The following is a 72089-nucleotide window of genomic DNA, read 5'->3' on the forward strand; positions in this document are numbered from 1 at the left end:
AGAGACAGAGGTGAGGGAGAACTAAGAGTTAATGATGACATCTAGGTCTTATTTAGCCAACAAGGGTTGGAATTCATTAACAAAATATAGTATAAGGGGTTATTTGGGGAGGGTATATTATGGACTCAGGTTAGACAAAGTTTGAAAAGTCTATTGTCAGTAGGATATAAAGTTCTAGAACATATCAGAAGAGTCTGGGTTGGAAATATAGATTAATTGCCATAGAGATGGTAATTAAAAGTATGGAAATAGATTAAATTATCTAAGGGGAAGAGTGTAGAGTGAAAAACAAAAAGATACTGAGACAAAACCCAAAAGAACCCCAGAGGAGTGGGCAGGATCACCACGTGTCCACAATACTAATAAAAAAGTCAGAAGTGTTCTAATGACATATGATTCTAAGCATAAGACCTTAATATTTGACCTGCTATACTCTGAGCCCACCCTTTAAAGTCAATAATGATTCCATCACTGACAGGTCATTAGTCTCACTTAAATCCATTAAGCTAGCAAAGAATTATCAATCAGGATAGCAACTGGGTAAAAATTCTAAATGTAGCAACCTACCCACTTTCTGCGAAAATGTTTAATAGTAAAATACTTTAAGTGCAGGTGTCAAACTAAGAAAAATACAAAAGTTCAGAATACTACATTTCTGTTAGAGACCTCTTTTCTACAATAAATTTTAATAATATGAATTAAATATGTATGTATGTAGAACTATATATATTTGGTAATTTGCTTTCGAGCATTGATTGCTTTTTGTACACATTCCAAATTCTAAAATGCAAGTACTACTCATTAATTTTATTTAATAAGAATCATAAGTAAATTGAGTTTAATATATTTAATAATGTTGGAGAACTGATTTGTACATCTGAGAACTCAGCCATTGCAAAGAAGTTCCTCTTCACTTTTTTGAAGCAACTGGTAGAAATTTTCCCATTAAAAAAAAGTCTCTTCACAGTATTATAATCCCCAAAACTCTTTCCAAAGTTCACATGCTTATTAATTCTCCATTGAATCTCTATCCTTAGGTAATTTTTTTGTTTTTAATCATATTTTCTGCATGTGATTATTAATCTTGCGAAAGGCATTTATGCTGGTTTGAAAGGATGTATGTCCCCTAGAAAAGCCATGTTTTAATCAAAATCCCATTCCCTATTCAATACTGTATATTTGAAATTGTAATCAGATCATCTCCCTGGATGATGTGATTTAGTCAAGAGTGGTTGTTAAACTGGATTAAGTGATGACATGTCTCCACGCATTTGGGTGGGTCTTGATAAGTTTCTGGAGTCCTTTAAAAGATGAAACATTTTGGAGAATGAAAGATTCAGAGAGAACAGAGAAAGCTGCAGCACCACGAAGCAGAGTCCACTAGCCAGCGACCTTTGGAGATGAAGAAAGAAAATGCTTCCTGGGTAGTTTCATGAAACAGGAAACAGGAGAGAAAGCTAGCAGATGATGCTGTGTTCGCCACGTGCCCTTCCAGCTGAGAAAGAAGCCCTGACTGTGTTCACCATGTGCCTTCTCAAGTGAGAGGGAAACCCTGAACTTTCATTGGCTTTCCTGAATCAAGGTATCTTTCCTTGCATGCCTGTGATTGGATATTTCTATAGACATGCTTAATTGGGACATTTTCTCGGCCTTAGAACTGTAAACTAGCAACTTATTTAAATTCCCCTTTTTGGAAGCCATTCTGTTTCTGGTATATTGCATTCCAGTAGCTAGCAAACTAGAACAGCATTCAAGAAGTTGTGAGAAACATGTTTCATACATTTCTTGTCAACTTGTTTTGGCCCAGGAAGTTTGGTAAATCTATGAAATCTGTCAGAACTTTCAGGATTTATCTTAACCTAACTGTACTGTGGGTATTTTCACGTTTCCTCATTCCTAAAATATAGCTAGTTGACATGGTAAATTGGCTTTTCCATTTTCTCTATTAATTTTTCTTTCTTTCAAAGATGACTAGCTCAAAATCCTTCTGCCTTTCCACTTCCCTAACTGAAGATTGACAAGAAACAATGACTCGGCTGCCTTTTGCCAGAGGGCTCAATATAGAACAAATAAAAGTAGACATCACATTGTTTTTATAAGAATGTCTACAATAGAAGCTTTCCTTTTGCTTAAACACTCAACAAAAGGAAGAATGATTTTGACTTATCTCTCTAAACAAACAAAAAAAAATGAGCTGGCTTCATGCACTAAAAGACATTATATTTTCCAATATTCCTATTATCACATTTTATATTTGGTTAAGATAATAAAGACCATTTATAGAAGGTTGACCTATGTTTTACAGCCTATGTTTCATTTGTCTTTTAACATACTTGATAATTTATGCACCCTCTAAGGGGAAGGGAATTTGCAGAGATTCTAGATTAGAGAGAGGCCATATTGGGTTTATCTCATGTTAATTCACCCTTAAAACATTGGAGTTTTCCAAGGATCTGTCCTCCATCTGCTTTCTTTTTCCACTTTACACTCTCTCCCTAGGTGATGTCCCCCAGTTCTGTAAGTACAAATAAAATCTGTAGTCTTCAGGCCTGGACAAGACAGAATCTGAAAACCTTTCCATTTCAAACCTCTAGAAATACTTCATAAAACAGGCAAAATTATTTTAAATGTATGAACTAAGGTTCCAAAAAATAAAGAGTGCCAGAAATGAAGAGAAAATGGAACACCAGAGTGTAACAACAAGTCAATGAGGTAACTGCTTTGGAGTACAATCATCTGAAATCTCCCAAAAAGAAAAGCCTCAAATATGTGTGTGTGGGGGGGAATGACAGAATCCTAAGAAGAAATTGACCCATCCACAATCATGGTGGGAAAAATGAAGCCACCTCTGTATGCAGTAGATAGATCGAGCAGATAAAAATTTGAACATACAATTAACAAACTTGTTAACATGATTAACAGATTATATAAAATTACTGTGGCTGAAATGCATGTCCCATAAAAATATGTTGAAGCCCTAATCCACAGTCTCAGAATGTGACCTTACTTGGAATTAGGGGCATTAGGCAAGTTAACATGAGGTCATAATGGAGTGGGATGGGTCCCTTTTCCAACTGGTAGATGTCCTTATAAGAAGGGGAAAGGAGACACAGAGAGAGAGAACATGGCACTGACAGTGAGGCAGAGATTGAGTTATGGCACAATCCAAGGAATGCCAAGGATCGCTGACCACTGTCAGAAACCAGAAGAGAGGTATGGAGCAGTTACTTCCGTACAGGTTTCAGAGGGAGCATGCCTTGGCTTAACTCTTAAGACCCCCCTTCTGACATGATCCTCCATGTGAATGCCCCAAGCTTGTTTCTTCCTTAGTACCTTACTCTTTGCTGCTTCCTCTATTTAGAATGCTCAGATCTCTGCTCAAATGTCACTGTCTTAGGGAAGCATCCCTGACCACTCTCATAAATAGCCCCTCTACCCCATCACCCTCTGTCTCATTAACTTCTTTTATTTCCTCATAGCATCATTCCTCAAATTCATATTATTTCCTTGTCTGCTTACACTTCTCTCACTTGCCTTCTTGAGGGCAAGGAACCTGTCTATCTTAGTCACTGCTGAATCCCTTACACCCAGAACATTGCCAGGCACACAAGGGAAGTCAAGAAATATCTTTGAAAGAATCAATTATTCTAACACAGTCAAAGTGTGATCTGCAGACCACAAAGTATTTGTTACTGGTCTCCAATGGGATAAATACAGAAATTAAGTGTAAACATTTAGAAAGTTTTATAGTATTTTGACATATGCCTGGTCATTTTCCCAACATTTTATTTTTATTGTGTTTAACAAACATGTTGATCTGCAACAAATGAGGAATTTAAAAACTGGGCCATCACCACAAGTAGTTTGAAACATGAGGTCTATGGTAGAAAGTAGCTATTCTCCACCTGTTTTTTTCATTATTACATTTATTTAATTTTCAATAAAGTGAGTATGTAATACAAGCCTATATGGTAGGTCCTGGGCTAGGGACTGGAGATCATTGATGAACAAGAGATACACCATGCCTTCAAGAATCTCACAGTGATGAACAAGAGATACACTGTGTTGTCAAGAATCTCACTGTCTCCTAAGGAAAGCAAATAGATTAGAGTTACAAAACAGTGTGACAGATGTATACCAGGATCCTTTCTGGGAGTGGAGAGGGAAGGGGCCCTACCACTGCCTTGGGAGGATTAGGAAGACACCCCAGGATAGAAGAGAAGGTCCCCAAGTGAATGAGGAGCAGGGGCTTTCTGGGCAGAGGAGAAGCATATGAAGAGTCATGAGACTGCATTGCACCCAAAAGGTACACGTAGCAACTCGGGACGAGAATCCCTGCTATTTGACAGTTGGGTGGGAGGAAAGCCTGTGGTACTTTGTTTCAACATTCAAATATTTGCTGCCCCCATCTGCCCTTCTCTACAAGAGGATTATAATTCATCCCACATTAACCAAGTTAGTTTAGGCCTGTTATAGCTGGAATTGTGTTCCCCTAAGAAGATATGTTTAATAGCCAGTCACATGAATGTGTTCCTATTTGAAAACAGGATTTTGGAAGACAAGCCAAACTGGATCACAATCAAATAAACTAGAGTCCTTATAAGAAGAGGAATTTTGGACAGACAGAGAGATAAAACAGCATGTGACAGAGGCAGAGACTGAAGCACACAACAAGCCAAAGAATGCCATGCATTGCCAGCCAGACAATGCCAGGACCCTAAGACTTCAGAGGATACATGATTCCACCTATACCTTGACTCCAGATGTCTCCCCTCCAGAATTATGAGACAAATTTCTGTTGTTTTAAGCCACCTAGTTTGTGGTAATTTGTTACAGTAGCCCTAGGAAACTAGGATAGGCCCTCTGAAATATGAGTGGAAATGACATGATCCACTTCTGAGAAAATGCTTTGAAAGGCATCAAGGAGTTCCTCTAGCTTTCTGTCCATGGCCACAACCTTGCCAAACCTGCAGCCAACCCTCAGTGAACATGCAAGGTGGATGGAAAATGAGCCTTGGATATTGTGAGCTCTGGATTTACCACCACAAGATAGCTTAGACTAAGCTGACTGGTGGCAGCCCAGTGCATCACCCATCTTGGTAGATAGCAGGAGAACTGCCAGCAGGAAAGGTGGTATCCATATATAGTCACCAATTCCTAGCACCGGTTCCTGCTCCCCACATTGCAGCCTTTTTGACTTCCTCAACTGATGGCCCCATTTTGAGCAGATAATCAGGAGAGTATTGACCTCTAATATTTTCAGGGTACCTTGCTGTGCCATACGAAGTCAGAATGGGAGAGTGCCCTTGTTCTAGTTTGCTAGCTGCTGGAATGCAACGCACGGAGATGGATTGGCTTTTCCCAGAAGGGGATACATTTAGTTCAAAATGTATAGTTCTTCAGAGGAAAGGCAACTAACTTTCAATTGAGGTTCCTTCTTACACAGGAAGGCACAGGGCGATCTCTGCTGGCCTTCTTTCCAGGCCTCTGGGATCCAAGAACTTTCCCCGAGGTGATTCCTTTCTGCATCTCCAAAGGCTTGGGCTGAGCTGCAAGTGCTGAGATGATGCCCTAGGGGATTACGTTACTGGCTGGGGTGATTGACCCTGATTATAAGGAGAAATAGGACTGCAGCTACACAATGGAGGTAAAGAAGAGTTCTCCTGGATGTGCTGGATTGAAAGGAAGTGTGTCCCCTAGAAAACCCATGTTTTAATCAAAATCCCATTTCATAAAGGTAGAATAATCCCTATTCAATACTGTATGTTTGAAACTGTAATCAGATCATCTCCCTGGATGATGTGATTTAGTCAAGAGTGGTTGCTAAATTGGATTGGGTGACGACATGTCTCCACCCATTTGGGTGGGTCTTGATTGGTTTACTGGAGTCCTATAAAAGAGGAAGCATTTGGGAGAATAAGAGATTTGGAGAGAACAGAGAATGCTGCAGCACTATGAAGAAGAGTCCACTAGCCAGCGACCTTTGGAGATGAAGAAGGAAAATGCCTCCTGGGGAGCTTCATGAAACAGGAAGCCAGGAGAGGAAGCTAGCAGACGATGCCATGTTCGCCAAGTGCCCTTCCAGATGAGAGAGGAGCTCTGACTGTATTCACCATGTGCCTTTCCAGATGAGAGAGAAACTTTGACTATGTTCGGCATGTGCCCTTCCACTAGAAAGAAAAACCCTGAACTTCATCAGCCTTCCTGAACCAAGGTATCTTTCCCTGGATGCCTTAGATTGGGCATCTCTATAGACTTGTTTTCATTGGGACATTTTCCCAGCCTTAGAACTATAAACTAGCAACTTATTAAATTCCCCTTCTTTAAAAGCCATCCTGTCTCTGGTCTATTGCATTCTGGCAGCTAGCAAACTAGAACCCTGGAATATAGGAGATCCCCTAGGGCATCTTTTAGTACTACCATGCCCTGTGATTAAAATCAATGGAAAATTGCAACAACTCAATCCAGGTAGGGCTATCAGTGGCTCTGAAACTTCATGAATGAAGGTTTAGGTCACCCCACCTGGCCAAGAACCACAGCCAGCTGAAGTGCTTGCTGAGGATAAAGGGAACATGGGATGGGTAGTGGAAGAAGATAATGATAAATATGAACTACAATCATGTGATCAGTTACAGAAACAAGGATTGTAATGCTGTTTTGTTCATGTTATACTATTAAAGTTGTAAGATATCAAGTTTAAGAATGAATATTACCCAAGGACTTGCACCTTATTCTGGAAAGATTTAATGTGTTTCTGGTAAAGCAGGACAGTTGAGTATTGTTAAGTGAGAAAAAAAATGTCTTTTATTGTTTTCTATTTAGAAATTAAGTATGGTTTAAGGTAAAGAGTATAGCTGCCAAGTTGACAAGAGGTGGTGGGCTGGTTTGAAAGGAAGTATGCCCCCTAAGAAAAGCCATGTTTTAATATAAATCCCATTTCATAAAGGTAGAATAATCCCTATTCAGAACTGTATATTTGAAACTGTAATGAGATCATCTCCCTGGTTGATGTGATTTAGTCAAGAACAGTTGTTAAACTGGATTAGGGGATGACATGTCTCCACCCATTTGAGTGGGTCTTGATTGGTTTACTGGAGTCCTATAAAAGAAGAAACATTTTGGAGAAAGAGATTCAGAGACAGCAGAATGATGTAGCCATGAGATGCTGAGAGTTCACTGAGCCAGCGACCTTTGGAGACGAAGAAGGGAAATGCCTCCTGGGGAGCTTCATGAAACAGGAAGCCAGGAGAGAAAGCTAGCAGATGACGCTGTATTCACCATGTGCTCTCCAGCCGAGAGAGAAGCCCTGACTGTGTCTGCCATGTGCCTTCTCACTTGAGAGAGAGACCCTGAACTTCATCGGCCTTCTTGAACCAAGGTATCTTTCCTTGGATGCCTTTGATTGGACATTTCTATAGACTTGTTTTAATTGGAACATTTTCTCGGCCTTAGAACTATAAACTAGCAACTCATTAAATTCCCTTTTTAAAAAGCCATTCTTTTTCTGGTATATTGCATTCCAGCAGCTAGCAAACTAGAACAGGTGGATTGTCATGGTCAGGTTCATGTGTCAACTTGGCCAGGTGGTGGTATCTGTTTGTCTGGTTAGGCAAGTGCTGGCCTGTCTTTTGCTATGAGGACTTTTCATAGAATTAAATCATGATCATGTTGGCTACATCCACAGCTGATTTCATTTGTAATCAGGCAAGGGGAGTGTCTTCTTTAATGAGTGATGCCTAATCTAATCATTGGAAGCCTTTTAAGGAGGATTCTGAAGAGACAGGTTCTCTTCTTGTTTCGCTCTGTGAGCCTCTCCTGTGGAGTTCATCCAGACCCTCCATCGGAATCATCAGCTTCACATCCTGCCTTACAGATTTTGAACTCTACGTTCCATGGTTACGTAAGACATTTTTATAAATTTTATATTTTTTAATATTTCCTGTTGATTCTGTTTCTCTAGAGAACCCTAACTAATACAATCCTCCAGCAGCTGTAGCATTCTGAATGAATCTTAATGTACACCCTTCATTCATTTGGCACTATCATGGAATAATTCCAAAACTGAAAATGATAGGCAACCATATTAGTCAGGGTTCTCAGAGAAACAAAGCCATAAGCTAGATGGGAGATGGATAGATAGATAGATAGGTAGATAGTTTTGCCTCTCTGTATATCTAAATAGCTATTCTCTGTCATTTACTGAGTGCCTCCATAGGAGTGCAGAGGCAGCCATCTGAAAGGAAGGAGAGTAGGAAACCTGTCTTGTAGCTGTGTTTACATAGTAAGCATATTATTTCTTACTTAGACTTTATGATTATTTGGAGTGGTTGGGCTCATAGTGGGAGATTTAACCCTACCCCCAGCTACCCTGGAACTGCCATGTCTGTGTATTCAAATATTCAGAATCCCTATCATATGCCAGGCACTATCATAGTTTCTGGGACTACAACAGTGAACAGATATAATTCTTCCTCCAATGAGCTTGTGGGAGATGTAGAAAAATAAGCAAGTAATTATAAAAGAATGTGAGGAGTTCTACGACAGTGATAGACCAATAGAAGAAGTACATAAACCAGACTGGAGTTTGTGGTGAGAGTGACCAGGGGAGTTATATCCAAACTGAGAAGAGAAGAGTAAATAGAGATTAGTCCAGCAAAGAGGTGGGAATAAAAAAATGACATTGCAGTCCTCGGGGGGAGAAGCAAGAAGAGGACACGACAAGTTTGTAGTGATCAAGCAGCAGCAATTTGGATCCTCCCAATTCCACAACAAGGTGTGTCCTCTGTCAAAAAGTGAAGCTGTGTGCTGGGAAACACCTTGAATAGACACTAGAAGGGAACGAACCATTCCTCTGCCTGATAGGAAATCCAGTTCCTGTGTTTAACCCTGACAAGGTATCACAGCATTAGAGAAGAGAAGTTGCTAAGTTTTCTTAGTGTAGTGTCCTTAGTGTAGTGTCACAAAAAGACCAGGACCTAGGAGTCAGAATAGGGGCTGCCATTTACCACCTGTGTGACCAGTGGCGAGTTACTCAACTACTCTGATCTTCAGCTTCCTTAACAGCGAAATGCCACCTCCCAGGGTTATGCTAGAGATTAACTGAAATTGTGCACATGAAACATATGCTTTCCTCTTAGTAGGTACCCCATAATTATTCCTTCCCCATCACAACCACTTCCGTCTTCAATGCAAATGACCTCTGAAAGCAAATGCTGAGCTCCCCACCCATTAAATACACACACACACACACACACACACACACACACACACAACACACACAACACACATGCAGGCATATCCTCAGCTCATTTTCTATCCAAGGAGAGTTCCTAAATGATCCTCCCTAAAGCTCCTCCTACTGGGGCAAGAGATTCCCCATGTGAGAACCATGGCATTTGTTTCTGTCCCACTTCTCTCAGCTGAGAGTCTCTGGCAAGGAGAAGATACCAGTTTCAGGGCTGACAGTAGGTTGGAAGTGGTCCTGTCCACACTACAGCAGCCTCTCTGATCTCCACCAAGAGGGGAAAAAAATGTCAAATCTACATATTCCTACATTTTGTTTGAATGTGTTTGAAATGAAAGATATTTATAAGGTTCTCCCATCTAAAAATATCTAAATGAATTGACCATGCTTACAAATCTGAAAGAATATTTATACAATTGCATTGTGGCAAATCTGAGCTTCTTAAACACAGTAAAATCTATTGATCCCCAAGAAAGTCTTGCCAACCCCTTCCTGGTATAAATTATAAATACTCTGCTGCTTCAGAGTAGCTTTAGTTTAGCACAGTATTTCTTCTCCTTAGGAATGCAACAGATCGGAAGAGAGATGGAAATATCATTTGAGGCTGTATAAAACAAAAGAGATGCCGCTGAAGAAATAAAAGACGAAACCGAAAGAGAAAATGTAAGCCTCCTGGGAAAGAGCTAATACAACCCTGTGAATCTCACCAGAAAACCAAATAATAGGAAAGGAAGGTTAATAATGAATGAACAAATAGATTGGAATTGGATACTGTAAACCCTACAGAAACAAAAGCCCTCTTATCTGTTCTGACTTTGGCTCTGTTTCTCACTTATTGAAATCCCGGGCTGACTCTAGAAATCATGTCTTCAGAAATTCCACTCTGTGAGAAGTTAGCAGGCATAACTCAGTATGTAGGGAGTAGATTTTTAATAAAGTAAAAATTAAGAGTTTATCCAAAAGCACACTTCAGTTTATGATTTCTTGGGCTTTCCTGCAGCAGAATGGCAACCCAGAGGACAGAGCAAGGTGAAATACACGCTCAGCCAAGAAAGAATTGTCACCTGCTATTCTATTTGTACCTACTATGTGTGTAACAAATAAGTAAGCATATGTGGTGTTGCGGGGGCCCTAAATTCTTGTTAGTTAATTTACTCCGCCAATTCATCAACCACCTGTGTTAAGGAAACTTCACCCAGAAAGTCATTCTGCCTGGGATGGATAGGCTGCATCTGTTATAATAATTCCTTGGATTTAAGCCTATCAACATTCCTTCAAGGGATATAAGGCATTTATCATTATTCTTATTTTCAGATAAAGTAAGTTGAATCTTAGAGGCTAAGCAACTGGCATAAAGTCACATCCCTTAATCTGGTAAGTGATAGAATCAGAACTCCAACCCTGAATTTGTGGCCCCAAACTTGTGAATCTTGACCCTACATATAGCAATCTCTCCAATGCCAAACATTTTTCTCTCATCTAAACCTGATTAAGTAGCAATTCGATGAAACTTGAATAAAAATTTGTACTAAAAAAAGCCTCCATTTATTAAAACCCACAGTTCAGGCTAAGTTACTATTAATAGCACATTGTTATAAAACTTTTCAGCCTATATTACTCTGCCAGTTTGGAACTATTATGTACCCCAGAAAAGCCATGTTTTAATACTGATCTAATCTTGGGGCCAGACCTATTGTTTAGAGTGGGAAACTTTGACTGGATTGTTTCCATGGAGATGTGACACACTCAATTGTGCTATGGCCTTTTGATTAGATGGAGATGTGACTCCACCCATTCCAGGTGGGTCTTTATTAGTTTACTAGAGTCCTTTACAAGGGGAAACATTTGGAGAAACCTCAGATGCAGATGCTTGGAGAACAGTTGCTTCAGAGCTGACAGAGACACAGATGTTTGGAGATACTTTGGAGATGTTTGGAGTGCCAACAGAGAGAGCAGATGCCTAGACACAGGCAGAGCCCAGAAGATGTCACCATATGCCTTCCCATGAGATGCTAAATAAGCCAGAACCTGAAGAGGGCCACGAGAAGCCAAGAGATGAAAGCCAGCCCTGGAGAAACCAAGTGAGGAACCCCCACAAGAAATAGAGGCTGAAAGCAACAGAGCCTAGGAGCAAGGGACCAGCAGATGCCAGCCAGGTGCTTCCCAGCTGACAGAGGTGCTCTGGACACCTTTCTTGAGTGAAGGTAACCTCTTGTTTGTGCCTTAATTCGGACATTTTTCTGGCCTTACCACTGTAAACTTGCAACTTAATAGATTTCCTTCTTAAAACTCGTTCTAATTCTGGTACATTGTACTATGGCAGCTTTAACAAACTAAAACACTACTTTTCAATACAGTATGTTTTATAATATATTAACATCCCAATTTTATGAATTGGAAGACCAAGAATCAGAGCAATAAAATGACTCCAAGTTACAAGCTAGTGTGTGGCAGATTCAAGACTGAAAAACAGGCTTTCTAACTCCCAGGTTTGTGCGGTCCATCCCATTCTTTCTTTTCAGAGATCCCTTGCTAGATTGCTTCAGCGTAGCATTTAGGAATGGCTCCTCCATTGGCAATGACTTCTCATGATGCTCAAGTAATATTCTAAGGAAACATCTATCAGTACCTGAGCACTCCCCAGAATCAGCATGAAGTATGTAAGAAGCCTCGAACTGGACCAGAATCTTGACTCAGAATCAGGATACCCTGTAAGAACTGAAATGTAGATTCCTTTTTGCAACTCTCTTGCCTGCCCTGAATTTGTGCCCCATTTTCTGTTCTGTTTGATGACACAGGTAGTGTCTTTCATCGCTGCCCTGTCTATATTCTAACCTGCTGTCTTCCGGAACCCTTAAACTTGCCTTCTCCACAATAAGTGCCTTTCTGCTCTGATATCTAGCTTGATGCTTACCTCTAACTTGCTGCTCAACTTTAAGCTCTCACTTTAAATTCTGATTCTCTGAGTCTCACAGCTCTGCCACCACTCACAATGCAGGAGAGACACTGGCACCCAGCTCCTTGCTTCATTGGTATGTGCATGAGAAAATTTAATATAAAACATGTTGTGTTTTCAGAAATATAATTTCTCTGTGAAGTAAGCTATAGCTGCTTGTATAGTAAGTAGAAATGAAGCATAGATTTTCATTTAACACATATCATGTCACTTTAAAATCTTTAATCTGTCTAGGACTTAACTATTTTCATTTTCTCCAAAGTGGTATTTGAAAAAAATTTTCAATGGGCAAAAAAAAAGAGATTTTAAAATATATATATAAATCAAAAATATATAATTGTTTTTTTAAAAAAACTTTTTTTCCAAATAAAATCTGGTTTGATAAAATTACAATAAAATTTGTATGTTACTGGTGCCAGGCTAAGAATTTTCTAAGCACTTTTAATATATTGACATGATTCATCTTCACAAACCTATAAAAAAAAATGTTACCCTGACATCATCATTATACAGATAAGGATACTGGGGTGAGTTTGAGTAACTTACCTAAGGTCATAAAGCTATAAAGTTGGTGAAACAGGATTTAAATCTACATAGTCTAGTAGTAGATTTAAATCTATGCATCTAATCCAAGTTTTTAACCACTTTGATACACTACCACTTCCTTTAGGAAAGTATTTTGACAAACTAAATCAAGAGGAATGAAAATACCATGCATTTTGATCTGGCAATCTCACTTTTAGGAAATTATACTAACACAAGAATATAAAATGATAATACCTCTATTTGTGAAGTTGTTTACCTCAGCAATACAGATAATAGTGAAAAATATGACCAAATCTAGACATTCAGTGATAGAACAATAAATTATGATATTCTCTTTTAAGGGGTGATATTAAACAGTCTTTAAAAATTATGTTTAGGGAAGCAGAGTACAACATAAAAACATTTATAGAAATATTATAGAATTCTATTTTTACAATATATGAATAAAAAATCATGTTCATAAAAATTTTATAGTGACAGATTAAAGATTTTAAAGTGACATGATATGTGTTAAATGAAAATCTATGCTTCATTTCTACTTACTATACAAGCAGCTATAGCTTACTTCACAGAGAAATTATATTTCTGAAAACACAACACGTTTTATATTAAATTTTCTCATGCACATACCAATGAAACAAGAGAGAGAAAGTGATTTTAATATAAAACAGAAGACAGATTATCTAAGAAAATCTTGAGACAAAATTTTTTTTAAATCCTTTTAAGAATATGGTCTTCTTGATTGGAACATAATTGTCACCTCATTGAATAGCATTTTGACACTATGTATCAAAAGTTAATAAAATACTCAAATTCTTAGACTGGGTAAACCCAAAATCTAGAAATTTATCTTTAAAAAATGTTAGCAAATAATGAGTAGACAGTGCTAAGAGATGGAAATGACATGAAGATACCATTGGAACATGTAGCAGAGGGAAGTAGCCTTGACTAGAATTCTGGTCCTGCTGGGACTGGGAAGATTGCCTTGAAAGCCAAGTAAAGATGTCATGGGAGGAAGTTCAGACCAATGAACCATATATGGATGGTCCAGAGGTGGAGGAAAGCATGGCAAGTTTAAGGGCTGGAAGGCATCCAGTTTGGTTAGAGCAAGAGGGGACTCGAATAACATCCATAGACTGGGACAGTGAACCGAGGCAGATCCTGGGGCATCTTAAGAGTCATTTAAGTAAGTTTGGTCTTGATCCTAAGTGTGGTGGTGATACACCAAAGACATACAAGATAGATTTCTATTTTTAAAAGATTGTCCTCATAGCAATGAAAGTAAGGGGAAGTAGGAGAAAAGAGCCCAAGGAGGACAAGAGTGGAAACACAGTCTACATAGAAGACCACAGTAACAGCCCAAGAGAGGATGACGATGTGGGAAAGAGTAGTGGTATTAAGGACAGATCCAAAAGATAGCAAAATAAGATAAACTCTATAAGGTCAAGGCAGTGCGTCCCATTCATAATGTTCTCCCCAAACCTAGGATGATGCCTGGCTATTCATACTTGATGAGTCTTCATGAATGAGGGCAAAACAAAGGAAAAGTCTGATCCCATTGTGTAATTTTAGAGTTTCCTTGGATACCTGGTGGGATTGTGTTCACAGGCCTTGGAACGGAAGGAAGAGCAGAGATGTGAGTGGGGTCTGAGGAAATATCTAGCAGAGGAAAATTCTGAGTAGGAGGAGAAACCAAGTGACATTGACAGAGAGATATCTAAATATTTCATTTGTAGTGTTTACTGTGATAGTTTTGATGGTGGTGTTGGGTGGAGGGGAAAGAAAGAAGTGGATTAAGAAAGGGGATGTGGACAGCAGCCTTGAGAGATGAGAGCCTCAGAAACCATGGCAGAAATGGTCTTCTTCATGGCTTGATTTAGGAGAGCTATAGAATCCAACTCCACCCATACCCATTTCTCCCCCTTTCTTCCTTCCTGCAATTCCCTATGATATTGATAAACTCTGAGATATGTGAGAGGCTCTGGACCCTGCATAAGGAATAGCATGGGGAGTTGAAGATATTCCATTACACTGTATTATACTAAGACAGGAAATATTGACAAAGGAAGAATTAGGGTGAAAATGGTGCCAACTTCAATTTGGGGCTGTTGAGGTCCATTACGCATCCAAAGCACTTATGCAAAGACTTATGCACGCTGTGAAATTTTTTAAAACAAAAAATGCCTAACAATAGCAAAATGGGATTATTTAAGCATATCACAATATAAAAACTTGATGGGATATTATGGAGCCAGAAAAAGTATATTTACAAAGAAATTTCAATAGCATGAGATGGTTTTATAATATGATGATAAATGGAAGGAGACAGTTAAAAAATGTTCATATCATTTGATCTAAATTGAGGTTACAAATAGGATACAACAAGACCAAATACAGCCTGGTCAGCTACTTGGTTTGACCATGAGTTAGCCAGGTGCAGATGTGAGCTCCTTGCATGGCATAAGACTTGACAAATGTGCTACAGCCCTCACTATACCCTATTCATTGCAAAATCTGCCACATTGAATTACAATTTCTAAAGAGTTTGTTTTAAAATGTCTAATTCCAGTCTAGAAATGGCAATTAGAGGGACAATTGTGATATCACAGGGACTTGCAGATAGCTTTCATTTTCTTTGTACTGTTATTTATGTAAGGTTTGATTTGTATACCAAGTATATATTATTACTTTTATGATCAGAAAAAAACAACAGATATTTTTAAAGGAAAACTAATGGAAGGAAATGTGCAAAATGCTAAATGGTAAAAGGTAGGGAGCATTTATATTCTTCTTTATGATTTTATAGTTTCTCAATAATGGGCACATATCACTTTTGTCATCAGATAAAAATAAACTAAACAACATGAAGCAATTATTTTTAAATCATGCTTAAAAGAAATAATTTGCTAATAGAATAATGCCAAAATTTAGTCACAAAATGTGGACAAAAGCTTAGGATATATATGTGCTAGCATTACAAGCCTTCATCTAATGGAAAAACAACAGTTAAATATACCAGTTCCATATTTCTTCTCTGTTTATCTAGGTCCTAGCCATACTTACAGATTCAATTCAAGTTTCTCCTCTTCAAGGAGACTTCTTAGAGGAAAACCTCATTATGTATCCTTACTATCTCACATATTCCGCAATTTGTCATAGTTATTATATTATTGTAACTTTTGCATTGAAAAACTTTTTACTTCAAGGTGTCAGGCAACTTTTAGAAAATTTACATCTAGTACCTCTAATTAGATGGATGGTTCTGGGAGGACAATAAACCTGTTCTATTCACCTTTCACAGCCACAGTTTCCAACACAATGGAGCCCCAAAGTAGGCATTCAATGTATTAGTGTAATCTTATTTGTTAGCTGAAAATCCTATCAATTACTGTTAAACTATTGGTTTAATGCAATACATATTTTTGCTTGGTAGGATTTTCCAGTCATTGAGGTAATTTTTATGGGTTAAAGGAGCAAAGAGACAAAGATACATTTTAAACTGCAACAGTCACACTCAAAAATGATTTAAGATGGCAAATTACATGTCATATATACACGTTTCTGTTTACCAAGCTGCTATAACAAGTTTCATACAATGGATGGGCTTAAACAACAGGAATACATTGGCTCCAGTTTTGAATCAAGGCATCAGCAAGGCAATGCTTTCTTTTGAAACATTCTGGTGCTGACTGCCAGAGATCCTTGGGTTTCTTTAGCTTTCGTCTCTGCCTCATGTCACATGGCAATGTCTTCTCCTTTCTCTTCCGGTTCCATTGACTTTAGGCTTCTAGCTCCATCCCATGGCTTTCTCTCTCTCTCTCTGCCCAAATCTCTTCTGCTTATAAAGGACTCCAAAATGGAGTAAGAACTTCCCTCAGTTAAGCCACACCTTAACTAAAATCCATTTCAAGAAATTCTGTAAACAATGAGCTCACACCCACAGGAATGCAGGTTAAGATCAAGAATTTGTCTAAATAGGGGTGCATAATTCAATATACCACAATATGTTACTACAATTTAAAAAAATGGATAAATATGTTTCTGAAACAAAGGAATTTATGGAGGATTTTAATGTGTGTAAAGATAGTCTTTGATTTATGTGTATGGAACCCTTTCCTTGGCTTATGAATTTTATGGAAAAGAATTGTTTTGTATTGATTTACAACATGATTTTTATATGATGATGCAGTTATCTGGCAAGCTTCTTCTCTGAACATGGAGACTTTATTGTTTCATGAAATTTTAAATATCTGCCTCACAATTCACCAAGTAAATTTTTCAGAGTCAGCTAGGATTCAATTTTAGACATTTATTGCGTTTGCTTTGAGAAATAGTTACATAGATAGCTAAAACAACCAGAAAACCTGTTTGTATTCCAATGACTCTTGGCTCATAATTTTTATTAAGGCAAAGTCTTTATCGCTTTTCAAATATATTTACAAACTAGTAAACCATTATCACCCTGCCTCAAATTATGGCATTCAGCTGGTTTTCTATTCAATTGACCCCTTCTTTTCCATGTCTAGAAAGCTGAGGAAAAGCCAACCTCAGATGCTGGACAAAGACAGCAATAGGAAGTTAACTTGTTTAATGCTTATATTAGAAAACAATGAATTAATTGACAACTAAATATAGAAAATAGAGTTAAGTGTTTTAAATGGTGATTAAGAAATATAAAGTCCTATAAGAGCACCATAACCCAAAGAGCTGTTTCTGTCTATTGTGTCCTCTCAGATAAATACAGACGTCATGATTTGTCATAAATTTTCATTCAACATGGTCTTACATAATAAATATAATTAATTGCAGTATCCCTAAGACCTACATCCTTCTTTCAGTTTTGGAGCTAGATAACCTGTGTTTGAAGACCCTAACTTTTATTTGGTGGTTGGGTGACCTTAAAAGTTCCAAATAGTATATGGCAAATGACATATAATAGTATATGTATTCATTTAGTCAAACTAATTACTGAGCATCAACCATTTGTTAGGTATTGTGCAAGACCCTGGTAACGAAGTGTAACAAAAACAGATGACAGCTGTCCCTGACAACAGGGACATACTCGTACCTTCTCATTCCTCCATATTTCTAGACCATTCCTTCAGTATTTTTTTTCATCTGCATCAGAACTCATAGAAAATAAGAGAAAAGTTAAAACACAAATAGGTCCTTTTGGGATTTCGACTCAAGAGGAACATAGGGATCTATCCAGAGCAGTGAGTGGATACTAGCCAGCTTGGTGGCTTGGGAATCAGTGGTGCTAGTGACTTAGTACTGGACAGGGAAGAAAGGAAGTCCCCAGCCAGGACACATAGACACTGGGCAAACACCAGCAGCTTGACTGGCAACAGAGGCTTAATGAGCGCCAAAACTCCCAGCTCAGTGGTGGTGGCTCTTTCAGTTAGTCAGGCACAGGGGAAAGATAATGCAAACATGGATATTTTCCTAAGCAATGTATTTGTCTCTAAATTGAGACTCTCTAGGAAAAAAATGACAATTCAAAGGAGCAATGTCAATGATATCGTAAGAAGACATGGAGAGGATGAGAGGCTGAAGGAAGTATTTTGGTACCATGGAGAGAGGCTTCGGGTTCCCTCACAGCAGGGATAGGGATATTCTGAGTAGTCCAGGTTGGCCAGGTGCTTTCCATCTGGCTGGAGTTGGAGGTTGGGGGGAGGGCAAAAGCAGTGAGCAGACCAGTGGATGATGGCTGTCAAGAAGAAAAGCAAAAGCTATGTTGCTAATTTTAAATTCTCACAAGAAACATCTAGAATGGGTAAAGGGAATTTGCAAAGGAAGACCTGTTGGGGAAGCAAAAGCCTATGTCCATTCTATTTTGAGCAACTCTGCTATACATTTAACTTTATAAAATATCTTTGGCCTCAAGAAATGCTCATCTTAAAAAGAAGAAAAAATGTCTTTAAAAAAAGTCAAAACCCAAATATTCAAATAACTTTTTGTTTTGGTTTGTTAATGCTGCTGGAATTGCAATACACAAGAAATGGAAAGGCTTTTAAAAAGAGAATTTATCAAGTTGCAAGTTTACAGTTCTAAGGCCATAAAAACATTCAAACTAAGGCATCCAGAGAAGTGTACCTTGACTCAAGAAAGGCCGATCTGGGAAGACACGTGGCTTGTGTCTGCTGGTCCTTTGGCTCCTGGTTTCAAATAGCTTCCCTGGGGGTGTTTCCTTTCTGCATCTCGAAAGATTTCTCTCTGTGTGGGCTCTGAAACTTTTTCTAAAACAGTTCCCTCTCAAAGGACTCCAGTAAGCAGCTCCACCTTGAATGGGTGGAGGCACATCTCCATGGAAACAACTTAATAAAAGAGATCCAACCTAAAAACACTGAATCAGGATTAAAGAACACAGTTTTTCAGTAGTACACAATAGTTTCAAACCAACACACTCAGTAAGCAAAAGGCCAGGGTAATAAAGAGTCTAAGGCAGCAGTGTAAGCTCTTCTAGCAAATGTCGTTTTCAGTTTTTAATTGTCCCACAATGGTCAGCATTAGGTCAAACAGAATAGACTGTGACTGACACTGACCCTTTTTTCCTTTATGTGAGAATACATATTTCTGATATCAGGTTTTTGCTTATGATGACATTAGGAGAGAGGAAAAGACTTATGTAAAGGGACTAGAGGGAAGGGAGAAAGGAAAGAGAGATGAAAAGCCAGAATAGTAGAAGGAAGGCAAGTTTCCCTATTATAACCTACAAACAGTGGTCATTGAAAGGGTTAAAAATAATCCCAGAATTCTACCTCCAGTCCCTAGGGACAGAGAAGAACATACCAGTTACTTCTGCATGGCGGGGAAAGCATGTTTGAGATCAGACAAGATTTTTGTTACTGGTTTGTCCTAGGTCTGTAAGTCCACCACCTGTACCACCACAGAGAAACAAGGCTTGGGTAAAAGGCACCAGAGTAGGCATTTTTCCAGAGAGTCTCTGAAGAGAGGAGATCCAGGGTAGGGTAGGGAGGAAGTTGACCAGAAGCACGGCCCTGGAGTAATAAAAAAAGAGAATTCTGACAGGATGGGGCAGAGGCTTAGCAATCCCACCGATCCTCTAGTGAAGGAGGATTGTAGTTAATACCAAGTACACCTCATGTCGTCATTGTGGTTCATTGTGTATACCTATGCATGTCTTTTTAATACCTGTTTGATTAACATTAATAGTTCACATCAGAGTATGAATTAATTCATTCTCATTTAATCTTTTTCACTGCCATTATAAAACCTAGATGTAAAGAACCCTTTCAGATACCTGCAAGATACTTTAACCAGCACAACTGCAGTGATAATTTTTCTACTCAGAACCACCCAAGTGTCCCACTGATTAACATGACAAATATAAACAAGTTCTTGCAAGAACTACTTCACAGGTATGATTTGCGTGCAAAGAGTGTTTAAGTCCAGGGTATGGGAAAAACTGCTATTGCATGCTATGGGTTACAGCAACAGCAGGGGTAAATAATGGGGGGAGGGACAAGAGTTAAGAGGAGGTTTAGATTTCCTATTTGGTAAGGTGTGTTGATTGGTTTTCTTTCTCTTGGGAACAGTGAAATTACCTATAATTGAGTGTTGATGGACTGTGGATTTTGGACAGTGTATGTGATGCCTAATGAATGCAGGTGGCTGAAGGATGCACTGACTGAGCAGTAGATTAGCAAATGATGGTGGATACATATGATCGAATATTGTACTGTTACAAAAAGGAACAAAATCATGAGGCATGCAACGACATGAATAAAACTGTGGGACATTTGGTGAGGCAAAATAAGCCAGAAACAAAAGAACAATTATTGTATGGTCTCTTTAGAAAATGCTTATAAGAAAACAAAGGCCAAGATTGTAAGCTCTTATAGCAGACACATTCAGTCCAGAGTGGTAATTGTTTTTCCCGGATTTTGAGAGGCGGTTTTGTATACCTGTAACCTGGTATTAAGAGATAAGAACAAAGCTGATCAGGTTGGGATAAAGGTAATTCAGAACATACAGGTAAGGAAGATATTGTCTATATTTTAGAACTGCACCTACTCTTTAAGACCAAAGAAAGAAACATTTATTTTGTCCAGAACCTAAATTTTCTGTAGCACATAATCTAATCAACCTGTCTGGATAGCTCATTTGAACAATTTGAAACACAGGAAGCCCAGAAAAGGAATGAGGGTCTTTAATCTTGTATAGCTTAATACAATGCCTGGATACATCCTAGAATCTATTAAGCAGATAATTGAAAAGTATTGGTCAGGTCCCTTGAGTGATGGGAAAAAAAATATGGAACTATTAAACTTTACCACCAGGAAATCCCCTGATACTGTGTCAAACATTAGGGACACCCAAATCAACAGGCCAAGCCCTTGATCTTGAGGCTTATTCTTGTGAAACTTATGTAGGCAGAGAAGCTTAGCCTACCTATAGGTATGCCTAAGAGTTACTTCTGGAGGGTCTCTTTTGTTGCTCAGATGTGGCGTCCCTCTCTCTAAGCCCAACTCTGTAAGTGAAATCACTGCCTTACTCTCTACATGGGACATGACATCCTGGGTGAAAGTCACCCATTGGCATAGGGGATGAGTCTGGCCCTGGCACTGTAGGATCAACAATTCCATCCTGACCAAAAGGGGGAAAGAAGTGTTACTAATAAAGTACCAGTGGTTGAGAGAGTTCAGAGTTGAGAGGCTACTCTGGAGGTTATTTTTACACAAGCTTCAGTTAGACCTTGCTACCTATCATAACCTGCTAAACCCCAACCAGAACCATTCCAGCCAATCTGAAAGAACACCTAGGGCAATATATAAGATTCTACAATGGCTCCATGCACTAGGGTAACTTTCCAAAACCTACAGCCTCCAGATAGGACCCTGAACCGGATAAGTTTTGAAACCTAGAGGGTCCAGCCTCTCCAGAACATCAGCTAGCTCCATTTCCCTACCCCATATTATTGACAACCCCTTCCAACATGAAAAAGTTAGAATGGCCAAAGCCCAAAAACACCTAAAGAGTGGGATAGAAAGATGAAAGGTGATGGTAGAGTTGTACAGTGAAGATAGGATTTAACAAAAAATGTGAATGCTGAATCTCTTTTAGTCTCCAGTATCTTAAAGCAGCTAGAAGTAAAAGCCTAAAATTGTGGAATTGTAACCCACACCAAACTCTGAAATTGGTTCTACAACTAATCATGCTGTGCCTTGAAATTTATTGCTTTTTTGTGTATGTGTTATTTTTCACAAAAAAGAAAAAAGTCAATTGTGATGATAAAAAAACATTTATTCCAACTAGCCTCCTACATTCTGGCACAGCTAGAAGGAAAAATCTGAAATGAGAGGTTGGTAGCCCATGACAAACTCTAGGATCTGTCCTGTAACTACTTGTTGAAGAGTGCTTTGAAAATTATTGCTTTTTTCTTTCTTTGCTTTTTATATATGTTATATCATACAATTTTTAAAGTTTTAAAATGCTTAAGGAGATCGAGGAAATTACACAGAAAGAACTAAAGGACATCAGGAAAGCTATAAGTGAACAATATGTGTCTAAGTAAAGAGACAGACATTTTAAAAAGAGCCAAACAACTAGTTGCATCAAAAGACCACAATAAATTAAATGAAAAATACCCAGAAGCTTTTCAAGAGCAGAATGGAGCTGGCAAAAGACAAAATCTACATTATATGTCCAAAAACCTAGATTTATTATTACTTTTTATGCATTTGCATTTTAGCATATAAAGGAAGAAGTAGAGTTACATACCAAATAATACAATACAACAGTCCTGGTATTTGTAATTGCCTACATGGTAAACTTTACTGCACATCCTTATTTCTTTATGCTGTTTTGAACCACTGTCTAGTGTTCTTTCCTTTCAGTTTGAAGAGCTCCCTTTTGCATTGTTTGTAGGGGAGGTCTGATGGTGATTAACTCGCTCAGCTTTTGTTTATCTGAGAATGTTTCAATCTCTCCTTCGTTTTTGAAAAAGAATCTCACAAGATATAAAATTCTTAGTTGGAAGTTATTTTCCCTCAGCACTTTAAGTATTTCAATCCACTGCCTTTTTAGCTCTATGGTTTCTGGTGAGCATTGACCCTCAATCTTAGTGCAATTCCTTTATATGTTACATACAGCTTTTTTCTCTTGCAGCTTTCAGAACTCTCACCTTTCCTTTTGCATTTGATAGTACAATCAGTATAAGACAGGAGGTATTTTTCTTCATGTTTATCTTGTTTGGTGTTCTCTGAGCTTCTTAAATGTGCATGTTCATGTCTTTTGCTAAGTTGGAGAAGTTTTCTATCATTTCTTTAACTAATCCTTTTGCCTCTTTCCTTCTTTCTTTTAGAGTAGGAATTTTGCAGTTTTGAAGACAGAATCAGTGAACTTGAAGATAAGACACTTGAAATGAGTCAGGCTGAGGAGCAGAAAGAAAAAAGAAATAGTAAAAGTAAAAAATAAAGATCCCTACAAATTGGGAAGAGGATCAAAAGAGAAAGAGGAGTTATAACAGAGAAAATAGGATTTAGCAATATATATATAAATAGGACTTCATCAAAATTAAAAAAATAATAATTTTGTTCCTCAAAGGACATTATCATAAAGTTAAATGAGAGCCTGCACAATAGGAGATAACATTTGGAAACTACATATCCAATAAAAGATTAATATCCAGTATAGCTGAAGAAATCCTTCAACTTAACAAAAAAAAGAAACCCGGTCTAAAAGGGGGCAAAACATGCCCTCAATCCGGAGGCTTACTCTTGTGAAGCTTATGTAGGTAGCAGCTTAGGCTACCTATAGTCATGCCTAAGAGTTACTTCTGGAGGACCTCATTTGTTGCCCAGATGTGGCTTCACTCTCTCTAAGCTCAACTCTGCAAGTGGAACCATTGTCCTGCCCGCTATGTGGGACATGACATTCAGGGGTGAAGGTCTCACTGGAGATGTGGGAGATGACTCCCAGGGATGAATATGTTCATGGCACTGAGGGACTGACAGTTCTGTCCTGACCAAAAGGGGGGAAAGATGTATAACTAATAAGCATCAATGGCACAAAGAGTTCAAGTGGAGTCAAGGGGCTACTCTGGAGGTTGCTCTTATGTAAGCTTCAGTTAGTCTTTGCTACTTGTCATAACCTGCCAACCCCCAACCAGGACCATTCCAGCCAATCCTAAAGAACAACTAGGGCAATATAGATGATTCCACAGGTGTTCCATGCACTAGAATGCTTCCCAGAAGCCTACAACCTCCAGGTGAGTCCCTGGTCCAAAGAAGTCCTGAAACCTACGGGGCCCAGCCTCTCCAGAACATCAGATAGTTCCATCTCCCTACCCCAAATTAGTGACAGACCCTTCCAATATGAAAAATTTAGAATGGCCATAGCCCAAATACCTCTAAAGAGAGGAAGGGTGGGATCAAAGGTGATGGTGGAGTTGTACAGCAAAGATAGGATTTAACAAAAAATGTGAATGCTGAATCATTAATCTCTTTTAGTCTCCAGTATCTTAAAGCAGCTAGAAGTAAAAAAAAATTGTGGAATTGTAACCCACACCAAACTCTGAAATTGGTTCTTCAACTAATTGTGGTGCTGTGCTTTGAAATTTATTGCTTTTTTGTATATATGTTATTTTTCACAAAAAAATAAAGAAAATAAGTTCATCGTTATGAAAAAATATATATATTTATTCCTTCTAGCCTCCTATATCCTGGAGCAGCTAGAAGGAAAAAAAATCTGAGAGGATCATGTGGTAGCCCATGACAAACTCTGGGATCTGTCCTGTAACTACTTGTTGAAGAGTGCTTTGAAAACTATTGCTTTTTTATTTCTTTGCTTTGTATATATGTTATACTATACGATAAAAAAAGTTAAAAAAAAATTACCTAAAGGACATGAAAAGAAAAAACGGGTGAGGGGACAAAAGACTTGAATAGACGTCTCACCAAAGAAGATATACAGATGGCTAGAAAGTACATGAAAAGATGCTCAATATCATGAGCCATTAGGGAAATGAAAATCAAAACCATGAGATACCATTTCACACCCATTAGAATGGCTGCTATTAAAAAATGAAAAATAACAAGTGTTGGAGAGCATGTGGAGAAACAGGAATACTCATTCATTGCTGGTGGCAGTGTAAAATAGAATAGCTGCTGTGGAAGATATTTTTGTGGTTTCTCAGGAAGTTAAGTACAGAGAAACCATATGACCTGACAATCCCACTACTAGCATATACCCAAATTAAGTTCAGAACCACCATATGACCTCAAAATCCCACTACTACCAAAAGATTTTAAAGCATTGACTCAAGCAAATATTTGCACCCTGACATTCATAGCAGCATTATTCACAATTACCAACAGATGGAAGCAACCCAAGTGTCCATCAACCGATTAGTAAATTAATAAAATGTGGTATATACATACAATAAAATATTAGCTATAAAAAGGAATGAAGTCCTGATACATGCAAAAAAACATGGGTGAACCTTGAATACATCATGTTGATTTAAATAAGCCAAATACGGAAAGGGCAAAATTGTATGATCTCACCGATTTGAAACTATTAGAATAAGCAAACTCATAGAGTCAGAATCTAGACTATAGGTTACCAAGCAATGGGGATGGGAATGGAGAATGGTGTATTGAGGCTTAAAATGTACAGGGTTCCTATTTGGAAAGATGGAAATGTTTTGATAATGGATGGTGGTGATGGTAGCACAACACTGTGAATTCAATTAACAGCACTGAAATATATATCTGAGTATGATTAAAAGGGAAATGTTAGATTGCATATATGGTAACAGAATAAAAAATATTTTCAATCCATGTAACTGCACTACACATGGACTTTAATTAATAATACAATTATAAAAATGTTCTGTCATCCATTGTAGTAAGTGTTCCACAGCAATGCAGGGTGTCCGTGGTAGGATGGTGTATGGAGAGCCTGTATTTTATGCATGATTGCTCTATAAACCCACAATTCTCTAATAAAGGGAAAGTTTAAAGATATAAATAAACAAAATTTTGAAAAAGCATGTTACATTTTTCCTAAGAATCGGGGGGAATCCATGATGGCTCCACTCTCCAGCAATTTCCATTCCTGAATTCTCAGCGTGACTTATGAATCCTCATCGTTCTAGCTTCAGCTCCCTACTTGCCTCTCCGCTTCATCTCTTATAACTCCCTCTTCTACTTTTGGCCCCTTCCCTCCCACCTACACAGACCCTGAACATTAATCATACTAAATTACCGGTATTCCTTCAAAAAATATGCCCTCTCTTGCATCTTCACGATTACAAATTATTTTCTTTCTTTTTGAAACTCTCTCTTTCTCTTTCTGCTTGATAAAGGATTCATCCCACTCAGTCTACTTTGGGAAAGTTTTCATGACCCTGCACATATTTTTGGAAGGATAGGAGGAAGAGATCTCTCTTGAGTGACTTTATACACTTGTATTCCAAGGAAAGGTAAAACATGAAAATGTAAGTCACCAAGCGGTGCTGAAGGAGAGCATACAGACTTCAGAGTCGGTCAGGCAGATTTACAATACCTATATTCCTGAGCAGGTTGCTTTATCAGTTCTGAAATGAGGAAAACAATCCCTACCTCATAGAATTGTGACCTTGGCAAACACAGGTCAATCACACAGATGGTACTTACTATAGTTGTTTTCTTTCTTTTCCCTTCATCACCCAAATAAATAGCATGATTAAGTGCTAACATTTGCAAAATATAAGTTTTAGAATTTAAAATTAAACAATCGTTTTATTATCTCTAAATCAACCCTATGAAATAGGTTGCTTTAATTATCTTCAGAAAAAGAAAGTGAAGGTCAGAAAGAAGTTTACTCATAAATTCTGGACTGTAGTCCAGGTTCTCTGATTCCAAATCCAGTATTGCCATTTTAAAATTGGTTCCCTTGATCTGAAAAACCCTACTATTTCTGCACTAGAATTGTTTAACCCTTATTTTATCTAAGTAGTTAAAAGTCATTGAAAACTTATATTCATCATGCTTGCTTTTACAATACAACAAAACATCAAGCTAACCAACTAGAAGCAAAATCTCAGAAATGAACTACACTTTAAAATAATTATTTTAAACCTATATGTTATAGTGCCAGTTGGTTTTCAATTTAAAATATTTTATGAGAGCTGAAGTTTCTGATTGTGGGCAAAATTTAATGAGGCCTTATTGTTTGGTAAAGAGGTATGTGTTGTAATAAAATAATAAGCAGTAAGCCATTAAAATGAGAAAAAAAATCTGTGCACTTACATTTATGTAGATTTTAGCAGATGGTTTCATGCACTGGCTTATTAACTGCTCTGAATTTTTAACCTACTTTAAGGCAATAGGTCAGTGAAAAACTAGCATAATCTTGTTAAAATAAAAAGAGATGTCTTTTGAAAAATGGACAAAACATATTCAAAAGCCCCTTCAAACCTTCTGAGGTGATCAACAGCATTATTTATCAGTTTGAGTACCCTCATCTTAAAACACTTCTTCCTTTTATGTTTTCAGACAAAATATAGCAAACACTAATTTATTAGGCCAATTTTTAAAAGCCATTAAAACATATTTTACAAAATTGTCTTAAAGAAGAGCTTTACCCCCAAGAAAAGGTTATCAGTTGCACCATCTACAGCCATCCTTCATGAATAGCTAGAAAGAAATGAGGGATACATGGAGATTTAATCTTCCACTAAGAAATGGCCATGTTCCTATTAAAATTGGTTACCATGAATCTGCAATTCTAAAAGTAACAAAATCCCTGTAAGACCCAATTTTCAATAAAGGTTCATTTAGAAATAAGGAAGTAAGATCTTTGCTTCAACCTAAAGGGAGTAGTGGGGATCAGATTTGGTCTCCCAAATGAAATAAGAAAAAAAAAGAGGCAAATCGATGGAACTGTTCTCAAGACTGCAGGCATCAGAGAGAAAGGACAATGATCCCTGAGTGGTAGGAAAGAAATGAGGGGAGTCCTGTGATTGCCCAAGCTATCCTAAGTGATTTTCCAGCCACAGTACAGTGAAAGAGAACCCAGGTTGAGCCCTGCAAGCTCCTTAAATTGAGAAGATGAAGCTGAGATTGTGGGAAGATATGGGCTGCTAGAGTGTGAGGGACAGAGTATCAGAGAGGAGAGAGCTGCAGAGAACTATAGATGGCCCCACTTATTCAGCTAAGCTCTGGTCAGCACATGCATATGCAGAAACTACCTGAGGCTGGAGAAACAACCAAAAAAAATACAAGGAAGAGTTCCCAGTGGCCACACAAGGCCAGCAATAGTGCCTGTTCTCACCAGCCAGATTGGAAAACCATGTGATTCATATAGGGTATTGGACAGAGTTCTCAGAAGGGTCTTGCCTCAGTAGAAACAAATGATTAGTCTTAAAGTGGTCCCACCTAATCTTAAAAGCAAGACCTGAAAAGATGGAACAGTTTCTGAGTAAATTAACTTCATCCCAGAATAAATCCCAATAACATTTAAAAGAATAAAAAAAATTCCATCTTCAAAAAAGGAAAACTCACGTTGTCTGGCAATTTATCAAAATTTACTAGGCATTCAAAGAAGTAGGAAAATATAACCCATTATGTACAGAAACATAAATAAATTAAAACTGACCCAGAAATGAAATATGTTAAAATTAGCAGAGAAGGACATTAAAATATTTGCTATAGCTGAATGCCATATGTCTAAAAAGTTAAGTAGAGAAATGGAGAGTACTAAAAAAAGATCCAAATCAAACTTCCAAAGATGAATACTACAATGTCTGAGATAAAAATATACTTCAAGGAATTAACAGTAGATTAGAAATCACAAAAGAGAAAGAAAACTGAACCTGTAGACTTAGCAACAAAAACTATCCAAAATGAAATGCAGAAATAAAAAAGAAAAAAATGAAAAGAGCATGAGGAAAATATGAGATACCTTCAAGCAGCTTCATGTACATGTAATTGGAGTTCTGGGAATATATCTTTCTAAAACGAAGGCAATAACTGAAAGCTCTCACCACCAATAGCCTTACATTACAAAAAAATGTTAAAATTCTTTAGATAGAAGGAAAATGATCCTACATGGAAATATGGATCTATACAAAAGAATGTTAATACATAAGATTTTCCCTTATAATTTCAATCCATAACAGAAATAATAGCAATTTAGTGTACAGTTTATAGCATATGAAAAATAAAATGTATAACAATATATTAAAGGCTAGGAGAAGAAAATGGAAGTATGGTATCATAAATTCATGGAATATATGTGAAGTGGTACAATGTCATTTGAAGGTAACTGATAAGTTAAACATGTTCACTATACATCTTAAAGCAATAACAAAACTAATAAAATATTACCACAAAGAGTTATAGCTAGGAAGTCAATAAAGGGGGAAATATGAATCATAAAAAGTAATTAATCCAAAAGAAGGCAGAAAAAGAGTAAATGGGGGGAAAAAGTCTATTTGGGAAAATCAAAAACCAATAGCAAGATAGATTTAAACCTAATCATATCAATAATCACATTAAATATAAAGGGTCTAGACACTCTGATTAAAGGTCAGAATTGGTCAAATTAGATTAAAGTCAACTACTCGCTGCCTAGAAGAATCACACTTAAATATATAGGCACAAATAGGTTAAAAGTGAAAGGATGGAAAATGATGTACTCTGCTAACGTGAAAGAAAAGAAAGGTAAAGGTAAAGCACAAAACTATACAACAGTTTGCAGGAATAAAGTTTTATGACTATTATTTCTTTTAATACAATAGATATACAATCAGAAAGGTCTACATTCCCATGTTTTCTACTCTTGTTTTTGAATATTTCCTAATTTAATCCATCTTTTCTGCATAAACAAATATCATGAAGTTCCATTCACTGCTTCTAAGAGAGGTGCGGTAAGCTGTTGCCTTCTTCACCACCTGAAGGGAAGCTCAACCCTGGCAGGGTTTAACTCTAAATCTCCATCTTGGATCTGTTTGCTGAGGCAGTGCAGGATTCCAAGCCATAAGCCACTTCATCACTTTGTCTTAATGGTATCTTCTATTGGAAAGGAAGCAAAAACAGAGGGAGAACAGGCTGAGATCAATTATTTAGTTAGCTGCCTTATTTATTCACAAGAAAGTCTAAATGCACATATATCAATTTGGGTTCTTTGTTAAAAAGCAAAAGAACTTAATCCAGCTAAGTATGCAAAAAAAAAATAATTTATTGAAAATAAAAGAGTGAGTTGACAGAAAATAATTCCAAAAACCAGTCCTCAGAAAAGATCACAGGACAGTCCAGAGGTCTAGAAAATAAGCTAATAACAGATGCTTCCGGGCACCAGGGCTGGTATAGTGAGCAGAATAATGGCTTCTTCAGAGATGTACTTTTCCTATTATCTGGAACTTGTGAAAATGTTGCCTTACATGGAAAAGAGGACTTAAGTCTGCAGAAATAGAATCATGAGGGTTATTAAATGGAAGAGAGATGCAGGAGAACAGACAAGGAAATGTGGTGACAGAGTCAGGGTCAAAGTGATGCAACGTGAGAAGGACGTGACCTGCCCTTGCTGGTTTTGAGGCTGGAGGAAGGGGGCCATGAGCCAACGTATGCAGGCATCCTCTAGAAGCTTTCAGCAAGGAAACATTGTCCTGTAGAGCCTCCAGACAGGAATACGGTCTTGACAACCCCTTAATTTAGCCCAGTGAGACCAATGTCAGACCTCTGACCCCCAACACTGTAAAATAATACATTTGTGATGTTTGAGCCAATGCTTTTGTGGTAATTTCTTACAGCAGCAATAGGAAATGCATACTGCTGGGATGAATCTGCACCAGTCAAACCCTTTGTGTTACTTGGTTTGTGGTCTAAATTCCAGAAAGAGTATCTAAAGAGTCCAAGATTGAGTCACATGACAATTTATGGCCTGGAAAGGTAGGTCATCTTGATTGACAAGGCCACAAGACTACATACAATGAGCAGTGATGCCCCAAAGCAAACACAAAATCAGAGTAAGTTACCAGAAGGAGGAATGGATGCTGTGTAGGCAAAACAACAGCTGTTTAACTAGACTGGAACAGACCGTCCTTGTTCCCACAGCATAGCCCAATATCCAACCTTGAGATATTCTCACAACTTTCCCAATGATTTTTCTCATTAAGAACAAATAAACCGCCAGCATTTAAAGAATCAAATCTGCAAAGCTCATAAAGGACTCGGTTCAACTTAATTATCAAATGTTTATTGAGTGCCTACTACATATCAGGGTATGCTAGGAGCTAGAGATTCAATGAAAAACAATGCATGCTCAGTCTCTTCTTGACAGGAGAAGACAAATTAAACAAGTCATTGCAAGTACTCACCAGTACTGAGGAAGGGAAAGTGCAGATATTAGGGGGAAATATTGCAAGGAAATTTAGCTGTATGCTATAGGTCAATGGTAGTCACTGTCCTTTTACTCAATTAAATACATGTTTTGTTCCTCTATCTGATTACATGCTCCTTAGAAATACAGAACAGGCTTTTCCTACTTTGTATCTGATATGATGCACTTTGCACAGCAGGTACTCAGTAAATGTTTTATAATCAGATTTAATTTTCAACTAGAGCTATTGGGTGCAAAAGGAATGATTTTTTAATGAAAATAAGCTCTATAATAACATTCCCTTTTTACTGGGCTTCTGCTCTATTTATGTACCAAGTGACCTCATATGCTTTAATCCCTGGCCTGTGACAATTTATTTCATAAGAACATGGACATCTTCATTCCATTTGGCAGCCCACTGCAAAACTGTTCTTCAAATATGTTCCATGAGCAGCAGAAATTTTCTGCTCCTGGAAAAATGTCCTTCTGGGTACTTGAGTGAACAAATCTCTAAGAAGGAGCTTGAAGAGAGAATTGGAATCTGGAGAGCCTGTCCCAGGGCTCAGCAAGAGTTAGAAAAGCATTTGAGACCCACACAGGAAAATACGTAAGAGGCATATTTCCATGATGCCCGTCTCAAGTCCAGCTGACCAGTTTGCAGTAATCTCCTGCTATTGTTTTAGTCTGAGTTTTCTGATTGGTTAGATTTAATTGGATGGGACTAGAAGGTAAACTAGGGACAAATGAACATCATTTACTTTGGGAACACTGCCTATATTACTATTTAATAATTTAATTTGTAGATTGTTGTATGATTTAAATTCCAGGAAGTGTAGAAGATTCTGAAACTTTCACTCCTGCTGGGCTTTTTAACTCATAAGGTCAGATGCAGTCTTGTGAGACAAACCAATTGTGACCTTTTGAGTTTTTCTGGCACTTCAGCAAGGGATTAAGAGACCAGGAGTTCCTACCATTCTCAGAGATTAAATATTAATAATAAGAAAGCCACGCATTTTACTGATGGAGAAATGGGTAGAAAGTTTATAAATTCTTCTCTGTCTTCTCTCTATCTAACCCTGGCAGGCTGACTAGTTGCTGGGCAATCCCCCTGGAGGAGCTATATTGACAAAATGAAAAAAAGAAGTGTAGTTTTCATTCATTTACACATTTGTCATAGGAATTTCCAGAAAGTACGTACAATAATAACTTGATAAGCAAATTATTCTTTACATCTTAGTTCAGTTTCATCTAAACAGAGTACATGGAGGAGCTTTCCCTGTTGTCCTGCCTCCTAAAATTGTAAAACGGCAAAACATTCATTTCCGGTGAACTTGCTTTCTTTTATTTTTTACAAGACAAAGGCAGTTTGTTCTCACAGAGGTGATTTAAAAATCATGCCGCAATTGCAAATCGGTTTCAGACCAACCAGCTGTAAACTAAACAACCAAATGATATAACATGTTATTAAGTATTTATAAAGTAATCTGGGGGAGTATGCAGCTGGTCCCCTGTCCCTTAATAGAAGTGGGAGTTCCTACTCTATTTCAGTGATTGATTACATGGATTTCCTTATTACAGTGGAATATTAGAAAACAGGTCTTTAATCAGTAGATGCTTTTTCTCTGTAAAACTATCTTCCTGAAATAAAAAGGTTGTCTGTTATCATACTAACAGCAGAAACAGTGTTTGGTCCAAAGAAGTTCTAAGAATATATTCAAGTACAGATCGTATTCTAGAATTACTCAATTAGAGTTGCCTCATCAAAGTCTTTATTTGAAATAAATCATGCTGTAAGTAGATTACTATATATAAGCAAAACATCCCGTGATTCCTTAATATAGGGGAAGGATATTTTGGGGATGGACCCCAAAGATGCCAGCTTTTTTTCCCTGACATACTGTAAAATTTCAAATGAATGGAAAGAATTACATAATGTGTTTCAGATAAATTTACTTTTAAACTGAGAATATGCCCAAAACATGTTAGTCCAAGCCTGAACGATCTTGGAAATTTTCAGTGACTATAAATAGAATATCAAATTTGGAAATGTCATTTCAACCTTCTCCTCAGCCTCACTGCTGTGACTCTAATCTGTTCTTGTTGCCTTAGTTTCCTTTGGTACAGCATGACCATTTCCTAGGATTACTGGGGACTGTGTGATCTTTTTCAGTTCTATTTGGTCTCATCGTATGAGGACTATCTGATCAGAAATGAGCATATTCATATGAGCAACTCCTCATAGGTGACCTTCAAAACCACCAGTTGGCTATACAAGACGGCACTACTCCCTGAAGCCACATTAGAGCTCATTTTTGTGGTCACTTTCTCATTGACCCCAATGGTATAATCTTCACAGTAATGTATGGTGGACAGTCTATAACCACAACTATTAGTTATTCTGATTTACTGCCATGCAAATTTAACTTTAGGTATGTTACTCAAGATCTTGAATGGGACCATTAAACATTTGATAAACATCTCATTAGCAAAGCAGCAAGTAAAGATAGCCACTTCCCTACACATGGCTATCGGGTGACTGAATTCAAAATAGAACATGAGTCTTCTATCTCCAAGGTCAGCGTTGGGCTGACCACAGTTGACAGCTTTGGCCAATACTTACAAATTTTCTGGAAATGTTCTGCTGTTATGACTACAGCATCAGCCTAGCTATACAGGATAAAAGCAAACACGCAAACAAATTTTAAATCACAGAGAAACAAGAACAGAAAATACGCATCATTTATTTCTTGTCAGCCCATGTTTTTATTATACGAATATATAAATGTTTCATAAATAATTCCTATACTCCAATTACTCCCCCACCCCCCCAAAAAACAAGGGCTAACATCTGGTATCTAGGTCTGTTGCTATGTAATACTGAAAAAGAAATGATGACTTCTGAGTTGAGTAACAAAAATAATTTGTGTGAAAACTCTGAGCCATATTGCCCCACCTAGAGATAAGATGAAGTGTCACACACCTATGGAGAAAGAAAAAACATTTTAATTACAAAGGAGAAAAAGATACAATGATTTTTTCTTCTTCACAACTATACCAGTAAAAGAATTTCTTCTTTAGGTAGCTTTGTAAAGTATTTTAGGGTCTGCAGAGAAACAATAAAAAAACCAATCAAATTCAAATAATTCATCTAAATAAAATTTATGTGCCCACTAATTCTCAGCAAGATCTATGTTCACGTTTGTATTTCCGAGGACTCAAGTTCATGTGACGATAATACAATACATACTTACTTGTGATGACCTTGTCTCTCTCATTCCCCAGGCCTCTGCTCTCAGAAATAATGCCAACATTTTATTCTCCTTTGAAATTAATTTCCCTTTTCTCTCATTTCTTAAAAGATGATTTTACCCAATAGTTTCTTGCAGATATCAACAATATCTGGCTTTCTCTTCGTCACCTACCCAAATCTTCAACTCAATGTACATGTTTCTATCTGAAAATATAAAAACCCACTGCTACCCCAGCCCTGCTGTCCTTTCACCTCACTCCTTCTGCCTTCTCCTCCCATCCTCACCTCAGTTCATTCAATAAGTATTTCACCTCAATCACTCCCTGGGGTCCTTCTCCTCAGCCATAAACATGTTCTGGTTACTCCAAAATTGAACAAAATCTACCTGGCTCTAATGTCTTCACAGATTTTTTCCTGATTTTCCCAGTCAAACTGAGTATATCAAATCGAAAGCATGCTTAATGTCATAGATAAATATTTAATCTATATTATAAAGGTAAATACCAAACTGTATAAACAGCACAATTCCAATTTTGTGAAAAATAATGTATGTTTGCATAGGAAAAGGCATAAAAGAATATATACACAGAGAGAATAATTTCTCTTTTTTGTATGTTTCCATATTTTCAAAATTTTTCCCTATGAATATATAGAGATTTCTTCATTTAAAGAAATTCCAAATGAAAGTTGTTGATCTGATTTACTGGATGAATTCCTTTCCACTGATCTATTTCTCTTATTAGTTTCTCATCTTCATTTCACAGCATTTGGTGACATAAATCTTGACAATACTCTTTCTTAACATCAGGGACTCTACGATCCCAGTTCCATTTCTGCCTTTCTTCTTTGTTCCCCTCTCTTCCTCTTCCTTCCCACCAAATGGGAAGTTTCCCAAATATTCAGTCCTCAGTTCTGCTCCTATCACCTTTTACTTATCCTTAGAAAACTCCAAAATTCTCTGTTTACAATAACTTCAGCTATCACTTCTGTACAAATTACTTGTAAATATCCAGCCCCAGCCCTTGCCTATCAGATATTCCTCTTGAATACCAATCATTACTTCAAATTCAGCATCTCAAAAACCAAGCTGAGAGTGGCAGAGTTCTCACCTGCCATGCCCGGTGCTTCCCCATGTATAAAAAAAAAAAACCCAAGCTGGCCATTCTCCCCACCAACCAGTTATCACTGTAACTTCCCTACTTGTATCAAAGGTATCATTCATTTCTCAGTTAAAGATTACCATCCATAACCATTGCCATCATCTGTCTCTCTCCATAACCATTGCCATCATCTCAATTTAGCCCCTTATCACTTTGTGCCTAAGCCTGTCTTTTACTCTCACTTTACCCTCTGTTCACTCTCCCTTGAATATGAACTGCCTTGCTACTCAAATTGTGGGTCATCCCAGCAGCATCAACATCAGCTGAAAACTTGTTAAGAATGCAAAATCTTGGGCTCAGCCCAACCGATGGCATCAGACTCTGCATTTTAACAAGACAGTCAGGTAATTTCATATGGTGCTGAAGTTTGAAAAGTACTGGGTTTTTGTACCCTGATATCCCCTTCATCTAGAGGTGCTTCTATTCTCCAGCCAAATCCTTCCAGATCAGAGCCCTCCTCCTCCACGCTGCTATGCTCACCATTCCAGCTCACACAGGTTCTTCCTTCACAGAACGCCTTTTGCAAGACTCTGCTCATTTTGGCACTTAGTATTCTATTTCTCTTTTTTCAGGAACATGACGACCTTCCTCAGCTAGATTATAATTGCCTGAGAAAAGGCCTGATTTGTTTCCCACACACACATACACACACAGCTGGATAGATGATAAATGTTTATAGATCAAATATATTGGGTCGATACTTACTAAGCTGAAGATAATTTAAATGTTTCATATTTAGAAATATTTTACTTTATTTTTTACTATATCCTACTGACATTTGGAAATTTATTCTGTGACTCAGAAGAATTCAAATATATTTTTTCTTCCTAAATAAGGTGCTTGAAACATGTTTACTGCATCAGATTCCTATAAAATATGAAAGCTAACATTTACTGATTTCTTTCTGTGCTTCAAACACTTTTCAGTTTATTGTGTTTAAAACTTGCTACCAGGCTATGAGATCAATGCTATTGCTTTCCAGCCCCATTTTACAAACGAGAAAAGAGAGGTACAGAGAGGTTAATAGTCATGCCCAAGTTCACACAGTGATAAGTAGTAGAGCCAAGTTTGAAATCCATAATGATTCTTAACCATTATGCATACAGCCTACATTATTTGCCTACATAATTAGCATTCATTGTCAATTCCATTTATGCAGAATAACAGGGAAAAGTCGAGAGATATGAAGATTAATTATAGAATGCCTGTCAGACATTTCAATCCATGAGAAAGAAATTACATAGGTAAAGAAAAAGACTCCAGTCTTGGAGTTCTAGATAATTCCCCATCACTGTTTACCCAGACACAGTAATCTATAATAGCATCTCTGGTCACCTTTCATGTAAAGCTAGAGGAATTAAATGGTAATCATTTATTTGCAACCTTCAGAAACTACTCTTATTTGGACTGCGTCAGGTTTATTGCCTTCAGATAACTGATCTTATACAGAAAATCTTTTGTTTTTCTGAAAACCCTATACTAAATTAGCGATGTGTTGACTGAAGCTAATACTCTGTGGCAATGTTGCGATTGCTAGGGAATCTAAAGTAACCCAAATATTTAACAACAAAATTAAAGTTGGTCAGAAAAAAGGGCAAAGGTGGCTGAATAACCCAACCAACATCTTCTTAATTCCTAAAGTATTAATGAAGCAGTGATTTAGAGTGATAGTTAAATTCTATACTATTTTAAAAGGAAGATACAAAGCAGATTGTTGTGACCAATGAACTTCAATACAAGTGCATTCTTTCCAGGTATCACCCCACTGCTGGAAATGGTAGAGTAGGAAAAGGCTAAATCCCAGTTGGTTATTACCCTTGGGAAAATCACTTAAAACTTCCTTGAACTCCATTTCCCTAATCTGGAAAGTCTCTTGCCAGGCTTCCTAAGATTAAGTACCATATACATAAACTTACCGGTTTAGAGTAGGTGCTCAACATATTATAGCTAGTATTACTACCTCATGCACAGTAGTTACCAGCCCCACAACAAAGATTACACATAGAAAATGGAATGCACTTTAAAATTATATCTATAGCAAACTTTAATAAACCGGGACAACAGTTATTTCAAAATTGCAATTAGTAATCAGGCTTTGGAGTTCTTGAACAAAGATACTGGTTGCAGCCAGGTAGCCTCCATAACTGTGGTTAAAATAGGCCCATCTTAATGGTTTATCACAGCAAAGAAGAGAAGGAACTACCTACTTTACTCCAGAAACACTTCTCACTTTTTAATCTTTTTTCTAGAAAATCTATTATCATGGTATCAAGATAAGTTTTTTTTAATTTACATCTTATGTTCCCTTTATATTCCCTAAGAACTAAAGGTAGTTTAAACAGGTTTCTTTTGATATTTCTATCTAATATTCTGTCCCCAGGATATCAATAGTGAACTAAAGAGACTGTTACGTTAAAAAAATTAAAAGGTGTTATATAATCTTTCAAACAGTGATTCTGAAAATTTCCCCTAAAGCATGGATGATTATGCATATGCTGAAGGGTGTTTTTGTCCTGAATAAAGAAGAATTTTAAACACAAATTTGTGGTAGTGAAATGGTTAGGATATCAGCTCTACCCTGTGCTGGTTTTCATGGGAGTTGAGAGCTTGGGTGTTGCATTAACCTTTGTCTAGAGTTTTGTGGGTCTAGGGTTGAGTTGTTTTGTATCTTTTAAACTGTTGGTGTATACAGAGAACACTTGTGTGTTCCTCAGTTGCAAAGGATGCTAAAGAGCCAGCAAGAGACATGGAGACAGCTCTGAAACATTTAAAAAATTGTCTACAGCTTTTGTGTTACTCCCTCACTGGTAGGTGTGCAGGGAAGTTTTTCCCCCACATCATTAATAATCTAATAATATCAACAGAACCTTGTACCTAAATTTTGGTTGGTAGGAGCATTTCCTACCCTGCTAGTCTCATTTCTCAAGCCCTGGGGCTTCTACACAGAACCTAAACTTTTATATATTATAAAAAACAGTGAAAGCATAACATAAAATTAATGGCCACTTCTTCTATGTGAATCTTCAACCCAGAGGTCTGATACAGGCTTTATGGTGTCAGAGCTAAAGGTTATTATTTCTACCAACTCCTTTACTGAAGCAAAAGCTACTGAATTGCTAAAACAGTTATTTCCACAGTATCACTGCAGGGCCTCCCAACAGAGAATAAATTTCATAAATAATAATTTTGCGATGGTGTTGATTGTCAAGCCAATTTAAGATAGCTAGAATAGCTCAACAGGTAAATTTGAAGGATTCAGTGAAACTCATACCTTCCCATCTAAATAATATTGATATAACCCTGCAGCAAAGGAAAATTACCAACAACAAATGGTGTGAAATATGTGGTCACCAAATAACAGACTTTATTCACGCACGTGAAAAATATCTCATGCATGCCCACATTTCATCTGACACGATGGTGGTCCTAGAACGGTAAGCATGTAACATAATGTCCAGAGGATTGATTAGAGAGGAAAACATTATGAAATAAAGTAGAAGAAGCACTATGAACAGAACGCTGGGTGAAGAAAACCTAACTCTTTCTGGTGGAGTCAGGGAAGGGTTCCAAATAGAGAGTCTGTTTAGCTGAATTTTGAGAGCCCCTATGAGAATAACATAAGTTGATGACAAAGGGCTATCAGCCTCTTACCTAGATTATTTCATTTAACCCTATGTCCCTCTTCTACAAAAGAAGAAACTGAGATGTGAAGGAATTAAGAAACTTGCTTCAAATCACAAAGCTAGTAAGAGACAGAGCTCAGATCAGAGTCCAGACAAACCAATCCTCCAGGCTTGCATTCTCACTATCCACATGACTTCTGGCTCAGGTCCATAAGTAGGGAGGGCAGCACAGGCCACTGAAACAGTATGTGCAAAATTCTAGGATGCATCAAGCCAAGAACTGGCAGATGAAGCTATAAAAAGGCACAGGCCTGACAAGGAAGGATGCTGTGTGCTCCATCAGAGCTAGCCTTTGTCTGGCAAGTTTCATGGAGAGGCCAGTCTTCTTCTTTCCTACCACTCTATGTCCCCTCCCAGAGCTGGAGAAATGAGACCTCCATCTGCAGTCTCAAGCCAACCATCACAGGCAAAGAGACTGATCTTGACTTTTGGTAGAAGGAACGGAGACAGACAGGTCTAGAAATCCTGTTTCTGAGGCGTTGTTAAGCACTGATGGTAACAAGAGCTCGCGTCCTCTTCCAACTATGCAGGCCTCACCATACACCCCACTTCTGGAAACAGATCCCCAGTGTATTGTCTGCACCAGAGCCCAGTGCTCAAAAAGGTGTTGCAACTCTGCTCCCCCAGTGCAACCTCGCTTCAGGCCCAGATCCACACCCCAGCATTCTCCACGATGGCCTAGTCACTACATCCCATCCCATTTGACTCTAGAGTCATTTAACTTAAGCAGTGTAAGCCACTCTTAACTATAATGTGGACAGGAAATCCAATATCAGAGAGAGGACATGATGAATTTTGAAGCATTAAGTCTGGTATACTATGACGCCTAAAACAAATCTGTATTAATGATATGGACAAGGTTAAAAAATAATCACGGAACTAAACTACCCATTTTAAGAATTTTAAGAACAGACAAAGCTAGTTTATCATAATAGAATTAAGAAAAGTAGTCACCTCTTGGGAGAGAAGCTTATTGAGTAGAAAGGGGCAAGAAGAATCATACTCTTAAATCTCGATCTAGTTAGGGGTTACAATTAAGATGTGAGCATTGTACTGTGCGGAAATCATACCTCAACTTTTAATAAACTAGGAGAGGCAATGTTTTTTAAAAAAAAGGATTCTTTTTTTTAAACAGGAATTTGTGGCCTCCCTATTGCAATAAAGCACTTGTTGAACTCTATGTTAATTGTTGTTTAAAAAAAGAATCTCGCCATGCTCTTTAAATATGATTATTGTAACCACAGAAGAATGAAAAACGTACTAAAATGGCTTTTTTCTTATACCATGGCAGATATTCCCACTTCTCAATATCAAATACTATTAATTTTATTTGGTTGAAAAGCAGAATTATTTATTCAGGGCCAAAGACAGACAAATCTTTCAAATCATCTTCCAGTACCTAAAAACAGAAGAGTAACTAGTAAAAATTGACAACTTTCAAGGACACATTTAATTTGCAATGCATTTTTATACATTGAAATTTTGATTATATTAACTTGCCTGCATTAAAGACATTTAGTTCTGCTTGGCTGCCTGTAGCCAAGCATTGGTTAGAAAGAGGATGTTTTTGGAACTAAGTTATAGCATTGTTATGGCTTCTTTACATTCTCTTCATTTTTATCCTCAAAATGCTTTTCCCTTTAGACTTTAAATGTTGTAAACAGCCTTATATTGAAACTCAAAAATATGAACTATTTTGAGAATTTCTGTAATTAGGTAAGAATAATTAATACAGAAACCTATTGACTATCACATACACTGATCACATTCACAGATCAATGAATTTAAGCAATATCCAGAAACTCACTACCTGGAGTCAAATTTCTAGGAAGAAGAATTCTTTGGATAGAATTTATTATGCATTTTACTTAACTAGAAAGATCTTGAGAATCTGGTTTGTTTTAAAGAAAAAACTTTGAAAATAGTAATTTACCTTTTTATCTTATTTTCTTTCTTTTTTTTTTTTTTTAACTGTTGGGGCATAAGATCAACTAAATTTCTTAGTGGGTGCCTTACAGAAATGACTTAAAGGTAAAACCAGGTTAAGCTGAACTAACTGGACACAATGCATGGTTTAACAGCACCTGGGCTGAATTCTGATTGCCTGTATCCACAACTCACCAATCTTCCCATCTTCTAATGACAAGGAGGATATAATTCCCAATACCTGATAGAAAATAAATATGAAAAAAAAAAACCTTACCACACGTTTTTGGTTTTTAAGTACAGTAAACAATTGAAAATTGAAATGGGTTTTCACTTATCTTAAAATTGGATTTTGTCACAAGATGACAAGTTATTTTTAGAAAATAACAAGCTTGGTGAAGATGTCTGCAGCAATTACAAGATTTAATTTTCAAGGGTTTTATTATCCCTCTTCCCATCTCTGAAAAATAAAGTTAAGGTTTGGTCTTAAATTGAAAAGCTAGCATTGCATGTATTTTGTTAAATTAGTAAATAAATTTAATCAGAGAAATTCTATTTCCACATGTTTTATAAATTTGGGGTGTGAATAGCTTGTCAAACAAAGAAGTAAGCTTTTTTACAGAATTAAAACAGACTTAGAATAGAGTTTTTGTCGTCAATATAAATTCTTCTAGAAATTGGCCACTTCATAACTTGGGATCATTTTGACCTCGTGAAAAACAGGAATTTGTGGCCTCCCTATTGCAATAAAGCACTTGTTGAACTCTATTTAATTGCTGTTAATATGTCTCTGCAATTGGTTGATTGGTTCCTCAAAGGAAGGAATAATGTCTTATATATTGGTATGTCCATACTGAGCATATAAGGCCCACTAGCCTTATATGCATCTGCCTAGAGGAGCCTCCTAGAGGAGCCCCAACACATGTGTGATGAAATAAATGAGCTAACTATTTTTACCTCCTCTGTTCTTCTAGTCTAATACCTGATTCTCTCCAAATAAATTATCACTTCACTGCTCCCTTTTTTCACAATGCCTCTGACTCTGGCTTGCCCCTGTAAGTGCACCAATGTGTCCCACAGCATCCTTGGGACCCAGAATTCACTTTGATTGGATTCTTCCTTTAATTGCATACCAATTCCATTTAGTCTCATCTTACTGACCTTCTAAAGTACCTTGGAATTATTAAGTCAAACCTGTTCTCACAAAATACAGACTGTGAGAGCTGGAGGGACCTATTGCTCATCCTATTTCTCATAGACATGTCTTTTTATTTTTATATAAGAATTCTGACCTTAGTAATATCAACTCCTTTGATATTCACAGAACATCTTGTCAGTTCACTCGCCAGCCAAGTGCATGGCTGAGAAAACGGAACGCTGGACTGGTGTTGGAGAGTGGAAATGTCACCGCAGGACAAGAGGCTACCCAAGAAGAGGAGGCACTAAAGATGTGTCTCACCGAGCTTAGAATTAGGCTTAAAGCAAGGGTGGGCAAACAATAGCCCTCAGCCCAGATCCAACCCACCATCTGTTTTTATAAATAAATTTATTAGAACAGAGTCCCACTTATCTACTCACACATTGGCTATGGCTGTTACATGCTACAACAGCAGAGCTGAGTGGTTGGGACAGAGACCTTGTAGCCCACACAGCCTACAGTATTTATTCTCTGGCACTTAATAGGGAAACGCTGCCTGGCCTACCAAAGTCACCATCCACATGACACCTCCTCACTGGTCACCCCATCCTGCGTGAGTCAAAGAGAAGAGCACACTCCAACCATTTTCATGGAACCACACTGACACCCACCTTCCTTCTTCAGACCAGCCCTAAATTTTCAGTAGCTTTCTTTCTCCGTAATGATAGCCTAATTCCTACACTAATCCAAACAGGCTTATAAAGTTTTAAAGAAATACACCACACTGATATTATGGAAGGCAAAATGAACTAAAAAATGTCAAGTGCTTTTTGTCACCTCCTTTAAAAACAGGCTGAAAATATATAAATATCCTTCAAATACATAATTAAGTGATGTTAATTGCATTCACAATGCTGTGCTACCATCACCAACATCCATTACCAAAGCCTCACCAGCACTCCAAATAGAAATTCTGTAATAATTAAGCATTAACTCCCCATTTCCTACCCCCACCCTGGTGTCTGCTAAACTGTATTCTAGTTTCTGACTTTACGTATTTGCTTATTCTAATTATTTCATATCAATGAGATCATACAATATTTGTCCTTTTATGTCTGGCTTATTTCACTCAATATGATGTCTTCAAGTTTCATTCATGCTGTTGCATCTATCAGAACTTCATTCCTTTTTATAGTTGAATTTTACCATTTTGTTTACTCATTATGTAATTGATGGACACTTGGATTGCTTCCACCTTTTGACTATCATAAATAATGCCAATATAAACATTAGCATGCAACTATCTGTTTGAATCCTGCTTTTGATCCTTTTGGGCATATACTTAAAGGTGGGATGACTGGTTCATACAGTAGTTCTACACTTAGCTTTCTGAGCACCTGCCAAACTGTCTTCCAGAGCAGCTGCACCATTTTACTGTCTCACCAACAGTGAATGAGTGCTCCCATTTCTCCACATCCTCTCCAGCACTTATTTTCCACTCTTTTTATTAGTAGTCATTCTAGTGAGTATGAAATGGTATTTCTTATTATGGTTTTGCTTTGCATTTCCCTAGTGGCTAATGATGGTGAGCATCTTTTTATGTGCTTTTTTGGCCATTTTTATATGTTCTTTAGTGAAATGTCCATTTGAATCTTTTGACCACTTTTTAATTGGCTAGTTTGTCCTTTGGTTGTGAAGTTATAGGATTTCTTTATATATTCTGGATATTAAAACCAGAGCAAACCCGTATAAACTTTATGCTTTCATCTGTTCTAATCTGAAGCTGAAGATCATTGTGATTCTTACACCACAACAGCGTGAGTCTCTGCCTCTGTCTGAATCAGTTTCCACAAAATGAGTAAGGAAGTCTAAATGGACTTGTCCCCAGAACCTGTCTTCTCAGACTCTCATAAATCTAGAGTAAGTTGAATTATTTATCACTGCCCTGAAATGAAATATAATCAATAAAAATATCTATATAGAATAATTCATTTCAACTAGTTTGAATTAAGTTTCAGGGTTCTAACTTTCAAAAGAAACACTAAATCTTGAACAAAAGTGATGAGATACGTTGCAGGATTTGATGGCATTTTCCCCCAACATTGGAAAAAAATGATTTTTTTTTCAGAATTAACCAAAATTATGCAAGCAAACTTAGGTCCAAGAGAAAAACATACAACCTTAGAAATGTATCAAATAATAAAATTTAATTGTATTGCTTGATATTGTCTAGGTCATCAGTCCCATTTAACAGTCAGAATATATTGATAGTGACTAATCCATACTCATTTTCCAATTAACGAACTTTTTTCTAAAAGGAAAAAAGAAACAAAAGCCCAACTCTAAATGGTGTACAGCTGACTTCACCCAAAGGCTGAAAAAGGGGGAGAGTCAGAGAGCGAGAAACGAAAACAATAGATGGAACACTGGTTTTCTTTGCCACCTTATTTAGCAAGAGAGAGATGTTCTTTTTAAACGAGATTGGCTAGAGGACAAAAGATACAATACACTCATTTAGAATGCTTTTGCACAGAGGTAAGACTTTCTTACTGCCTCCCTACATTTGTTTGCTTGCTGACTACCTTGTTTGCCTGTTAGTTAATGAATGAGAGCAATAAGCAGAGAATATCTGCATTTGAATTACACCCCATCCACAACCACAAGAAAGGTGGTGCACAATGCGATGTGAAAAAATATATTTTCAACTTAGAATTACATTATTTTTTACTAAGCTATGATTTTGTTTTTCGACTTTTGATTTTGAAATCAATTTATGGGCTGCAACTTTAAAACAGATTTTCCAAATACAAAAGAGATTATTTCATTCAAAAGTAGGCAGCTCTAGAAAGTATTAAAAGAATAATTTATGACTACCATGAAATGAAGTTTTAAACAGGAGGTACACAATTATTATATTTCAGCTGGCTCCCCTGCATATTCTCCTTGTTTGCATCTTGCCCCATCTCATACACATCTCTCTCCCAGTAGGGTATGTTTACGGCTAGATAGCTGTTCTGAAATTTCAGACTCCTTAGACATTTCTGCTACTGTTTTGTGAAGTCACTCTTTGCTCCTAGGGAAGCATGCAATTGTTCTTGTGGTACCCAAACAGTCTGCAATTGGCAGGTGATGGCAGATCCCATCTGCTGCTGACATTTCCAAACTATAACTCTCATCGCAGCTTTCCTTCAGCCTGTCGCGACTAAATGCATTTCTAATTCCTTCCCTTTGTCCCTCATTCCACCTCCTTGTCTCCCAAAGGACTGCTCTCCTCTAATAACAGTCTTGGAATTATGCTCTGCTGTTCTCTTGTGGCCTGTGCAGCAATATAAAACATTCATAATTTATGAATTGAAGCATCTCTAAAAACGGAATGGGCACTGAGAGGAATCCAGGTCTCACATCTGTAGACGCATTAGAAAACCCCATCACTTTCTGTTCTTCTGGTTTAGAGTGAATGCAGCATTCATTCCTGCCAATATGCCAAGTGACACACCGACTTTGTGGATCATTTGACAGCTTACTGTCAAGGCAGGAAAATCCATTCAAAGCTTTTAGAAGGTCTGAGCATCCACGTAGGGTTTTCGGAGGAGCAAGGGTATTTGTCATATGACCTCACCTTTCTTTAAGATGATTGACAGTCCAGAAAATTGAGTTGCATCCACAATATGATTTATAATTCACTCCACATCTTTTGGTACAGTCAGATAAATTTGTCAGCTCATAGTAATTCACAAGTGACTATCTCAAATACTTTGTGGCAGACTATATAAAGCACCTCTCTTTCAAAGATCTCAAGGAACTGCTCAGAGGATCTGATGTACATTTTAGCATTAGTATTCAAGTCAAATGTTACCCCATTCACTTGCAGAAGAACACTAAAATATATTTGGAGGAAATTTTAAGCTCATTTCACAGTCCATGCTTCTTCACATGATTAATGATGGAAAATTGGTCATATTAGAAATCATAAATATAAAATCCCTTTCCATACGATTCTTAAACAATCTCTAAGTGCAGGTAAAAAATAATAAACTGAGGTTATAAGCAAGACATTTTTCCCAATTCCAGTTCTTAAAAATTGCCAATGAAGTAAAAAAGAAAATAGTAAAAGGTCGAAATTCAGCCGGTAATGACTAATTCTAGAATTTGTAAGGATGTATCCATTTATCAAAAGTTAAAGTCTTATAATCCATTCTGAGAATATTTTTCATCAGCAGTTTAACTGTTGTGATACATGATGCCAATAATGAGGAGAATACGCCACCATCTTCCCAAGAAGGGAAAAGTAATAGAAATTAGGTTTCAGTAAAGCTAAGAAATACACACACAATTAGATGAGGATGAGTTTCAAAGCAGGCCTTCTGAGAGTAACCCAAATATTGCATAAATGAATGACCAGAGAATTTACAAACACCTACCTCTGCAATCAAGATGGGGAGCATGAAATTTCAAAGTGAAAATACTAGCATGTGATTGTACGTTAGTAGACAGAAACAATCCATATTGCGGTGATTTATCTGGAGGAGGGTGCTAAGGACAAAATCACAATGGAAAGCTTGGAACATAAAAGAGGGAAATGGAAGGAATCAGAACGTGGCAGTGTTTTTCCAGCTCTGCCTTGAGGGAAGAAACACTGAATCCAGGGAAAACAAACCACCCCTAGAGAGGTAGAAGAGCTTAGCACTTAAGAGTGTCAGCCTGGGTTTGAATCCAACCCCTGAAATGTGCCAGCCAAGTAACCTTGAGAGAATTATTTAATCTCTGGTTCCTGCATTTTCTCATCTGCTTGATGGGACACCTATTCGGATGTCACCTCCAGGGGTTGCTGGGAAGATTTATGAATTAATATAGTTAAAGCATTTATAATGTGTCTGGCATAGTGGTTAATAAATACTATCATATATTCTGAATGACTCTGTTGTGGCTCAGGGATTGTATTGGGCCCTACCCATGGGTGGGTTGAAATATTCTCCAAGACTACCCACCTCCCTTTGCTTTCCTTCTGTGCTCATCAAACAAACATTAAATTATTAGTTTGGTCTCCCGGGTATCCTGACGCTGGAAAGAGGGTGCCCTGGATGAGGCTATGAATATTCCTTCTCATCTCCCTCTACTCCGTTGTGAATTAATGAATTGGCAGTCTGCCTTGTATACTTGAGTCTTCTGTAGAAGTGATTGGCATAAGGCAGCCTCCCTCCGTCTGTTTAACTCCAGGGCTCTGACAAAGCCAAATCCTGGGCTGCACAACGTGCATCAAGATGAGGTCTCCATGCAGAGCCTCTTAGGGAGACCTAGAGACATTCTCCCAAAGACACTTGAACTGCCTAACTTCCCCTTTCCTGCCTGCAGACTTGACTCCAACATCCATGCTCCGGGATGCATATTGACACTGTTTATCCAACATTGTGAGTGTATTTAATTATCATTTAAGTCTGATGAGCTTTAATAGCAAGATTCAGCTTAATTGAAATCCAAATAGGTGATTCACATGTTTGTATAAAACAGGATGCAACTGATTCATCGTGTTAAAAACAAGCATTAGAGCTGATTTTACCATTTAGTGTAATGATTTAAAAATTAATCTTGATTAGGAAAATTGCAGTAAAGGAGGAAAATACAGAGGCTGTGGTAAAAATCTTTCATTTTAAGCATATGATATTTCTTCTTAGTCAACCTCAGGAACTCCTTCTGCTTTTCTTTTATATTCAAGTATTTTCAAAATCTTATTCTTTAGAGAGATCAGCAAAATAAGTAAATCGATGTTTCCTTTATCAAAATAATAAATCTTTCTGAAATGTATTATAACATTCTTTCTAGCTTAGGTAAAGAAAGTCTGCTGGCCATAATTTAATTTTCCTAGGGGGATCAAAGATTGTCATCATGAACATTAATTATTGTGTTATCCTTTGCAATCTGGGGTCATGGTATATAAAGTTGACTATTTCTTCTCTGAATTTTTCCCAACAGCTAAGCTGTTTTTTGTTTGTTTGTTTTCCTTCTTTTTTCAACTTCACATGTCCTATTCACTGTGTTCTTTTTATCTTCTGTCCATTTTATGTTTAATTTTCTTTGTAGCTTTATATAGGAAAAGAAACGTAGTTTGGTGTCAAAATACATATCCTTCTTTTCGCCAACCGTCTTGTTTGCTAGGCTGATATGATAAATGCCACACAATGGGTGGGCTTACACAAGAAGCATTTATGGCTTGTGGCTTAGAGACTAAAAGTCCAAAATCAAGGCGTTGGCAAAGCTATTCTTTCTCCCCAAATTCTGTAGCACTCTAGTGCTGGCTTGCTCCAATCCTTGGGGCTTGCTGGTTTACATCTCTACCTCCTGTTACGTTGTGATTTCTCTCTACTTGTGTCCGTTCTTCTGGGGTCCACTGACATCTGGCTTCATCCTGTGTGGCCTTATCTGTCTGACCACATCTGAACTTATGTTTATAAAGGACTCCAGTAATAAGGATTAAGGCCCACCCTGATTCACATGGTCACAACTTTAACTAAAAATAGCATCCTTAAGAGTTCCTGTTTATAAATGGGTTCACACCCACAGGAACGCAGATTAGGATTAAGAACATGTCCTCGAGGGGGTACATAATTCAATCTACCACACCAGTTTACTTCTGAACCAAACTGATCAGAAAAAGTATAGATAAATAAATAAATATCACTTTTAATACTAATATCACTGATGTTCCTGAATGTGACGTAGGTTCTGACAACATGGGATTCTTGAAACCAAACGTCAAAAGATGACAGATTTGGGAGGGCCATGGTGGCTCAGTGGCAGTGGCAGAGTTCTCTCCTGGAGACCCGGGTTCGATTCCCGGTGCCTGCCCATGCAAAAAAAAAAGAAAAGAAAAGATGACAGATTTACCCATCAACAGCAGCCTGTGCTCTAAGTCTTCCCTGTTACGCACATGGCATTGAGGGGCAGACTAGAATGCCTGCTTCCTGTAAGCAGCTAATTTCCAAAAGAAAAAGAAAGCCAAAGGCTTGGTCCCAAATTAACAATTTCTAGAGGGGTGAGGGATGCAGAGTAGCCAGGAATATAACATTAATGGATATCTTCATATGTGGATCGATAAACAAGGGGGAAAGACATTTCTCCCCAAAAAACCAAATAGATAAGATTGGAATCCCAGCTCTCCCATACCATCTGAGTGTGGCCTTAGGCAAATTACCAAGCCTCATTAATTCTCAATTTTTTTCTCTTTGAATAAAAATGTCGTGCCTTCTTGTAATGAGTTACAAGGATTACATTAAATGATATATGGTAGAGTAAAGGCTGTCAGCAATTCTAGGCTGCTTTCCATCTGTCCTTCCCTCCTTCCCCCACTTCTTCGAGCATGTTCCCTGGCTTTGAACCAGTGAGACACAGCATAAGTAACCTTTGCAAATTAAGAGCATTTCTCTCTGTTAATAGGTGACCCATCAATCACTTCAATGGTTTTAGTTTTGGCTCTTCTTGACTATGTTCATGACACCTAATCCTCAGAAATTTTTCCGATTTCTGCTATTTGGAGACTATTCAGGGTTTTATTGTTACTAGGCAGCTGATAGTGAAATTTCTCAGACATTTCATTATACATATACCAGCAAGAGCATTAATTAAGTCCCTAAGCTTATAAAATATAAAACATGATCCCTACTTTTCTGGAAGCATGCAGATTAATTTAAAAACTACCATCATAATTGTTCACTCCCAAAATGTTTTCAATTAGCAATATGGTTAGGGTAGCCAAACTGATAAAAAAAAAAAAAACCCACTGAAGACTGTTGTCCCCCACCTACAATGGGAGAGGAAGAACTAGAGTGAATCTAATGTTCAAGTACAAAGAGTATGGGGGGAATAAAAAGTACAAAAAAAACCTAACAGAAGTCAGTACCTGTTCTAGTTTGCTAGCTGCTGGAATGCAACACACCAGAGACGGATTGGCTTTTAATAAAAGAGGATTTATTTTGTTGGTTCTTCAGAGGAAAGGCAGCTAACTTTCCACTGAGGTTCTTTCTTACGTGGAAGGCACAAGATGGTCTCTGCTGGTCTTCTCTCCAGGCCCCTGGGTTCCAACAACTTTCCCCAGGGTGACTTCTTTCTGCATCTCCAAAGGCCTGGGCTGAGCTGCTTGGTTGTGCTACATTGCATTCTCTCATTTAAGCACCAGCCAATTAAGTCTAACGTCACTCGTTGCAGCAGACACGCCTCCCAGCCGACTGCAGATGTAATTAGCAACAGATGAGATTCACGTACCATTGGCTTGTGTTCACAGCAACAGAACTAGGCATGCTCACCTGGCCAAGTTGACAACTGAATCTAACTAACAAGTACCCAAAGAGTAAAATGAATGCAGAAACAATATCAATGCTTCAGGATAACTGAGTTTCTTAACACCAGGTGGGTCACTAGATCTGAAATCTGGCAACCTAAAGAAAATTCAGAGTCCAGATGCTGGATAACCGAACACATTTCTCTAGGAAGAGACCAGCAAGGTGACAAGATCAAGTTCTCCAACTGGGGAATTGAGATTCAGAGCTGGGTTCCAGGTTTCAAGGAAGTTGTTAATGAGTGAGATCCAGGCAGTCTCTTAGATGCACCAGGAGTAAATTAGATTAAGGGATTATAGTCCAATTCCAGGGTAGCCCAGGGACGATCAGCTACCTGACAGGTTGTTAGCTATTTTCCAGGAAAACCTTAACCCAAAAGGACGCCATTCATGCATCCATTGTTCATTCACTCATTCATTCGTATATTCATACTAAACTATCTTTTGAGGGCCCAATGATAGATAAAAATGTCTTCTCCCTCACTCTGGTTCTCATGTGGGGGAGTTTTCCCAAAGCACATTCTCTGGTCCTTTACTCACTCCATCCCTAAGAAGCTAAGTGACCTATCTGATTAATTAGGGGAGTCTAATTTGCCGTGTTTGGTTATTCTGTATGTGAGGTTAATGGGCCCACTTGCTTCTCACACTAAACTGTGACCTACAACTGTGCCTGTAATACTAATAAAGTTTTCTTTTATTTACTCTTTGTTTTGTTTCTCAACTTGGTCAGAATTCTAGAAGGGAAGAGATGTGCTAAATGTTGTACAAAATGTTCCAAACACCGTGCTGGGCACTGAATACATATTGATGGATTATAAACTCCACAGCCCTGCATGACGTTTATAATCCAAAGAGTATAGACTGCTTTCTGAAAGGTCTATGAAATTTCAACTACAGAAAAAAAATAGCCTTCCTTGAAAGAGAGGGCTGTGAACAAAGATCAAGTTCTCCTTTAAATATGGCAGGTGGAAATGAGCAATAAGAGTTACTGGTGAAGTAGTAGAACACTTCTTCCCACCTTCAGCATCTCTTTCTTGCAGTGGGTTAAGAGATAAGGGGAGCTTCCATCTTCATCCATGTGATTTTGTGCCCATTCTATTTATTTTGCAATATCTTAGTAATGGCTAGTATGCCAGGTTTGAGCTCAGGGGTAAATGAACTATCCCAATTCCCTTGGCTCTCAAATCCTATCTCTTCATGCAGCTACCCTCATAGCCCACAGTCACTTAAGACTCCTTTCTATCAATAAAAAAAAATTTTTCTATGGAGAATGCTGTAAGAGTTTGCCCATGCCTTTAACTAGTTATACATTCTCAGTGCCCAGAAAATGTTTTCCCTTGAGACTAAATAGACATCATCCCAGCTTTTATTATTATGTTTTCTCTCTTTCAGCCAGACCATGATCATGGCTCCTCAGTCTAGAGCCCCACAGGAATCCAACTCCAAGTCAGGCTATATAACTTCTTTGGGGCAGGGGCAGGGCCTTCCTTCTTCAGTAGAGCTTGACAGAAAAAATACCAAGGGTCACTTCAGTGAATTTCATAATGATTCAAAATCAATATGCATGGTACAGTGGAAACTGCTCAGAAAAAATCTGTGTTCAAATACCAGCTCCCACTTATGATCAGTTTGGTCATTTGATGCCCAACATTTATGCCACCTTTTAGGTGGACTTCTTGTCCTGAATCATCTGGAAAGCTAAAAACCACTTATTCCAGGCTCCTTTGAAACTAAAGTTCAGGATATGGTTTAGGTCTACCCATATTCAGCATTCATGGAAAATTTAGGAGGCTGTCTCCTAAAGGCACTTCTGCAGCTCCTATTATCTCACTGGTATGCAAAGTCATAGGGATTTGTTTTTCCTAAAATAGTATTAGCAGAGGCCCCAGGTCCATTCAGTAGTTTGAGAGTGTTAAGAGGCAAGGTGTGGGTTATCCATTTTACTAGTATAGGTATAGGAGGCTCATCTGGGCTCTAGAGCCAATTGTTCTGATGTCTGATTTGATCTGATCTAATCTCAGATCAAAGCTAATACAATGTGGTCTTGGAGCAACAATCAACATGAAGCTTCGTGGTTTCCTGTTAACCAGATGTAGTGGAGGTAGCAGTTCTCTTGGCTGGCCATTATGAGGTGTTCTGGGAGCCATTTCTGGAGATACAGGCTAGACTCAGCCATTCCAGCTCTTTCCATACTTTTTTAAGGACCTAATTTCTTGAATTAAATCCCTTTCTTTTAAAATTGCTTCAGTGGACTCTGTTCTCTGCAACTAAATCTTCATAAGCCGTTTCATCTCTCTAAAATTCAGTTTCCTCGTCTGAAAATAAACACACTAACACTTACTTTGTGTTATTCTCGGGGTGTTTTGAGAATTAGTGGTAAATCATTTTATGTTGTGAGTACAGAGCTCGATAAAGGTAACTTAGGAGACTAAACAGAGGCCCACTTATGGATCTTCAGTACCACAGTGTGCCACTTTGACGCTCTTACTTAGCCCGGAACAGCCGTGTTTTAATACTGATCCTGTCTTGTAGTGTAGCTACTTTTTAAAATCCTGATTCAATGTTGTAGGTGAAACTTTTTATTAGATTATCTCCATAGAGATGTGGCAAGCCCAATTGTGAGTGTGACCTTTTGATTCAATGGAGATGTCACTCTACCCCTTCCAGGTGGGTCTGGATTTTATTTACTGGAGTTCTTTAAAAGAAGAAATATTTCTGAGAGAACTCAGAGCAGAGCTGACAGATGCTGACATCTGGAGAACAGAGACACAGAAGTTTGGGGGTGCTTAGAGCCCAGCAGACATTGTCATGTGGCTTCTTATGATATGTTAAGCAAGTCAGAACCTGGACAGAGCCAAGAGAAACCAAAAGATGAAAGCCAGTCCAAGAGAAGCAAAGTGAGGAACCCCTCCTTAGGAACAGAGACTGAAAACATAGAGTTCAGGAGCAAGGGACAAACAGATGCCAGCCACATGACTTCCCAGCAGACAGAGGTGTTCCAGACCCATTGACCTTCCTTGAATTAGCGTATCTTTCCCTGGATGCCTTAGTTTGGACATTTTCATAGGCTTAGAGCTGTAAACTTGTGACTTATTAAATTTCCCTTTCAAAAGCCATTCCATTTCCGGTATATTGCATTCCAACAGCTTAACAAACTAATACACATGGATAGCTCAGACATTGCCAAAGGAGAGTTACTACCTCCCAGAAATCAAGTCAGGGCTTCCTGCCCCCCTAGAATTCTGACTACTTTCTTCAAGATTAAGGACTCTGACTCTCAGATCAGCTTTTCCAAACTGAGAGACCCAACTTCTTCTCCAGATAGCTAACACCATGAAAGATTTCATCCCCCAATGAGACTGTCTTCCCCCACAAGCTCAATCATAGCCATACCTTAATATAATTCAATAATCACATTAATCTAACAAGATTTGTTAATCTACAGTAAAAGGAGGGTCATTTCCCTATGAAGTGTGTTACTCATTCTTATAAACTCTAAGATTGAGCTGGACCTGATACACAGTAGATGCTGAATAAACATTTTTGAATAAAGAAATGTTAACATATGCCACCAATGTCAAAAATGATCTTGAGTCTTTACATGATTGTTTACCATTACTATTTTAGCAGGAATTCTAGTAAATTTTTCCCAATTTAGTGGAAAATTTAATCACAATTAAAGCCATATTGTTTCTCTTCTTTCTTGTGGATATCTAGACCAGCCAGTAAAATGTGAAAATTTACCTCAATCACAGTATCCTGAATCTGGGAAAGTTTTATGGTGTTTATAATGTTTGTCCAGCTCATTCACGGTCCTGCAAAGCAATAAAGAGGTATTTTAAAGGAGCTCCTGGCTTTAGGTGTTCTAATCACTATGCTTTATATATCATAATCCAGTGAAATTTATTAAACTGCCTTGTATAATGCATTTCACAGAAGTTCTAAAACCCTTTGTTCTTACCTTATGAATGTAAGTTAATAAAGGGACTGCTTCTTGGAAGAAGGTTCATTACTGCTAGGTTATGAGTGTAAGTATACCAGAGAACAAGTGCTATAAATTTAAAGTCACAGGTCCCAAGTAAAAACACAATTATCCTCAAAAATTTATCTCTTAGTGCATTGCAATATGATCATCCATTGTAAAATCTCTATGTGCCTTCCACATTGCAAGATAGGAACTTGATAGGAACTAGAGATTAGGGTATGTTAAAAACCAAGCTTTCATATGTATTATTTGGTTTCACTGATCCTAAGAAATTTGTTTACTATGTAATTTAAACACTATGTGTATTTAATTACATGGAAATATATTCACAGTATTGTAGGTAGAAAAGACTTCTCGTAAAATAGGAAGATTTCATTTTTGTTTATACAACTATTTATATATGTAGAAAATACCAACATGGCAATATTTGTTATCTCAAGATCGCAGGATTTCCCCCTCTCTTTTCACTGTGGTTATTAGCATCTTCTAAAAGTTCTAAAATGAACATGCTTTATTTAAATATGAACAGACTGTTTTTTAAAAGATATACATGAAAAGTTTGTTTAATCCTTAATTTTCCTCCTTCTACCTGATTCCCAGTTCCCACCCTAAATGCAGTTCCCATCCATACTGCAAGAACTGCTTCCATATACTGAACACCCATGCTAACACAATTACCTACAGGCACATTTTGAAAATTCAGGTCATCCTAAAGACATATGTACATACAACAGAAGCAGCTTTATTGCAACTTTCTGAGCTCATAGAATCACCTCTAGTCCCTATAAACAAAGATGTTCTTAAGAACATCATTAGAAGTTGCTCCTATAAGAAGTAAATACTTTTAAACTTCTCAATGACTGGGCTGAAAATATACAGTGATATATAAGTAGCTAGCTATAGTCATAGTGCTGGTTTGAAACTGTTGTGTGCCCCAGAAAAGCCAAGTTCTTTAATTCTTGTTCAATATTGCTAGGTAGGATCGTTTTAATTAAATTGTTTCCATGGAGATGTGATCCACCCAATTGTGGGTGGGACCTTTTGATTAGGTGGTTTCCGTGGAGATGTGTCTCCTCCCACTCAGGTGGGGTTGCTTACTGGAGTCTTTTAAGAGGGAACTACTTTGGAAAAAGCTCCAGAGCCCACACAGCCAGAGACCTTTGCAGTTGCAGGAAGGAAGACATTTGAAGAAGCTGGTAGAGAAAACTAGCAGATGTCACCATGTACATTCCCAGCTGACAGAAGTGTCTAGAAGCCAAAAACACCAACAGAAGCCAATTACATGCCTTTCCAGCTGACCGAGGTGTTCCAGATGGCATCTGCCTTGCTTGAGTGAAGGTAACCTATTATTAGTGCCTTAATTTGGACATTTTCACAGCCTAAGAACTGTAAATTTGCAACTTAATAAATTCCCTTTTAAAAGTCATTCCCATTTCTAGTATAGTTCATTCTAGCAGCTTAATAAACTAAAACAGTCCTTTGAAAAGAGACAAATTGAAGGCCTGGTTCATTATGGCACACCAAGGGATGTTCTACAGGTATGCAAACAAATGCAAGGATAGCAAATAAAAGCAACTTCCACCCAAAGCCTCCCACAATAAAGAAAAAATCGGCATCTGAAATACGAGAGTAACATTATCCCCATATTTAGACTCATCTTCCCACCATTTTATAATGACAGCCTGATTTACAGCGCAGTTTCTTTTTGTAAAATGACTATTACACATTTAGCTGAAATCTTGAAAGGCAAATTCCATAATGACCTCCTTTGGGTTGCCATCTTGATACAAGTAATCTCTTTTCCTTTATGTTATGTTGTTTTATTTTGTAAATTTGAATATTGAATAATCAGAAGTTGCAGGTTTAAGTATTCAGAATCGTGACGTTCTTCTTTCTTTTACCTGTCAGTCACCAACTATGTTACTGATTTTGGACGCTGTGCAAATCACTTTACCTCAATAGACTGCACCCTCCATCATAAATAAGTAGGTTGCAGTAAATAATCATCACATTTTCTTCCAACTGTATAAATTACTAAAATAAAAGGATTATCTTTAATCTGTCCTTACATTAAAAAAAAATTTGCAGTTCTCTAAACACTTCCAAATGCACCACTTTATTTGCCCCCATAACAATGCTGTAAGGCAAAGCATCTCATCTTAAAATTTTTCCTTCAGGAATTGGTAGAACATAGAAAACTGGCCCTAGAATTGGGCTATGGACTGAGGATGCAAGACTAGTGAGACAAAGCTCCTTGGCTTACCTAGCAAGATGCTTACCGTCTGGTGGTAAGTTTATGATTTCTACCTAAAAAGCAAAGACACATTATCATTCTGCATAGAAGAGCTCCCCCTGTTAAATCTGGAAGGCTCCTTTAAGAGAATCTCACTCACATGATCCAACCGCCTCACTTCATAGATGAAAATCCAGAGGTTTAGATTCTTTCCTTTAAACACAGTTCGAAGTACTGTCTCTTTCCATCTAAGTGCTTTCTTTCTTCAATCAGCTTTGCCCTTCTAGAATGAATAATTTCCTCTAGAGGCCAGGGAAATAGATGGCGTAAATTCCACTGAATCTCTCTGTAAATGGTGTATAGTTTATCTGTTTGTCAGGTCTTTACTTTTAAAGGTCATTGTTCCATGGTAAGAAACTTTCTGATGTTCTTGTTATAAGTAAACCGAGTTATTTGAAGAATGAGGGAGCTATGTGATTGTGCATGGATGCTTTTACTCCCAATTTTTTTTTAGTTTTTTAAACCTTATATATGAATATACAAATTGACTGCAAAACTTAAAAATATGAAAAGTAGGAATGAAGAAACACAACCTATGGAGAACTGTCAGTAGGATTTTATTGATCAACATTTTATTAAATACAGTATGTTTGCAGTGGGAGAGCTTTGTAGTTTCTTATCAAACAAAAGTCATTTCCAGTGTTGCTATTCACCCAAATACCAAGACTCTTGTCTTTGCTCTAATTATTCCTGTATTTCTCACAGTTAGAAAAGGAACTTCTTGCCCAGAAAGGAACTGAAAATAAAATGGCCAAAACAGTAGAATGAACCTCAGCCCAGGGGAGAACAGGCAGCTCATGATAATAACTCAAAATTTTTGAGAACTTAAGTGTCAGGAAAATGTTCTGAGGGCTTTAATGTATTAATTCATTTACCCTCACCACACTCTCTCCATGAAGTATGATTTCTGAGGTTAGGAAATGAACTATAATGAGGAAACAGCACATGATGCTTCAGGACACTGTCTCAGGAGAGGGAGATGAGGGACCAGCTCTGGAGGAGATAGTCAGCAGATGGTGGTACACTGTGGGAGCCATGAAACAAGGAGGAAAGTGACGGACACACTCCCCAAATTCCTACTGCCCCTTCTATATTTACCAAAGCCATAGTAGATTTTGGACATATGATGTTGGGGATTAAATTTTGTCCCCCACAAAAGACATGTCCAAGTCTCAACTCCTTGTACTATGGGTGTGAATTCACTGCTAAATAGGAGTTTTGAAGGTGTTATTAGTTAAGGTGTGTCCAAACTGAAGAGGTGGGCTTTAGTCCAGCATGGCTGAAGTCCTCATAAACAAAGGAGGAAGAACGTAGCCACGGGGAGCTGCCAGAAGTTGAAATCAGCAGAACCTGGAGGAGAAAGAAGAAGACATCTCCTTTCACCATATGACAGAACAGCCAAGGACAAAAGATCACTGGACGCCAGCCCCAGAACACGATAGTCTTCTAGGAGAAAGAATAGCCTTGCTGATGCCTCAATTTTGGACTTCTCTTAGCCAACCTATTGTAGGGTCTTTGTTTTAACAGCTTGGAAACTGAAGCATGGGACAAATGTCCAGTGAAATGTCAGTTGGATGTAAAACAGTGTGCTGACAAAGGGCCATTTATGGGCCACTAGTCAGAGAAACTAAGGTTGGATATGACTTTCAAAGTCACCTGGTACAACTTTCCGTGACCACACTCTTGTTCTGTGGTCATCCTACCTGTGCTAAAACATTTCTAGGAACTGAAGAAAAGAAAGAAATATTTATAGGACATTTATCCTGTATCAACACTAGTTACTTTAAAATTCCAACCCCATAATTACCTGGCAAGGTAACTATGATTGTTACCATTTTATAGATGATAAAACTGAGATCTGAAAAGATTAAGTAATTTATTCCATGTAAGCTTACACAGTTAGTAGGTAAAGGCTTCCGGACCAAATCCAGAACTCCCAATCTCAAGACCAGTACACTTTCTACTAAACCAAAATTTGCTCTGATCATTGAGAATGCCTTAACTAATCATGGTACATGAAAATGCATAGGCATCATTGAAAATGAACCAAATTTCATTTGTTCATATTAAGTACAAACAACTTCCAGCCATTTCAAACAATTTCAAATGATAAAATATGAATGCTGTAAACAAATTTAATTATATTGATTTGAGATATAAAAATACAAGATTCTAGCATATGAATGTTTAGTATGGACATGAACATTGAACACAGCTAATTTTTTCAACTGAAACTCTTCAGGGCCTCCTTCTGAGCAGATCTGGGGAGCCAGAGATTGACATCCTCTTTGTGGAGGTGTGATGGAAATGATAGATGCATGGCCCAAGATTGCCTTTGGGTTTACAGATACTGCTGATATTTACAGAGCTTCCTGTCTGCCTTTTAAGTTACATCTAGACAGAAAAATATGCCTAAAGAAGAGTCAATCCAAAACATCAGACATTTTGATAGCAGAATTGAATCAACTGCAATCACATGGATATATTATGTCTCAACCAATTCTAAAACACTCTGTTAAATGTAGAATCATTCTGGAAGAGGTCAGTTCTGTGGCACTGAGTGGTCAAGGTTGAAATATTTGTGTCTGAAAGATCTTTGTTCCAAATGAATAATTTTACAGTGATGATCAATAGGAAAACCTGCCTGTTCCAGCTGCTTCCAAATGAATCAGAACCATTAAACTAGGATAACATGGAGCCCATGACAGCAAAAGGCTGCCCTGGGATTTCTAGGAAACTTTCACACCATGTCCTCTTTTACCCTCCAGTCCATGGCTAAAGCATCATCTGGTTCCATAATCACCGGAAAAGTAAAGTCCTTGCCTTTAGTCTTAAATCTGCTGCCTTTATTTAAAGTGGATTCAAAAAATGCTCTCTTGGACTTCCAGGAAAATGGTGGAGTAGGGCAAGCTTGTTTCACCCCTACTCCATGGGGCAACAACAAGGGACAGAAAAAGCAGCTGGGACTGCAGCTCCAGAGAGTGAGTGATTAAAGAGAGTCTTTGACATTTCATGAGGAGGTCCTTGTAGAGAGAGGCGAGAGATCAGGACTGAGAGAGCAGGGTAAGTCTATTCGGCCATGATCTGGCTGGGGCAGATGGCGGCACATGGGGAATTGCAGATCAGAGGAACAGAACCACCCTTCAGTTCCAGCCTGACCCAGCAGCTAGCTGGGGAGACCTTCCATATGGCTTCAGAGCTGGCAGCATCCATGGGGAGCCCAGAGGCATGCCTACCCACCCGTCACGAAGAGCTGTGCCCGGCAAGTGCTGGGATCTGTTACTCCTCCAGGCGCCAGGAATACCCATCTCATAGGGTGCTGTGAGCAGTGGATCCACTGGGTGCTAGGTGCTGTGAGGCATGACAACTTTCTTTTTGTTTTGTTTCACATATATACAGTAGATTCTCATTATTTATGGTAGTTATGTTCTATAAAGTTGCTGCAAACTCTGAATTAGTAAATACTGAACCACTGCTCTTCGGGAAAACACAGTATTAGGTTCTTGCAAACCTCTGTCACAACATTTTTCGTCATCTGACCAACACACAACTTTGTTTTGTGTGTTTCATTTGAAGACACCTTATTTAATATATATTGCTTTTCATTTACATTGAAGAGCAATATAACTCATGCTTGAACAAAACTTTTCTAACAAATGTATTTCTCTATAAAGCACTTCGCAGGCTTCTTCGGACATGAGACAGCACTTCAGTAGCACTCTCGGGAGGAGGCACTTTAAACAGCAAAATCACCAACAAAAAGCACAAAAATACAAAGAAGAAACATGGCACTAAATATACTACACAAAAAGAACTTATTTACAGGAAATAAGGAGGCAGGGGCATTGCCTGTGCGACCTCAGCTGAGAACTGCACATTGGGTGACTCAACTGTTTTGCAGCTCTGTGCATGTCCCCAAAGGATGGCACAAGTGCTACAAGTATCAATTTGAGGGCTACAAATAAAGTTTAGTAAGGAGGCAAATTGGCAAATATAGAACCAGTACACACACATATACACACGTATATAATCACTTCTTATATAAAAACACTTTGCATACTAGCTTCACAAAGTTTTTGATAGAATTCATATAAAAACACCTTTAAATTGAAAATGTACAGTAATGTAATTATTATATAATCAGAGCTACAACTCACTGAGAAAGATGACTTAATTGCTGTGTCAATCGAAATGCCAAAGCTAACCTGCATGTTCTTCATTTTCCATTAAAATAAACAGGAATTTCTCAGCTCTACAGAGCCTTGTTAGAGTGACTCAAACAAAATCTGCACCAGCAATGCCCCACCCCACCCTCACAATGCACCAGACATGGAAAGAACCTTTATTATGTTTCTCATAGCAATAATGATACAGTGGGTCGTTTTGTCGAAATGCTTTCTAAAATCCTTTCTCCTCATTTGAGCCCTCCATCTCTTTTGTTGGCACATGGCAGTCAGGAAAATGTAATGTCTTCTCAATTCACCAAAGAATGATAGAAATGGAAGATGGCATGAAACTCTGCTGTGTGCTCTTTAGCCCTTTAAAATTCCCAAGAATCCCACTCAATAATTCATCAGGGCATGACAGGGGATTAGGGTTCTACATAACATGTTCATTAAAATAAGTATTTGCACACCCACTATATAAACATGATATATATTTCCCCAGCTCAGAGGCAGCGAGGTGATGTATATGTATATTCACCCATAAGTCAGTTTTATGAACTGTATTCCTCAAAGGTACCAGCAGCTCCAGTAACTAGGTACACAATCAATAATTACTTTCATTTTTCTCCTTTTATTTACTCTTTAAGAGATTCATTAAGATGAAGAATGATGGCATTGCTTTGCTAAGCCATTTTGATTACTTTCCTAATTCATTTATCATGACCTTTGGAACTATTAGTTTGAGTTTGCCTTCTAGTTATCCAGAATCTTGTTTTATTAAAACTAGGTTCTGTGTCCTCAGTGATTCATTTCAAATGGGCCTTTTGGCCTACATGCTACTTGAAGAAAGTGACATATGGCAGAATTTTTCTTTTATAAAGCACGCAAGTATGTAATATACATGGTGACTGCAAGTCACTACATATGTTTTAAATTTGCATCGTACCCAAACAAAGCCTTTTTCATAACTATTCATTCTGAGGCCTCAAATACATCCACAAAGGGAAATACTAAGGCAAGAAGGAAAGGTGAGCAGGGAGTGACATGGCGAGCACCTATTACAAGCCAGTGACAGTGCTAAGTACTAGTGCATACACTATGTCATTTAATCCTCATAGCAACCCTGCAAAGCAGATCATGTCACACCTATTTTAGAGATAAAGGAGTTGTGGCTCAAAAAGCTTAACTGACTTTCTCAAGTTCACCCAGCAAATAATGAGTATGAACCAACTACATTAAGTGGCTGGTACCTTGTTCTGTTGATCTTGACATTCTCCTTTCTAAATCCTACGGACTTGAGGATCTGACAAGTGCAGACATAAAAGTCACACGCATGATATAAAAGGTAGAAGTCCACAAATTCTTCTCTCACTCTTGGCTCTGCCTCAGAAGAATGCCAGGCGCCTCTTATTCCCCTATACAGAGTACTGATTTGGGGGAGGGTAATTGCACAGACAACTTGCTTGTTTCATGGCTGTGCTAAAGTAGAGCCCCAATTATAAAAATTTAGCCTGTATTCATAATATTTCTAGGGAGTATGGAAAAATATATAATTAGGCATCTGTTTCACACCATGCACAAAAATTGATTCCAAGTGTACTAAAGAGTTAAATATTTAAAGAAAACTTTAAAACTATTAGAAGAAAATATTCCAGAACAACTATGCACACCAAGTTAGATAGCAGCATTTTCATAATTTCCAAAAGGTAGAAGCAACAAAGTATACATTCATAGATGAATGGATAAGCAAAATTTGGCCTATGCATTCAATGGATATAAAAAGGAATGAAGCTCTGATACATGCGACAACTTGGATGAATCTTGAAGACATCATATTAGTGAAATAAGTCAGGCACAAAAGGACAAATATTGTGTGATCTCACTGATATGAAAGAATTAGAAAATGCAAATTTATAGAGTTGGAAATTTAGAATACAGCTTAGCAGGGGCAAGGGTGACAGAGGTATGAGAAGTCAATGCCTAATTGGTAGAAAATTGCTGCTTTTGGGGGTGATGGAAAAGTTTTGGCAATGGTGGTATTGACAGCAGCTCAACAATACGCGCACAATTAATGCCACTAAACTGTATACATGATAGTGATTAAAATGGGAAGTTTTATGTTGCGTATATGTTATCACAGTAAATTTTTCTAAAAAAAGGACATCTTTATGATGCTGGAATAAGGAAAGATCTCTTTAACAAAACAAAGGAAAACACAAATCATAAGGGAAAGATTTAAAATATACCTACATTAGAAAAGAAAATTTTAGCAAAACAGAGAGATAGGGAGAAGATTTCTGTGTAGTTCACAGAGTATTAATATTTAGAATATTTAAATCAATTAGAAATATACAATCAATGTAACAGAAAAAAATGAATAAAGAATACAAGCAGGAAATTTCACAGAAGAAACCTGAATGGTCAGTAAATCTGAATGGTCAAAAAAGATTCTTAGCATCACTAGATGTCAAGTAAATTAACATTTTGAACAAATCAATAAATAGACTTCCTCTTGTAGAAAAAGGGGTCAATTTGTCATTTTAAACAATTCTTCTCTAAGGAAAACAAAAATGTTTATTGAAATATCTTAAAATATGTTCTTATAAGCTCTTCTTAAGAGAGATAACAAGATAGTAAGGAATTACAAGGCCAAATCTAGGAAACAAAAAACTAGACAAGTTAGTCCAGCACTCAATTCAATCAAAATAATGGCAAAAGAATAGATTTGTGTATTCACTGGACAAAATTTCCATAAAAATGGCTGATAGGGCGGGCCGCGGTGGCTCAGCGGGCAAAGTGCTTGCCTGCCATGCCGGAGGACCTCGGTTCGATTCCCGGCCCCAGCCCATGTAAAAAACAAACAAACAAACAAAATACAATAAAACAAGAAAATGTTTAAAAAGATGTTTCCCTTTCTTCCTCCTTTCCTTCCTTCCATCCTTCCTTCCTTCTCTCTGTCTTTCCTTCCCTTCCTCCCTCTCTCTTTAAAAAAAAAAAAAAAAAAAAAAAAAATGGCTGATAAACATAAGCAAAGATATTCAACCTCCTTTATCATCAGATAAATGCAAGTTAAAACTTTCATAACATACTGCATCCACTATATGTATCTGTTTTGGTTTGTGATGCTACCAGAAATGCAATTTATTAGAAATGGGTTGGCTTTTATAAAGGAATTTCATTATATTGCAAGTTCTAAGGCCATATAAATGCCCAAATGAAGACATCCAGAGAAAGATACCTTGACTCACGAAAGGCCGATTTGGGAAGGCATGTGCCTGGCATCTGCTGGTCCTTTGACTTCTCATTTCAAAAAACTTCCCTGGGGTTCTTTTCTGGAACCATGCCACCAAAAAAAAAAATCTTCCCCGAGGGTGTTTTCTTTCTGCATCTCCAAATGTCTCTATCTGTGTCAGCTCTAAAGCATTTTCCAAAGTGGTTTTTCTTTTAAAAAGACTCCAGTAAACTAATCAAGACCCATCTTGAATGGGCAAAGTCACATCTCCATCTAATGAAAAGGTCCCACCCACAACTGAGTGGATCACATCTCCATGGAAACAAGTTAATCAAAAAGATCCCACCCAATAATATTGAATCAGAGTTAAAGAACTTGGCTTTTCTAGGATGCACAACAGTTTCAAACCAGCATAGCATAAAAAAAGAATGTCTTTAAATCATAATATTGAATGAAGGACCAAGTTACCAAATATAATACACAGTATCTTACTAAAAAGGTTAAGTTTCAAAATATGTTGAATATACCTACTTTGTGTATGCATATTTAGGTAAGAAATCTGTCGAAACATGCTTCCTTCAGGATAGTCGTGATCCCTGGGAGGGGCAATGGGAAATGGGATGTGAAGTGGGTACTGTATAAGTAAAGGATTTTAATTGGAAGCAACAGAAATCGTTTTATCTAAATTTGTATGTTTAGAAAAGAGATTCATTAAAGTTTATTAAGTTGTTTACAGAATCTCTGGGAGGATTCTAGAACCAGATGAAATACTCTGCAGGCAGAAAAAAACAAGGCCCAAAATTATACCTCAGAGTTAATCAAGACAACATGTATATAGCCACTGAACAGACACCAAAGCTGAAATCATAACTCACACAGCTGGACCCTGAATGCCGCTGCCAGAACCTCAGTCGCATCTGCTTCTTGGAAACTGAATGAAGATGTCCCCAGTACCCCCATAATGGATTCAACATGGCAGTTGGTTTTTAGAGCCACTACCTTCAAAGTCCAATTGAAAGTTTGGTGGATGTGCCTTAATTGGCAGAGGCTAGGTCTCAGTACAGGCAGACTAAAAGAGTATCTGAATTACAGACTAATAATAGGTAAATTGGCCAGGCACAGGAAGAGAATGTATTAGACAGCAAAAATGGCTGAGAATGTTTTCTATTCTTTTGGAATGTTTTTAAACATTTAGTCCTGTGACTGAAGAGTAGAGTCTACTTCTCTAAATCTCAACTCTGGGATTACCTGTGTAAGCAATGAAACAACAGCAAATATGAGACTTGGAAAGTTCTCTTTTGCTGTTCTCAGGAGTCTTGTAGCCACAACGACGTGAATAACACCAGCATAATCTATTGGAATACAAGTAAGTAGAGCCTAGTTATCGGCATTACTCCTGCTGATAGCCAGACATAATTTCCAGACTTATGAGTGAGGTCATCTAACAGATCAAAAATGCATGAGCAAGTCCAGCTGATACAATGTGGTGCAGGTATGAGGCATCCCAGATGAATCCAATCAAAATATCTGACCCATGGAATTTTGAGAAATAAAAATTATTGTTGTTTTAAGTCATTAAGCTTTTGGATGGTTTGTTACACAGCAAAAGTTTCCTCTTAAAGCATTCAAAGATGCTAGGAATCCAGAAAACAATAGCAAATATTCAGTATATTCCACACTTCTAAAATGCCCAAAATACACCCCTTCTTAATACTGAACTTTCAAACAATAAAAATGCTTTCCTAACATATTGAAATCATTATTCATACAAAAAAAAAAGGGGGTGCAATCACCTCTCTCAAAGTCTCATCAGATTTGTACTCAGATTCAGTTCCAGGTTACTCCACTAGGTCTACCATGATTCCTTTTTTTTTTTTTATTAATTAAAAAAAGAATTAACAAAGCAATTAGAAATCATTCCATTCTACATGTACAATCAGTAATTCTTAATAACATCACGTAGTTGCATATTCATCATTTCTTAGTACATTTGCATCGATTTAGAAAAAGAAATAAAAAGACAACAGAATAAGAATTAAAACAATAATAGAAAAAAAAAAAAAACCTATACCTCACATGCAGCTTCATTCAGTGTTTTAACATAATTGCATTACAATTGGTTAGTATTGTGCTGTCCATTTCTGAGATTTTATATCCAGTCCCGTTGTACAGTCTGTATCCCTTCAGCTCCAATTACCCCTTCTCTTTTTTTTTTTTTAATTAACGGAAAAAAAGAAATTAACCCAACATTTAGAAATCATACCATTCTACATATGCAATCAGTAATTCTTAACATCATCACATAGATGCATGATCATCATTTCTTAGTACATTTGCATCGGTTTAGAAGAACTAGCAACATAACCGAAAAAGATATAGAATGTTAATATAGAGAAAAAAATAAAAGGAATAATAGTAAAATCAAAACAAAACAAAACAAAACAAAACAAAAACCTATAGCTCAGATGCAGCTTCATTCAGTGTTTTAACAAGATTACTTTACAATTAGGTATTATTGTGCTGTACATTTTTGAGTTTTTGTATCTAGTCCTGTTACGCCGTCTGTATCCCTTCAACTCCAATTGGCCATTATCTTACCCGGTTTCTAACTCCTGCTGGACTCTGTTACCAATGACACATTCCAAATTTATTCTCGAATGTCTGTTCACATCAGTGGGACCATACAGTATTTGTCCTTTAGTTTTTGGCTAGACTCACTCAGCATAATGTTCTCTAGGTCCATCCACGTTATTACATGCTTCATAAGTTTATCCTGTCTTAAAGCTGCATAGTATTCCATCGTATGTATATACCACAGTTTGTTTAGCCACTCTTCTGTTGATGGAGATTTCGGCTGTTTCCATCTCTTTGCAATTGTAAATAATGCTGCTATAAACATTGGTGTGCAAATGTCCGTTTGTGTCTTTGCCCTTAAGTCCTTTGAGTAGATTCCCAGCAATGGTATTGCTGGGTCGTATGGCAATTCTATATTCATCTTTTTGAGGAACCGCCAAACTGCCTTCCACAGTAGTTGCACCATTTGACATTCCCACCAACAGTGGATAAGTGTGCCTCTTTCTCCGCATCCTCTCCAGCACTTGTCATTTCCTGTTTTGTTGATAATGGCCATTCTGGTGGGTGTGAGATGATATCTCATTGTGGTTTTGATTTGCATTTCTCTAATGGCCAGGGACATTGAGCATCTCTTCATGTGCCTTTTGGCCATTTGTATTTCCTCTTCTGATAGGTGTCTGTTCAAATCTTTTTCCCATTTTGTAATTGGGTTGGCTGTCTTTTTGTTGTTGAGATGAACAATCTCTTTATAAATTCTGGATACTACACCTTTATCTGATATGTCATTTCCGAATATTGTCTCCCATTGTGTAGGCTGTCTTTCTACTTTCTTGATGAAGTTCTTTGATGCACAAAAGTGTTTAATTTTGAGGAGCTCCCATTTATTTATTTCCTTCTTCAGTGTTCTTGCTTTAGGTTTAAGGTCCATAAAACCGCCTCCAGTTGTAAGATCCATAAGATATCTCCCAACATTTTCCTCTAACTGTTTTATGGTCTTAGACCTAATGTTTAGATCTTTGATCCATTTTGAGTTAAATTTTGTATAGGGTGTGAGATATGGGTCTTCTTTCATTCTTTTGCATATGGATATCCAGTTCTCTAGGCACCATTTATTGAAGAGACTGTTCTGTCCCAGGTGAGTTGGCTTGACTGCCTTATCAAAGATCAAATGTCCATAGATGAGAGGGTCTATATCTGAGCACTCTATTCGATTCCATTGGTCGATATATCTATCTTTATGCCAATACCATGCTGTTTTGACCACTGTGGCTTCATAATATGCCTTAAAGTCAGGCAGCGTGAGACCCCCAGCTTCGTTTTTTTTCCTCAAGATGTTTTTAGCAATTCGGGGCACCCTGCCCTTCCAGATAAATTTGCTTATTGGTTTTTCTATTTCTGAAAAATAAGTTGTTGGGATTTTGATTGGTATTGCATTGAATCTGTAAATCAATTTAGGTAGGATTGACATCTTAACTATATTTAGTCTTCCAATCCATGAACACGGTATTCCCTTCCATCTATTTAGGTCTTCTGTGATTTCTTTTAACAGTTTTTTGTAGTTTTCTTTATATAGGTTTTTTGTCTCTTTAGTTAAATTTATTCCTAGGTATTTTATTCTTTTAATTGCAACTGTAAATGGGATTCGTTTCTTGATTTCCCCCTCACCTTGTTCATTACTAGTGTATAGAAATGCTACAGATTTTTGAATGTTGATCTTGTAACCTGCTACTTTGCTGTACTCATTTATTAGCTCTAGTAGTTTTGTTGTGGATTTTTCCGGGTTTTTGACATATAGTATCATATCGTCTGCAAACAGTGATAGTTTTACTTCTTCCTTTCCAATTTTGATGCCTTGTATTTCTTTTTCTTGTCTAATTGCTCTGGCCAGACACACACAATGTTGAATAATAGTGGTGATAGTGGACATCCTTGTCTTGTTCCTGATCTTAGGGGGAAAGTTTTCAATTTTTCCCCATTGAGGATGATATTAGCTGTGGGTTTTTCATATATTCCCTCTATCATTTTAAGGAAGTTCCCTTGTATTCCTATCTTTTGAAGTGCTTTCAACAGGAAAGGATGTTGAATCTTGTCAAATGCCTTCTCTGCATCAATTGAGATGATCATGTGATTTTTCTGCTTTGATTTGTTGATATGGTGTATTACATTAATTGATTTTCTTATGTTAAACCATCCTTGCATACCTGGGATGAATCCTACTTGGTCATGATGGATAATTCTTTTAATGTGTTGTTGGATACGATTTGCTAGAATTTTATTGAGGATTTTTGCATCTATATTCATTAGAGAGATTGGTCTGTAGTTTTCTTTTTTTGTAATATCTTTGGCTGGTTTTGGTATGAGGGTGATATTGGCTTCATAGAATGAATTAGGTAGTTTTCCCTCCACTTCGATTTTTTTTGAAGAGTTTGAGGAGAGTTGGTACTAATTCTTTCTGGAACATTTGGTAGAATTCACATGTGAAGCCATCTGGTCCTGGACTTTTCTTTTTAGGAAGCTTTTGAATGACTAATTCAATTTCTTTACTTGTGATTGGTTTGTTGAGGTCATCTATTTCTTCTTTGACCCACTCATTGTTTAAGAGTGTGTTGTTGAGCCTCCACGTATTTGTGAATTTTCTGGCACTCCACCTATTATTGATTTCCAACTTCATTCCTTTATGATCCAAGAAAGTGTTGTGTATGATTTCAATCTTTTTAAATTTGTTAAGACTTGCTTTGGTCTATCTTTGAGAATGATCCATGAGCACTCGAGAAAAAGGTGTATCCTGCTGTTGTGGGATGTAATGTCCTATAAATGTCTGTTAAGTCTAGCTCCTTTATAGTAATATTCAGATTCTCTATGTCTTTATTGATCCTCTGTCTAGATGTTCTGTCCATTGATGAGAGTGGGGAATTGAAGTCTCCAACTATTATGGTATTTGTGTCTATTTCCCTTTTCAGTGTTTGCAGTGTATTCCTCACGTATTTTGGGGCATTCTGGTTCAGTGCATAAATATTTATGATTGTTATGTCTTCTTGTTTAATTGTTCCTTTTATTAGTATATAGTGTCCTTCTTTGTCTCTTTTAACTGTTTTACATTTGAAGTCTAACTTGTTAGATAATAGTATAGCCACTCCTGCTATTTTCTGGTTGTTATTTGCATGAAATATCTTTTCCCAACCTTCACTTTCAACCTATGTTTATCTTTGGGTCTAAGATGTGTTTCCTGTAGACAGCATATAGAAGGATCCTGTTTTTTAATCCATTCTGCCATTCTATGTCTTTTGATTGGGGAATTCAGTCCATTAACATTTAGTGTTATTACTGTTTGGATAATATTTTCCTCTCTACCTTTTGCCTTTTGTATTATATATATCATATCTGATTTTCCTTCTTTCTACACTCTTCTCCATACCTCTCTCTTCTGTCTTTTCGGTTCTGATTCTAGTGCTCCCTTTAGTATTTCTTGCAGAGCTGGTCTCTTGGTCACAAATTCTCTCAGTGACTTTTTGTCTGAGAATGTTTTAATTTCTCCCTCATTTTTGAAGGACAATTTTGCTGGATATAGGAGTCTTGGTTGGCAGTTTTTCTCTTTTAGTAATTTAAATATATCATCCCACTGTCTTCTAGCCTCCATGGTTTCTGTTGAGAAATCTACACATAGTCTTATTGGGTTTCCCTTGTATGTGATGGATTGTTTTTCTCTTGCTGCTTTCAAGATCCTCTCTTTCTCTTTGACTTCTGACATTCTAACTAGTAAGTGTCTTGGAGAATGCCTATTTGGGTCTAATCTCTTTGGGGTGCGCTGCACTTCTTGGATCTGTAATTTTAGGTCTTTCATAAGAGTTGGGAAATTTTCAGTGAAAATTTCTTCCATTAGTTTTTCTCCTCCTTTTCCCTTCTCTTCTCCTTCTGGGACACCCACCACATGTATATTTGTGCGCTTCATATTGTCCTTGAGTTCCCTGATACCCTGTTCAAATTTTTCCATTCTTTTCCCGATAGTTTCTGTTTGTTTTTGGAATTCAGATGTTCCATCCTCCAAATCACTAATTCTATCTTCTGTCTCTTTGAATCTATCATTGTAGGTATCCATTGTTTTTTCTATCTTTTCTACTTTGTCCTTCACTTCCATAAGTTCTGTGATTTGTTTTTTCAGTTTTTCTATTTCTTCTTTATGTTCAGCCCATGTCTTCTTCATATCCTCCCTCAGTTTATCAATTTCGTTTTTGAAGAGGTTTTCCATTTCTGTTCATATATTCAGCATTAGTTGTCTCAGCTCCTGTATCTCATTTGAACTATTGGTTTGTTCCTTTGACTGGGCCATATTTTCAATTTTTTGAGCGTGATCCGTTATCTTCTGCTGGCATCTGCGCATTTAGACAGATTTCCCTGGGTATTGGATCCAAAAGTTTGGAAGATTTTTCTGTGAAATCTGTGGGTTCTGTTTTTCTTATCCTGCCCAGTAGGTGGCGCTCGTGGCACACGTTTGTCTGCGGGTCCCACCAGTAAAATGTGCTGTGGGACCTTTAACTTTGGAAAACTCTCGCCGTCTGGGAGGTTCGCTAGCCGAAGCGGCTTGAGCCGGCCCGGGGTCTGAACGCGGGGAGGGTTGCTTGCCGCCGCAGCCCAGGAAAGCGCCCGTCCGAATTTCCTAGTCGGCCCTGGGCGACAAGCATGGCCGGAGGGCGCCAGCAGCAGCGGCCCGCCCGGGAGAGTGCACGTTCCCGGGGAGTCACAGGTTTGGAAGGGGCCTCCCCCACCTGTCACCGTTCTCCACGGCCTGGGGATTTCCGATCCAATTCTCTCAGTTGGTCTGGGGGGCCGCGCGTGGTGTGGGTGCCAGCCGCCGCGGTTTCAGGGGACCGCCTCTCCAATTCTCCCAGCCGGCCCGGGAAGGGGGAAGGGAGTGACTCCGGCCGCTTGCCACCCCGCCCGGTAAGGCCCGCGCGCCTCGGCGATCTCACCCGAGCGGCTTCTCTCAGCCAGCCAGCCATTCCAGGATGGGGTACGCTGTCTTTTTTATCTCTGTTGTGGCTTTGGGAGCTGTTCTGTGTCGTTTCTACTCCCCTAGTAGCTGTCCTGGAGAAGAAACTAAGACCCGCGCGTCTTACTAAGCTGCCATCTTCTCCATGATTCATTTTTTATCTCTAAACTTATGATTAAATTATGATGCACAACTATGTATGATGATGGGAAATGAATCAAAAATTAAATAAAATATGTAAATATATATCCTTCAGGAAAAAGTAGGGGTTTACAGTCTATAATTTTTGT

The 72089-nt window shown here is 37.7% G+C and overlaps 1 long non-coding RNA gene across 3 annotated transcripts; it reads left to right on the plus strand.

Moving 5' to 3' along the window:
• Positions 1-3066: 3066 nt before the first annotated feature.
• LOC143662283 (uncharacterized) lies at positions 3067-42696 on the plus strand. 3 transcript variants are annotated; one of them, XR_013165246.1, is made up of 5 exons: positions 3067-3213; positions 9807-9907; positions 10559-10618; positions 19988-20128; positions 42420-42696. It is a non-coding gene; the product is annotated as an uncharacterized LOC143662283 (long non-coding RNA). The 3 variants fall into 3 exon arrangements; XR_013165247.1 differs by lacking the exon at positions 10559-10618 and having other exon boundaries at positions 20007-20128; positions 42420-42691; XR_013165245.1 differs by lacking the exon at positions 10559-10618 and having other exon boundaries at positions 42420-42689.
• The last annotated feature ends 29393 nt before the right edge of the window (positions 42697-72089 follow it).

Source organism: Tamandua tetradactyla, chromosome 18, assembly GCF_023851605.1.
Source record: "Tamandua tetradactyla isolate mTamTet1 chromosome 18, mTamTet1.pri, whole genome shotgun sequence".
Taxonomy (NCBI): domain Eukaryota; kingdom Metazoa; phylum Chordata; class Mammalia; order Pilosa; family Myrmecophagidae; genus Tamandua; species Tamandua tetradactyla.